The sequence below is a fragment of the Nicotiana tabacum genome, chromosome 2 (assembly GCF_000715075.1).
Source record: "Nicotiana tabacum cultivar K326 chromosome 2, ASM71507v2, whole genome shotgun sequence".
In the NCBI taxonomy this organism is placed as follows: domain Eukaryota; kingdom Viridiplantae; phylum Streptophyta; class Magnoliopsida; order Solanales; family Solanaceae; genus Nicotiana; species Nicotiana tabacum.
In genome coordinates, this window is record NC_134081.1 from 74,579,874 (window position 1) to 74,646,633 (window position 66,760).

Genomic DNA, 66,760 nt, shown 5'->3' on the forward strand with positions numbered 1-66,760 from the left:
AGGATTGCTTTTTATGTTTTTTGCTTCTCTTCAATTAAGCCTTCCTTGTTGTTGTAGCATTCCCTCTGATATTCCCTCCAACATAATTCAGAATATGAAAAAGGAAAATGACTTTATTTGCTCCCTTTGAACTCGGGCAAAACACAGTCATGACCAAGTATATGTATCAATCAACAAAGTAGAAAAAGGCGCAACGATGTTCATTTTCAATTTTTTTTGGTTTTTTTCTTTATCTTTTTTAAGATTAGAGTTTACTATTTAGGCCACACTCAGGCAACATACAATGCCTTAATTCTATAAACAATACTCCAAAGCCAACATTATAGTTTATTGCTTGAAATTTTTTATTCATACTTCGTGTTTACGTTAAACCAATAAATGTAATGCATTTATACTAATATTCAATGGTAAATTATGATTAACTAGTATTTTTACTTTATGTATCACACAAGCATAATAAGTTAACATAGTTTAGAATAAACATCAAGTACATGTCCTTTTTTCTCATTATTCTTTTGTGGGAAACAAGTTGAATTCTGAACTTGGTCTTGCGATTCAAAAAAGGTAAATCAGTGAAAAATGGTTCTGGCATTGATTACAATATAATATGACTAAATGGTTTATACCTTCGACCATGAATTAATTTCTAGTTGAGAACAAAGTCCTTTTGTTGATTGTTGCGGTTTTGGTTTTTTCCTTGTGTATAGTCTCTTTAATTTTAGGTCCTCCTGCCCAAGCCGTGAATTGCGTGTTTCCTTTCTGTTATTTTTCCTTATCTTGACACTTTCAAAGTTGACCTATATATCTTCTGTGATTCTGTAATCTTCTTTAGGATTTCTATCTTTTTTTTTTCTTTCCCTAATTTGCAATGTATAAAAAGGAAAAAGAAAAAAATATCTCAGTAAGTTCTTCGAAATTGCGTATATGAGGAGGCTCCTTAGCCTTATAGGTTAGTTATATACATACAAGTAGCAAGCAACGTTTAGGGGCCCTTCTTTTTGAGGAGTCTCTTGTTCTATGTCCTTCAACTTAAACCTCAAAACTATCAGGACCTCTACTACCAATCTATTTTTTCCCTAGTCTAATTCAATAAATAAAATTAAAAAAAGGATGTTTCCATGACCAAAAGTATATTCAAAGTATTTGTGAGCAAAGAAAAGAAATGAAACACACAAAAATATAATTGGAACCATATTCAACTAGCTATTAAGTGTACAGTGAATGCAAGCAGAAATAAGACTGGAAGCCATGTATTGGTGAAAGAAGAGTTCCTCTACATATGAGTATATATATTTATGTACATTTGATGTTTTCTCATTTGACAGCAAGCTTGTTGGACAATCGTGCTTTCCATGAAGATAATAAGAAGAAAGACCAACAGCTGGCCCTACTTCGAGAAACCCCATTAATTAAGAATCGAAAACAAGAAAAGAAAAAAATGGAGTAACCAAGATAGTGACTAAGCGATTATTATATATCCCTATATTGAAAAGTCTGAAAAATTTACATACTTGTTCTTCCTAACCATCTAATCTGCAAACAAAATCTACCTAGTTAATTAAATTGGAAAAACTGAAAATACTCATGATCACCAGCAACTTCATCTTCATCTTCATAAGGGGGTAATTCATTAAGATCAAAATCCAGAATTCTACGTCCGCTGACTTCACCTGGTGAAGTCAATTGACTTGATGATGGACCAATTGGACTTCCCCATTGGCACCTTATATTTGTTGTGAAATTCTTGTTACCATTTTTTGAGCTGCTGGCATTGACTGGGTCAATCATACTATAACTTGTTCCTACATTGGAATTTTGAATTACCATTCTGAACTTGTTGTGGCTAGACCTATGCCCTCCTACTCCTACTCCTACTCCTACTCCTACTCCTAGTGCGTGATGAGTTGCAAAGCTTTTTTCGCAAGTGTTACACTTGTATTTGTCAGGCGGCGTAACAATAGCTGGGTTTTGGTCATTGACTAATGTAACTGGATTAGCAGCATCTTGTACTGAACCCAAAAACCTCAATTTCACCTTCTTTCTTCTCTTCTTGTTCTCGTTGACATGACTGGCTAATTCCTCATGAGCTTCAGTTTTGGACGAAACAGAATTGCTGTTCGTTATTTCCAATTCTTCTTCTGGAATTCCATGCTTATTATAATAGCAGCGGTCTCCAGTAAGGCCGGACTCGAGTGAATTTCCATTGGCTAGCAGCATAAGATGATGAACAACATCGTCCAATTGTTCCTTGTCGTCATTGGTTGCTTCAGCAATGGGCTTGCGGCCTCGTTTTGCAGTAACTGACCAACCAGGAACCGACTTAGATAAATCCCCAGAAATTGTAGCAGTAGCAGAAGCAGTTTTTGCATCAATCTCATCAGAAACCGACGATGATAAACAAGTGTTTTTATTGTTGACTGGAGGCTGAATTCCCCTCCATGCCCTTTCAGGATGGCACCTCATATGCCCAAACAACGATTTCATTGATGGGAAATTCTTACCACAGATTGAACAAGTTGGTGGTTGCAACTGATTGTTGTAATTTTCAAAATCTACTTGTCCATGCAGATCTTGCTGCTGTAATATTCGTTTCTTGTCAACCAGAGGTTTCAATCTTTTGCCCTTTTTAGCAGCCTGAACGTGAATTCTCATGTGACCCCCAAGTGCTTTACCAGAGCTAAACCCTTTGTTACACACATGACAAATCCTTCTACTATCATTATTTTTTGGAATCTCAACTTCGTCTTCGTCTTCATCGACCTGATCATACTCGTGATCTTCTACTGGAACTTGTCTGTGATCTTTTAACACGTCCTTCTCAGAAATCTTGAGCTTTATCCATAGTGTTTCGTTGCCAACTCGATGATCTTGATAATCAACCATTGGAAACAAAGGAAGAATTACCTCTGCGGGAGATAGACGGAGTATGTAACTTAGCTAGCTAGGCAACTAAGGTATATCGAAAACCCTAAAACAAAGGAACAATATTGGAGGAGGAGGTAACTTATTAGGTAAAAAGGAAACCTATAGCGAGAAAAGAGGGAAATTTGTCGTCAGCTCCAACAAGGAAAGATCATCACAACTTATTCTATCTCTGCACGGAAGATCCGATTGTGTGAGAAAAATTTGAGAAAATGGAGATAAAGAAGAGGAAGAAGAAGAGCAAGAGCGGAACTGCGGAAGGATTAGGAAGAGTCATTCTAAAACTGCTAATTATGTGGGAAATTGACTGTCACGTTCTCAACTGAGGCATTGACTGTGGGATAGGAAAAAAAGATATGTACATAGTTGTTATTAGTTTTTCAAAATTTTATTTTCTAGTTTGGTAATTAGAGCAATTGGGGGGCAAAAAGTTACTACTCCCTCATGTCCATTTTAATTAACTTTTTGATCATTTTGCTGTGATTCACAATATTTGATTTTTTCATGTATCAAGAAAGAATTAACTTCTTTTTTATAAGGTTGTCTTGGAGTGAAGAGTCTTGAAATATTTATTATATTTTCAATGAATAAATTAAGGGTAATATGATCAATTTTATTGTTAATTAATCCTAAAAGGTGGATTCGTTAATGTGGGTGAAAAACAACCAAAAAAATCAATTAATGGATCGCAGGAAATATAGTCTTATTTATTTAAAAAAAATCATTTTCCCAGTTTATTTAAATTACAGATTATTTTGTTTACTGAATATGTTTAAAATGGAAAGACATGGGATAAGCGATGGTGTGAAGTTGAAGATATTCGCAATCTTTTAAAATTTTGACAGCCAATTAAACCAAAAGAGTAGCCTAATCAAATGAAAACTTTCAAATTACTTTCGAATTTTCAGCGGTATATCTCATAGATATTCCCACTCATTTTGCTCAAATCTCAGCTAGCCAATTAAATGGCAAGTTTGTCAAGGAGTATGAGAGTTACCAAAACCCTTTTACAGAGATTTTAACCGTGCGCATTTAATATTTGTTTGAATGAGTAAATATAGTGAGTAATTACACTAATAAAGTGGTCATTTACTAGTTATATATGTTACTTTCACGCGTTTTTTCAATCTCAGCTTGCCGTGTTTCTGTGCAAATTTTATCCGATCATATTTCATGCCTCATGCGGCTACATTCACACCGGCCAGATCTGCATGCAAATCAATGCTATATCCTTTTTATATTTAAACAGCCTTTTTTTTTTTATCACCACGAATCACAAATCTTCTTAATGAAAATAGATGATTTGAGCTTTTTAATCACCGAATCATGTTCCCATAAATTTGTTTGTAAAAAAACAAACTTTCTCTTTAAACTTGGATTTTAAATTCTCTATCTCAAAAAAACTTACTATGAAATGTTACTGTTGGGTAACTAAGCTTAAAAGAGTGGTGAATGAGAAATGGAGGGAAAAATAAAATTTTAATTTTTTCTCCTTGACAAAGGGACATTGTCCCATATTGGATGAGGAAAAGATTTTTGATGGGTATATATACAATTGCTCTTCTTCTACCTCTTAAAGAGTTAAGAAGAAGGCAAACCTCGCGCCGTCGTCGCTCGCTCGGCTTCGGTCAAATGATTGATTAATTAATATTTTGAACCAAATTTATTTGTTAATATTAAGATTAACATAATATTATTTTAATCCAAATTAGCTGTTTTTGTAATGGTAAATTAATTTTCCTCCGCGTTTTGATTTCCCGTTTTATTTTGCATAATGGCCATTTTACGTGAACAGTCATAACAGACATTCTGAAGAGTTGCACCTCTTCGTTTAAACTCAATATGTTGGCTATAAATAGCAAACCATTTCTTCAGATTTTCCATACGAAATTTCTGAATTCTCCTCTTCCTTTCTACATTATTTTCTTACAAAACAAATAACGTAAGTGTGATTTTCTACCGCTATTTATGTTCGTTGAAACACTGGGGTTTGAAGTACTGCTACACCAGTGTGTAATCCGTTCTATCCTGAGAGGAAACAATCCACAACCTCGGGTACTAGGAGGGGGTTAAGTTCCTTAAGGAAATAATATGAATTCAGTGGGATCAGATTAAACTCTGTTTCTTCTACATTTCTGTTTATACGTTATTTTTCCTTCTCCAGAATTATTTTACAAATACAGTATACTAACAGTTACTTCATCCAAACCCTCTAAATTATCAACCTTCCATTCTTTTTTTCTTACCCTCTAAATTAAAAACAAAATTATGCACACACGATTTACATAAGGAGAATATTGTATAAAGTAAAATATGCTATGCTACGTGGACGTCTAAAAGAGGGACACGTGGAATCTAAGACGGGGATATTTAAAACCGGAGGCAATTATCCCGTCTGTCACCGGAAAGAATGACATTCATAAAGATGCAATAAATACCCTCCGCCCGGTAGCATTTAATAGAGAATATTCCATAGTATTTAGTGTGATGCCCGTTACAGAGAATTTGTCATTTATGCTCACTGTTACACCTTCTTCAATGGCCCTCATAATTGACATTAAAGAAGAGCATGATCATAGGACCTAGTTCCTTATGTGCAGTTATAAATAGTGAGCTATATTATCATTGTAAATGACATGACTTTTCTGGCAAACTTACGCTATAATCGATTAAAAAACTTTATACAATTTTACTTTCTTGTTCCTTGGTTTCATCGTTGTTGTTCCCGGAAGCTCCGCCCCCCGGAATTACTGTTTTTCGTGATTTTACCTTCATTTCAAGGCTAAGTATTGCACATTTCTTTAATTATTTTATTATTTTATGATCAAATTAATTCACTTATCTAGAAATCACGTATAAATTCAACTGTACCATTTTACGGGTAAATAGTTTGGCGCCCACCTAGGGGCCTAGACAACCGTGTAATTGAGTTGATCCTTGCCTCTTTTACTAATATGTTTTGATTATTTGTCTTAGCAAAAAATCATAAGAAATGGCAGATAATGGTGTTAACAACACACACAATCCTAAGGTTCAAGGAGACCAGCCTCATCTCGAGGATTCAATCAGTAACACCCACAGTGAGGGAAACGATGCCACGCCGGTCCACGACAGGCAGTACCCACGACATGTTCTGGAGGTAACTCCCGATGATGCTGAAGAGGAACGTGTTGTTGATGCGGTAAGGGTCCTACAAGAGCAACAAGCGATCATTCTGGGCCACCTCACACGGCATGATAAGGTTATGACGGAGTTGAAGCGGGCGTTATCGGGGAGCTTCAAATAATGCGAACAGACGAGGTCCAGTTCCTCCCGGCGCTCCCATAAATCAAACAACACAGATGGCCGACGACAACACCTCGAGGGGTAAGGATGGTTCCGATGGGGCTAGGGGAGCGGATCCGGCCCTAATAATGAAAATGATCCCTTCAAGAATGAATTCTTACAGTTTATTAGAGAAGTGAACGCCTGCATGGACCAAATCCCGTGTGCACCACTGATGCTGAAAGGTCCGGACTTAAATAAGTATATTCAGTTGCCGTACAAACCAAGTGCGACACCAGAATTAATAACAAAGTGGTTTAAAATCCCAGACGTGCCAAAGTATGATGGAACTTCAGACCCTCAGGAGCATATTACCACCTATACAACGACGGTGAAGGGGAATGATTTAGCTCCTCACGAGATTGAATCTGTTTTGTTGAAGAAATTTGGAAAGACTCCCACGAGGGGAGCCTTGACATGGTATTCGTTGTTACCCGAGTATTCCATAGATTCCTTTGAGATGCTCACGGATTCTTTTATTAAGGCTCATGTCGAGGCCAGAAAAGTGCAGGCACGAAAGGCCAACATATTCAGAATTGCATAAGGAGAATCCGAGTTGCTGCGAGAGTTCGTTACCCGGTTCCAAAAGGAGAGGATGTTGCTCCCGGCTGTTCCGGATGAATGGGCGGCTGAAGCATTCACCAAGGGTCTGAATCTGAGAAGTTCATACGCTTCCCGAAAACTGAAGGAAAGCTTGCTTGAGTTTCAAGCAACGACTTGGGCAGATGTCCACAATCGGTACGAGTCAAAGATAAAGATCGAAGATGATCAGGTTGGCTTCCCGTTATCGACAAAAGGACGGGAAAAGAATAGAGAAAAATCAAAAGACAATTTTGACACAGACAAACAGTCTTCGAGGGGCCTGTTTTTTCCCTACGAATGGACCGAAGGCCGCGATGGAGCCTTCCGGTCAGCAGATAGGTTCGCCATCGACAGAAGTACTGATTGAGGTCGGAACAATAAATCATTGCAGGACAAAAAAGTGTCAGGCACACATGATCCTTCCTACCCCAGGCTATCAGAGTACAATTTCAACGTCAGTATAGTAGAGTTGGTATCAGCTATGGGAAACATCAAAGAAGCATGATTTTCGAAGCCGATGAGATCCGATCCCAGTCATAGGGATCCCAACTTGTGGTGTGAATACCACGGGACAAATATCCACTGGACTGAGGACTGCCGACATCTCCGGGAAGAAGTGGCGACACTACTGAATAATGTGCATCTTAGATAATTCTTAAGTGACCGGGCCAAGAACAACTACGGTCGCAACCGGGATAATGCAAAACCCTCGAAAGTAGGAGAAGATCCTTCGCGCCAGACGATTAACATGATCTTTGGGGGGAATGAGATCAATGGGGTCACCTTCTCGGCAGCAAAAAAGACGAAAGTATCGATAACCCATAGCAAGAGACTCCAGGAAGTTAGTGAAGACGACATCACTTTCACAGAAGAGGACGCATACAGATTGTTGCTGTCGCACAATGACACATTGGTAATTTCTTTAAATGTGCTAGACTTTTAAATCAAGCGTGTTCTAGTGGATCCAGGAAGTTTGGCCAATATCATACAATGGAGAGTATTGGAGCAAGATAAACTCACCGGAAGCATCATTCCAGCCACAAAACTCCTCGTCGGATTCAACCTTACGAGCGTGACAACCCAATGAGAGATTTTGTTGCCCACGAACGCTGAAGGGGTGATGAAAATGACTTTTTTTGAAGTGGTGGATGGTGATGTGGGATATAATATTATTCTGGGAAGACCATGGTTGCACGAGATAAGAGTTGTATCGTCAACGTATCATCAATTGCTGAAATTTCCAATGCCCGAAGAAATTAAACAGATAAGGGGCTACCAACAGGCGACAAGGGAGAAGAATGCAATTTCGGTCTCCAGTAGCAAAGGGAAGGAGCACGCGGCATAGCAACTATAGGAACCGGCGCCCGCTCCTGAATCGATTGAAGTTAGCCCGGGGGTAAAAGCGTTGGAATCTTATTAGGTGCCAAGGTATTTCCAGGTACCAGAAGAGACGGGTGCAACAAAATCCACTGCGGATGAGCTCGAGCAAGTTGCATTGTTTGAAGAGTTCCTAGAAAGAAAATTCCACTTGGGGACAGGACTGAACCCCGAGCTCAGGTCTGGCTTTATTTAATTTCTTAAATTTAATACCGATTGTTTTGCTTGGTTGCATGCGAACATGATAGGTATCCCAACGGAGGTGGCCGTATACAAGCTAAGTTTGGATCCCAACATCCCTCCGATAAGACAAAAGAAATGCCCTATTGCGGAGGCCAGGAATAAATTTTTCAAAGAAGAGGTAACTCACTTACTCGATATCGGTTCGATCCGAGAGGTAAAGTATCCAGACTAGCTAGCTAATGTAGTGGTAGTTCCTAAGAAGAACAGTAAATTTCGCATGTGTGTAGATTATAAGGACTTGAATAAGGCGTGCCTGAAAGACTCATTCCCACTGCCAAACATCGATCAAATAATTGATGCGACGGCAGGGCACAAGTTAATGAGTTTCTTCGATGCTTATTCCGGGTACAGCCAAATTAAGATGAACCCGGAGGATCGGGAAAAGACTTCGTTCATAATAAATTTCGGCACATATTGCTATAATGTGATGCCCTTCTGGTTGAAGAACGTCGGAGCCACTTATCAGCGGGTCGTAAACAAGATGTTTGATAAACAAATAGGGAAAACTATGGAAGTGTATATAGACGATATGCTTGTTAAGTCTTTGAATGCATGTGATCACCTTAAGCATCTGCAAGAAACTTTTGACATCCTAAGGAAGCATAACATGAAGCTTAACCCCGAGAAGTGCGTATTCGGGGTCAGCTCCGGTTAGTGGTATCACATAGGGGGATTGTGGTAAACCCCGATAAGATCAAGGTCATCAAAGACATTCTGGACTAGCTGTTAAGCGTGAAAGAAGTTCAAAGGCTCACGGGGAGATTAGCTACTTTGAGCAGGTTCATTTCCCGGTCATCAGAGAAATGCCACCGTTTCTTCGCACTGCTCAAAAATAAAAACAACTTCGAATGGAGCCCGGAATACCAGCAGGCTTTGAGAGATTTGAAAAGGTACTTGTCAAGCCCTCTATTACTTTCGAAACCAAAGGAAGGTGAAACACTGTTGGTCTACCTCGCAGTCTCAGAAGTAGCGGTAAGCGCAGTTTTGGTCTGAGAGGACGAAGGTACGCAATCTCTCATTTATTACGTTAGTAAAATTTTAAGGGGAGCAGAACTCGCTACCCGCACTTGGAGAAGCTGGATTAGGCTCTCTTAGTCGCCGCTCGGAAGCTAAGGACCTACTTCCAATGTCACTCGATATATGTGGTGACCACATTGGCCAAATGGGTCGTCGAAATGAGTGAATTCGACATAAAATATAAACCAAGGGTTGCAATTAAGTCATAAGTATTGGCTGACTTTGTGGCCGATTTCAGTCCAGGATTGTTGCCTCTAGCAACCAAAGAGGTAGTAATGGTATCAGAATCGACATCAAGAGTTTGGACCTTATTTACGGACGGAGTCTCCAACGTAAAAGGGTCCGGGCTTGGCATAGTATTAACCACGCCTTCGGGAGAAACCCTAAGACAAGCCTTCAGAATGGTCCCTTTAACTAACAATGAAGCAGAGTATGAGGCTTTGATTGTAGGACTCGAACTGGCCCGGGGACTAGATTCCGAGGTCATAGAAATCAAGTGCGACTCACAGTTGGTGGTAAATCAGGTCTACGGGATCTTTGAAACCAAAGAGGAGTACATGCAACAATACGTGGTGAAGGTCCAGGCTCTGCTGGCTTGATTTCGGGAGTGGTCGATTACTCATATCCCGAGGGAAGAAAATGCAGAAGCGAATGCACTAGCTAACCTCAACTCATCAACGAAAATGAAGGGATCAAAGTCCGATACGGTAGTACAACTGATGCACTCGGTCCTGGATGCAGATAACTATTATGAGGTAAATACTACTAATTTGGTTTGGGACTGGAGGAATGAGATCATCGATTACCTTGATCACGGAAAATTTCTTGAAGATTCCAAGGCATCTCGGGCGCTGCATGTCAAAGTAGCACGGTATAGCTTTAAAGGAGGCCAATTGTACAGAAAATCTTTCCAAGGCCCGCTGGCCCGATGCTTGGGAGTATCCGAAGCAAATTATGTTATGCGAGAAGTCCATGAAGGGATACCCAGAAACCATTCGGGTGCAGATTCCTTAGTGCTAAAACTGGTAAGGGCAGGATATTATTGTCCCCGCATGGAACAAGACGCCAAAGATTTCATACAAAAATGTGATAAGTGCCAACGCTATGCACCGCTATTACATCAATCGACGGAACCACTACATTCAGTCCTGTCTCAGTGGTCGTTCATGAAGTGGGGGATGGACATTGTCGAACCGCTGCCGCCGGCTCCCGGTAAGGTAAGATTTCTTTTGATTTTAACTGATTATTTTTCTAAGTGGGTGGAAGCAGGTCCTTATTAGAAGATCAGTGAACGCGAAGTGGTGGATTTCTTGTGGGAGAACATTATCTGCAGGTTTGGAATACCAAAAGAGATAGCATGCGACAATGGGCCGTAATTTATCGGCACAAAGATCACAAAATTCCTTGAGGATTTGAAAATAAAGAGGATCACATCTTCACCCTATCATCCGAGCGCAAATGGTCAAGCAGAGTCAATAAAGAAAGTGATTATACAAAACCTTAAGAAAAGGTTAGAATTCGCTAAAGGGAAATGGCCTGAGGAACTACCCGGAGTTTTATGGGCATACCGAATGACGGCCAAATCGAGCATGGAGGAAACTCTATTTTTCCTTGTGTACGGAGCAGAAACCTTAATTCTGGTGGAAGTAGGGGAGCCTACCTTAAGGTATTTTCAGGCAAGCGAAGAAGAGAACAATGATGCGATGCTGGTCAACTTGGAGTTACTCGATGAGAGCAGAGACTTGGCACATATAAGGATGGCGGCACAAAAGCAGAGAATGGAAAGATATTACAATCGAATAGCCAATCTTCGCTACTTTAAAGTGGAAATTTGGTTTTAAGGAAAGTAACTCAAAACACCCAAGAAGTCAACACAGGGAAGTTAGGCCTAACCTGGGAAGTCCCCTACTAAGTTTCACCTGTCACCGAGAAAGGTTCGTACGAGTTAGAGAATTAGAATGGAGAAAAGTTGTCAAGCAATTGGAATGTGGCACACATCAAGATATATTATTGCTGACAAACATCGTTTGTACTGAAAGTATGCGCTGCACTCTCTTTCCCTTCATCTAGTTTTTGTCCCAATTGAGTTTTTCTGGCAAGGTTTTTAACAAGGCAGCAACAGAAAAACATACTATGAAGAAATTTTCAACGGCAACAATAAGACCTTTAATAGTAAGGCATATAAGCGAAGAACCACTCCGGGGCGGTTAGATAATCTTTGGCTCGATAGCAAAATTTCCACCAGGAAAATAAGTTTGCTATCAAGCAGAGGTTACCCGACCGTTCATAAGTGCAAACCACTAGAGGATTGTTAAATAGTCTTTTGATCGATACCATAAATTTCTAAGGGGAAGCGAAGTTTGTTACCGAGCGGAAGATTGTCTAGCAATTCATTAGTGGGATCCTCGAAGGTGCAAGATTCCCACTGTTCCAATTCGCATTCTTCACATTTGAACACTGGGGGGGGGGATGATATGAGAATGCAGCAACAATGACTGTCATGTTGACCAGAGCACGAAAATCGGGAACATAATTATATCATCGGAATCGGGGACTGCGCGACCAGCCCTGTAGAAACAAGTTGTACAAATTAGCCACAAGAAATGGCAATTTCTCTTTAACATAACGGATGCTTATGTATTTTTTGAAAACGGGAGGAATAAAATAAAGTCCTTTTATTTTTCATCTCGTTTCTTATTTGATCGATGAGTTAATTTTATCATTTGAAAGATAAACAAGTACTTCAAATGCTAGTGCCATAATGAATATGAGACGTCCTCTTAAAGAGCACCGTAAACATAAGAGGGCCCTCTCTTATGAAAACCCTCACGTTAAAGGGTTGATTTCGGAAGAACTTATACCCGAAATCAAAATGCTTTCGGGGAAAAATATACCCAAGGCTTCACATAATAAGACGCAAACAGTAAAACATGCGCAAAACTCTTAAGCAAAAAGAAGAATAGAATGCAAAGATTAAAACTTGCGTAAATGTTCAAATGAGAGAAAGACTCAAACAATACTTGAGCAAACGGATGTCTTTATTTACAACAACGTGCCAAAATGACACAGATACAAAAGTTGGAAAAAGAAAAGAAAAGCTAAACTGCTGCATCTCCAGAACCCGGAGGAAGAGAAGTGTTCGCGCCCCCAGGGGAAGTGGGTAGATCCGCCGATAGCGCAACATTTTGGCCCTCATCAGTTTGGCCTTCAACATCTTTGCTTTCCGCTTCCTCTTCAGTTCTCGAAGTTTCAGAACCGTAAGCATCAGGCTATGCCGGGAGACCACTTTTAGCAGCTAACTCAAGCTCACGGGCCTTACAATTTCAGCATCAAAGTCAATGATACCAGATTTGGCCTCTACTAAGGTTTTTCTCCTCATGATGTACATAACGTAAGTTTTCTCAACAACGAGGAAAACCGCTCGAAACTTAAGTTCTTCTTTCAGTTGGGTTACCTTGGCAGAAAGGTTTTCCCCGGCGGATCTAACGGATCTGAGACTACCATCAAGGTCACAGACAGTTGCGTTAAAGAGCATATTATGATCGAGAGTTTTCCTATACTTCTCCTCTAACTGGGCATGTTTCACCCCCCGCAACAGCAAGCTCTTCAGTTTTGGAGTTCAAGGCTGCCTCTAAGTTGGTCAATATTTCAACAGAGGCATCCTCGCGGTTGGTTGCAACAAGAATATCATTATGAACTTCGGCCTATTTTGCCCTGGCTTCGTCAAATTTAACCCTCAGCAAACCAATCTCTTGGCTAAGAGCTACCACTTCTTTATCGCTTTGCTGCAAACGAGTCTCCAATACAACGACCCCAGCAGCTTTGGCTTCCAATTCTGAGAGGCTAGCGGCAGTTTTCTCCTACTTGGCCAAAGGTTGATCTCGTGCGAAGGTAAGTTCTTCTTTTTCCCGAATCAAACTTTGGAGGCCCTCGGAAGCGAGAAAGTTTGCTTACAAAGCAAAAAAGACAAACTTAGGATATTTACAGGCAAAAATAAAAGAAATAATAAAGGAAGTAAAGAATGTACCGATGCGGCATTGTGCATGGCATTGTTCATCAAGCACTCTCCCGAGAGAGCCTATATCTTTTCCCAATCTTTCTCTGAAGCCAAAGGCTTTAGATAGTTAGCAAGTTCCACCGGCCGGGATAGCAAATTGCATCAGGTGGAGACTGAGAGAGTAATGCTACTCCTCTTTTGAGGATCTTCTGGGGGGGGCATAGTTTTGCCCCAAATTCCCATGAACTGGGGATTGGGGGAGAAGGACACCCTCTTATCGGGCAGATGCGACCGGTGGAGATAATGTAGAACTTGCTGGTGGAAGAGTTTATGAAGGTGGAAATGATGTAGCAATTGCTAGTATTGGTGAAGATGGAGATGAAGCTGATGGAGTTGAAGGGAGAGAAGTAGCTGCAACAAACGCAGTGCTGGTTGTTGGTTGCTCGTCAACCGAGGACGGAAGGGACCCGATACTCAACCCCAAAATATCGGGCACATCAACTAGGACACGAAAGTGGGAGTTGGCATTTTCCACCATTTCATACTCCCCCCAGACCGCCGAGACATCGTCCTCGAATAGTGTAACTAACTCAACGGATTAACCAGTCTGTGGAGTTGAGGAAGGTCTTCGTCTTATATGTAGCTCATTCCTCGTTAGCTTATCTATCGTCGTCAATCATCACGGTATCAATGGTCAGCCCAGGCGGAGGGCTCGTCACCACGACTTCTGGAGATGACTCGGGGGCATCATTCTTTGCCCTCTTATTTTTCCCTCCGGTCATAGAGGAATGCCTTCTTTTTGGTTGCTTGTTCTCCGGTCGGGGACTCCGAGAAGAAGCACTCGTACTAGAAGCAGGCTCGGAGATACCTGTCTGTAAAAAAGCTTTTTGTAGCAGCTTCGCCGCATCAGCAGGATCAGCCAAAATGTCCTCCTCGAGGACAACAACTTAGCCTTGGGGTAAACCTATATTCGATAAAAAGAAAGAGTCAGATAATTTTCGCGTAAGAAAAGGTAAGGGCATAACGAGTTAAACTTACATGATTTTTGGCCTTCCACCCGTATTTCAGGGATAACTCTTTCAACGAGCGTGTTTCGGGCTTGGTAACATCCAAAATCTTCTGAACCCATTGGTTCAGGCCCTCAACCCTGGGGGAACCCACTGAGCCGGTGATGCAGGAAATAGAAGGAAAGTTAATAATGACAAGGAAAAGATCTTTAACAAGGAAAGAAATAGATTATATACTCACAAGTGCGGTTCCACAGTTCTGGAAAGGAAGAAGGCGAGGCTGGGATGATGTCACTAGTGGCAACTGCAATAAACTATTCCATCTACCTATGGTCTTTATCATCATCCATGCTAGACAGCAGCACATGGTGGCCCCACTTGTTGAAGTTGATCACCCCCTCCCCCCCTCCCCCCCATGGAAGATCTTGGGGGAATAAAGGTTTATCACATGAGTTAAAGTTAGCTTGCAACGACCCGACTGGTTATTTTTAGCAATTGCACTTCGCTCGGTAGTTTGGGAGCACGAGTAACCCCATATGACGTATTATGACTTGTGTGAATTATCGGCATTAGTTTTCAGGTGTTTCGAAACTTGTTTGGAAGAATGAATTTCATTGTTTAAGCTTTAAGTTGAAAGAGTTGACCAAGTTTGACTTTTTAGTATTCGACCTCGCATTGGAGTTTTTATGATTCTGTTAGGTATGGATGGTGATTTTGGACTCGGGTGTATGCCCGAATTTGCATAATTCTAGAAGGTTTCGGTACTAATTGGCGAAAGTTAGAAATTTGAAGGTTTGGAAATGTTCATAGGTTTGACCGAGGTTTGACTTTATTGATATCGGGGCCAGATTTTGATTCTGGAAGTTATAGTAGGTTTGCTATGTCATTTATGACTTGTGTGCCAAATTTGAGATCAATCCGAGCTGTTTAGGCTTGTTCGCCGTTAGTTTTGAATTTTGAAAGTTTATTAACTTCATTAAGTCTATTTGAGGTGAGATTTGTGATTTTAATATTGTTAAGTGAGATTTGAAACATCGAGTAGGTCTGCATTATGATTTGGAACTTGTCTGCAAAATTTGGGGTCGTTCGGAGTTGGTTTGATAGTATTCGGATGCTTGGCTGTAATTTTAGAAGTTCTTGAGTTCTCCCTTCAAATTTCATGCGTGTTGATGCCTGACTCATGATTTCGGGTGTTATTTTGGTGATTTGATCACGCGAGAAAGTTCGCATGTTTCTAGACTTGTGTGGATTTTTGGCATGGAGCCCCAAGGGCTCGGGTGTGAGTTTCGGGGTGGTTTCAGACCATATTTAGGCCATTTTTAGTTGCTGATTTTTGGATACAGGGGAGTACATTGCGATAGCGTGGATTTGGACGCGATAGCGAAGGTAAAATGGAGTGGTGAATCGCGATCGCGGAAGACTTCACGCGATCGCGTAGAAGAAAATCTTTGCTGCACTAACCCGACTTTGGAAGCTTATAACTTGCAATCTGTAAGGAATTTGGAGATGATCCAAAAATGAAAGTTGTAGTCCTTTGCGCCTAGTTTTCAGAAAATTAAATCATTTGTCATTTAGAGTTTTGTACAAAAAGTTGTGGCTAATAAACTACATGCTATCTGAGAAGCATTGGAAAGGGTTAAATGGAAGTTTGTTCATCGCGATCGCGGGGAAATGGCCACGATCGCATAGGGTAAAAATTATCCTGCAAAATTTTGTAATCGCGATCATGAGACTTGTGACCGCGATCACGAAGCGTACCTCTGGAACAATGTATAAAGTACTCTATTTCGAAGGTTTCCGATATTTTTGCATATTTGGAGCTATGGAGCTCGGATTGAGACGATGTTTGAAGTGATTTTCATCATATGGATTGGGGTAAGTGTTATCCACTAATTTTTATTATATTTCATGATTCTATCTTCATATTTGGCAATTGAATTATGAATTTAAAAAACAATTTGGGGGTTTTAGCCTAAAGTTTCATAGAGTGGGTTTTTGAGTTTTGAACATCGATTCGGAGTCGGATTTGAGTGAAACTAGTATGGTTGGACTCATAATTGAATGGGTTGTCGGATTTTATAAGTTTCATCGGGTTCTGAGGTGCGGGTCCAGGTTTGACCTTTTGGCCAATTTTGGGCTTTTGATAAGGATTCGACCTTTATCATTTGGAATTGTTTCCTTAGGCATTAATTGATGTATTTGAGTTACTTTTGGCTAGTTTCGAGCCGTTAGGAGGTCACCGCATGCGGGATGGTATTTTTGGAGCATCGCTTGGCTTGTTCGGTATTGGATTTGGCTTGTCCAAGGTAAGTAACACTTCTAAACTTGGAGCTGAGGGTATGAACCCTAATTATATGTGTTATGTGATTTGTTTGGAGGTGACACACATACTAGATGACGGGCGTGTGGGCGGGTACCATAGAAATCGAGACTCGGTCGATTCCGTAGAGCTGTGTAGCCAATTGACTTGTATTTTCCATGTATTTTTCATGTGTTAGAGAAACTGAGCTGTGAGTAATCATGCTTTAGCAAATGTTGGTATTATTAGGACCCGGTGAGGTCATTCGTGTTGTCGAATTATATGTTTAAATTGTAATTTCGTACTCGGTCATGTTCATTCATTGCATATCATATCTCAGTCTCTGTTGCTACTTATTGATACATCATATCATCATTTTGGGCTAGTTTCATGACATTGTGAGCCCGAGAGACTAGAGAGATTGATGACTGAGTGAGGCCGAGGGCCTGATTGTGAGTGATATTTATGGGATTGGGCTGCACGCCGCAACATGTTATATTGATTTTTGCATGGATTTGGCTTATTATAGCGCTTGGGCTGAAGGATCCCTCCGGAGTCTGTACACCCACAGTGAGCGCAATTGATATTATATTGAGGGATGAATCTTTCCTAGGCATGGATCTTGGCTAATTATTTATACTTAGGGATGAATCTTCCCTAGACATGGATCTTGCCTAATTATTTATATTAAGGGATGGATCTTCCCTGGGCTGGATTAGCCCTATACAATACTGAGTGACTGCATATCAGTTATCATATATATTTGGGATGGATCTTCCCTTGGTTGAATTGGCCATATACAATACTGAGTGACTGTGCGCGAGTTGTCATTTATATTTGGGCTGAATATGCCATGTACAGTGCCGAGTGACTGAGCGTGCGGAATATTGAGCGTGATGAGTGGAAATGCGAGACAATGAGATTGGGTACTCTGAGAGTGTGAGTACATGAGTTCATCACTGTGTTGCATTGCATTAGATATGCACACTTGATATGTAGGCATAAAGAAGTATTTTTCCTCATGACATATGATAATGGAATTTCTTATATGTTGTTAAAGTTTTTTGAGAAAAATTACAGATTTTAGACTTACTCATATTTTCGGTGATTTCGGCAAAAGATTTGAGTTTTACTGTTATACTTGAAAAGAAAATGATTATTTTCCGGAATTGTATATGAGCTGAGCATTTATTTATTAATTTATTTCTTGTACCATCTTTATTATATTATTATGAACTGTTATTGGTTATTGGAGTTGGACTTTGACCTTTGTCCCAACTCGTCACTACTTTCAACCTAAGGTTATGTTTGTTACTTATTGAGTACATGAGGTCGGTTGTACTCATACTACACTTCTGCACCTTGCGCACAGATTTTGGACGCTGATGTTGCTGTGTATGACAGAAGCTAGCATTGAAGACGTACCTGCGTTCCAGTTACAACTGCCTCTTGTTCATGGTAGCCCTAGACTTATGAAAATATGTTTATGTACATTCAGACAGATGATGTATTTATTTCATACTAGCTTTGTAAACTCTAAATCTTAGAAACTCATGATTTGTACTATCAGTCCTTGGAAATTCTTGTATAACAGTTCAGTTGTATTATCGTTTCTTCTCTTAATAAATATTATTTGAACTTGTTAACTAGCTTACCTAGCGGGTTAGGTTAGGTGCCATCACGGATAGATGGATTTTGGGTCGTGACATAGCTCTTCTCCCATTTCCTAGCACAGGCACCGAAGGTAAGCAATCGTCCTCCATACAGAGGGACTCACATGTGCCAGACACACTTGATAGCGGAGGCAAAACTCTTCAATGACGGATTCAAGCTCTTCATTCAGAGAAAATGTCCCCAAAGTGAAGGGATACGCATAAAAGTACGTAAAACCCTTCTTAGGTAAGGTTACCTGCTCTGCCAGATCGGGAGCCATAATGTCTAGGTCCTGGAAACGACAGTCTTCCTTCACAGCAGGAATGCTGGAAGGACGGATGAAAGAAGGATACCTGCTAACGGCCCATATACGAGGGCTAACCGAAGAAAATTTCTCTTCGAAGTCTTTTGTTGTAACAAGACTTCTAGGGGTGATGGTGACCACTGTTGGAGGAGCAGAGTCCTCGGCTTTGTTCTTGTTCTTTGAAGAACTGGTATTCTTTGAAGAAGAAGCCATTATAAGGAAGAAGGAAAAGCCTTTTCATTTGAAGAGAGTTGAAGAAAGGTTGAAGAACATAACGCAAGTTGAATAAAGAGAGTTTTAAAGAGTTTGGAGTGTTATGGGATATGAATGAAGGAGGTTGATGCGTATAAGTAAAGGTTTAGGCGGCTAAATTTGTGGCCATGATTACCTTGATAACGGGCAAAAGTTATGTTGAATCGTGGGATGATGCGTGTTCGGGACATAAAATGCGGAGAGACGTACGTCTAATCAACTGTCAGAAACCTTTTAGAAGTAATCATAGTAATTCCCGCCAAAACGAGTGCTTCTACCAACTTCAGAGTGCTTCTACCAACTTCTCGGTGACACAAAGTTATGTCATTGAAAAGCAGGGGGACTATCTGTAGAGGGTAAAATATGCTATGCTACGTGGCCGTCTAAAAGAGGGACACGTGGAACCTAAGGTGGGGGAATAGTTAAAATCAGAGACAATTGTCCCGTCTGTTATCGGAAAGAATGACACTCATAAAAATGCAATAAATACCCTTCGCCCGGTAGCATTTAAGGGAGAATATTCTATAATATTTAGTGTGCTTCCCGTTAAAGAGAATTTATCATTTATGCTCACCGTTACACCTTCTTCAATGGCCCTCATAAAGAAGAGCATGATCCTAGGACCTTATTCCCTAGGTTCATCTATAAATAGTGAGCTATGTTATCATTGTAAAGGACACGAATTTTCTAACAAACTTACGCTATAATCGATTAAAAAGCTTTATACAATTTACTTTCTTGCTCCTTGGTTTCATCATTGTTGTGCCCGGAAGCTCTGTCCCCGGAATTACTGTTTTTTGTGATTTTACCTTTATTTCAAGGCTAAGTATTGCGCATTTATTTAATTATTTTATTATTTCAGGATCAAATTAATTCATTTGTGTAGAAACCAAATATAAATTAAACTATACCGTTTTACAGGTAACCAAATATTTGACAAAATTATCCTTAATTCTCTAGAAATGAGTAAGCTATAACTATATGTATTCTTGTTCTTGGAGTAATAATGAGAGAACTAGAAACGAATGTAATGTCGTATTAATTTTTTAAAATGACAAATATTTTGACTACATTTTTTGGGTAAAAGGTCAGATAAAACAGATTGGAAGGAGTGTAATTATATTTAGATAACAAGAACTTTTTTTAAAGAAAAAAATATTTTCCCGTGGAATCTAAACATAGAAATTAATTTTATTCGTTGTCATCCCATTAAAACGTTTTTCTGCATCTAGAAGAATATATGATAACGAGCAAAAAATATCTATAAATCGTAATAGCATAGAGCAAATACCGGTAAATCAAATTGGATAAATAAAATTACAGATAAACTACAACGGTTAATATTGCAAGTCCTAAATTGTAAAAACTCTACCAGCTCTGAATTCCTTTGTTTGAAAAAGATAAGATACACCAAAAATAATATTGAGTTCTAAGCTTTTTTCTCCTTCCTATGTGGGTAAATAAATACTCTTTGGAACACTCCATGTCTCATAAAGCCACTAATGTCTAATCCATTTTAAAAGACCTTTGTTAGACGTCTGATTTGGAATGTAAGAGAGGGGAAAATAGCAACCCTTTAAATACTACATAGAGAAAGAGAGTGCAGATTTTTCTTCTGAAAAAGCAGCTTGAGCAGCCACCTTCAAACTTCGATTTCCACTATGTTTCTTGTCCGAGCAAGTTAAAATTTGAACTAAGTGTTCCCCCCATGGCCCCATCTTTCTCTTCGATTAGAAACTGATAGAGCATGATTTGGAGTCCTGTAGCTCTAGAGTTTGGGTCGTGAATATTAGTTATAGTTTTGGTAATTTTCTTCCATTCTTCTCTTATTTAGTTGTTATTCTTGTTACTCTTGTTGCTCCGTATTTGGCATTAATATTGTAACAATTTGGATAACTTTTATAAATCTCTTATTGACTTAGTGAAGATTTAGTCACGTAATTTTTACTCTTTCATATTAAAGAGGTTTCGCATAAAATTTGTGTCATCGGCGTTGATTATTTTCGTCTGGCTATATTTTATTAGTTGATATACTTTATGTCCATATTCCCATTTATGCTAGAATTTGTTGTCTTCTCTTGGTTCGATTAGATTGAAAAAGTTTAGACTTGGATATTATTCCTTTGCTACCTTGTCATGCATATACCTTGTGCTTATTTTTCTCCAACATAGTAGTATCCGAGCTTGTGATTATAATAATTGGTAATATTTTTATTTGAATGATAGAGGCAAAAATGATCAAGATGGTGTGTTTAAATAATTATCATATTTGAAAAGGCAAGATGAAAGATTTTTTATTTTTTAAGAAAATATATTTACATGTGTTTGCTTCTACTAAATCCGAATATATGTATGATAAGGATTGATAATTTGAGTTCTTATAGGTTTGTGGCTATATTATACAATTGGTTGAAGATAATATGCGTAATCATATTATGAATGAGACACATGCTAGAAGTTTATGGGAAAAGTTCGAGACACTTTATGCTTTTAAGACTGGCAATAGTAAGTTGTTCTTTGAAAAATAATTGATGAATATTAGATACAAAGATATAAGTCTTATTTCTGGCTATATAAACAACTTTTAGGATGTCCTTGACCAACTGTCTGGAATGTGTACAAGGTTTAATGAAGAAATACATGAACTCTGGTTGTTGAATATTCTGCGTGACTCTTGGAAAACTCTTCGGATTTCTTTTACTAAGTTTGTGTTTGGCTAATTAATTTTAAAAGCACTTCTGAGAGACAATTAGTGTTTGGCCAAACTTTTAAAAATTACTTCTAAGTGTATTTTTCTCAAAAGTACTTTTCAAAAAAGTATTTTTGGAGAGAAACTACTTTTTTCTGATTTTCCAAAACTGCTTATGCTTCTCCTCAAAAGCACTTTTTTTCTTCTAAAAGCTTGGCAAAACACTTCAACTTTGGCTTTGAAGAAGCTTGGCCAAACATGCTATAATTCTGCTCCTAGTGGTATTGTAACTATGGAATGTGCAAAGAATAGTGCCTTAAATAAAGATATGAGAAGAAGATCTCAAGCCTCGTCTTCTTCAACTTCACATTCCGATATTTTGGTTACTGAAGATAGGCAAAAAGTAATTTCAGAGGTCAGAATGACAAAGGAAAAAAAATATAAGCAAGTCAAGGTCGAGGTAGAGGAATGTTACACATGACCATTGTGACAAGAAAGAATCAAGAAATACTATTACAGGATTAAGAGAGAAATCAGATAATAAAAGAAAGATGGTGATAACAAAAATCGTGTTGCTACTATTGTTAAATATGATCTTATTTTGATTTTTTAAAATGGGATTTTTCTGGTGATGACACTTGTCACCCTATCCTTGTTTTGCCTCTCCTAATATATATATAGATAGTTTTGTAAGAGAAAATAAACCTTAGAACTCAAAATTATTAGTATACATACAACTCTTTTTCTTTTCTTACAAAAACAAATGTGATTCATATGCTTTTTTTTTTCTTTACACTAATTAAAAAAAATTGTATTAATTATTTGATGAAATCTTATAACTTTGATCAATTGGATCTGGGGTTATAAATATTGTTTAAAAAAATAGATGCATACTTATTTTTTCTTTATCCTAATTAAAAAAATTGTATTACTTATCCTATCTTTTTTAAATATATTAATTTTGCTAAATGTTTTGCTTCATGCAGTTTTTTATTTATCAATTTTGCTAAGTATTTTTTTTATTTTTAAAATTAATTTTTTTTCTAGAGATGACACTTGTCACCCTATCCTTGAATTTATCTAAGTATTTTATTTATCTATTTAACTTTAAAAAATAAAAAAATTTCTGGTGCTAACACTTGTCATCCTATCCTTGTTTTGTCTCTCCTATTATATATAGATATATGATTGTTATATCTTAGTTGTCACGATCCAGTTTCTGTTATAGGTTGTGATGGCGCCCAACGTCGCCGCTAGGTAAGCCAACGGTGAACTAAACAGGTGACTACTCTTTTAATAAGTTTTCAAGTAATTAAATTCCATTTATTAAGAGATTAAGGAGTAGAAAATTTAATAAAATAAAATGAAGGCAACGGGGTGGGAAAATATCGCGACATAAATACTCCAAAATCATAAAGTCTACTAGTATGTGTGCCAAGACCTAGTGTCATAAGTGTATGAGCAACTAGTAGAATATACAAAACTCTAACTATTGTCTGAAATAAAGTTGACAGAAAATAGATACAAAAGAGAGACTCTAGGTATTGCAGAACGGCTCAGGAAGTATCCCACCACTAGGCCTCGGGGTAACGGGAGTGTGCGCCGATATGATCGCCAGATGCACCTGCCTCAGATCCTGCACAATTAGTGTAGAAGTGTAGCGTGAGTACATTAACAACATGTACCCGATAAGTATCTAGTCTAACCTCGAACAACATGTACCCGATAAGTATCTAGTCTAACCTCGAAGAAGTAGCGACGAGGGGTCGACTTCGACACTTACTACAGGCTAACAATAAAATACAGAAATTCTAAATAAACATGAGTTATATAAACAGTAATAATAACTCAATAACAAGCAGTGAATATATCCTTTCACTAATCATAAATTCTAGATCAAATTCTGTCATTAATAATTACAGCCTATCAAGCCATAAAATAATATCAAGTATAATTAGGCTCTGAGTATTATTACGCACGATGTATGTCGAGGTCATACGACCCGATCTAAAATAATGTGTACACTGTCGAGGGTCGAGCGGCACGAACTATAAATGCATCTATCTACTACCGAGGCGTTCGGCCTGCTCCACAAGAAGAGACGATACTTTATGAACAACCGATTTAGAAGCTAATACCAGGCTAATGCACAAGGAAGCACAATTTCTATTAATGGTCAAGTAACCCGCCAAAAACTCAAGTAAGTGAAATTAGGTCCTTACAAATTCCTTAAGAAGTTTCAATATAATTTAGGCACTTTAATTAATAAGTAGGGTGCAAACATTATAAGTAGTTCATGATTTGCGTCCTAAGCTACCCATACATAAGCATAATTAGTAGCTATGCACGGACTCTCGTCACCTCGTGCGTGCGTAGCCCCCACAATTAGCAGAAAATAGTAATTTAAATCACCTATGGGGTAAATTACCTCTTACAAGATTAGGCAAGAGACTTACCTCGTCTCAAAGCTCGCTTTCCGGCCCACAAATTCGTTCTAAAGCCTCAAATCAGTGCCGAACAATTCGAAACTAGTCAAATATTATATAAATTAATCAATACATGTTTAAAAGTTCATAATTTAACTATTAGAGTAATTACCAAACCCAAATTGGAAGATGCCTAAGATTCACCCTCGGGCCCACGTGCCCGGATTCCGGAAATATTTGAAGATAAATGTTACTCATAACCTCACGAACTCAAATATATAATTTTTAACCAATTCCATAACCATTTCCGTGGCAAAACTCCATTTTTATCCAAAACCTAGGTTTTCCAACTAAACCTATAATTTTCACAATTTTACATGTTAAAATCTATCCATAATCTATGTTTTAAACTCATATTCCATAGAAATCACTTACCTCAAAGTGCTAGGTGAAAACCCCTCTCTAAGAGCTCCAAATATCGCCCAACGAATGCAATAAATGAACCCAAAATGGCCTAAGTCCCGACTTAAATGAAGCTTCTGCCTCCAACGATTTCCGCTTCTACGGAGGAACGACCGCTTCTGCAGCACCGCACCTGCGAAAAATCCATCGCAGGTGCGGTCCTAGCCCAGGCCTCCTAATCTCGCTTCTGCGGACGGGCTCCTACTTCTGCGAACCCGCTTATGCGGAAGATGCATCACATATGTGGTCCAGGCCTGGCCAGCCTCATCTCGTATCTGCGACCCTTCCATCGCAGAAGCGAGGCCGCTTCTGCGGTAGTTCCTCCACTTCTGCGGGCCACTGACCACTCGCCCATAACCGCATCTGTGGCTAAAAGCTTGCACATGCGAGCTCGCACCTGCAGCCCAAATCTCGCAGGTGCGTACTGTAATGACCCAACCGGTTATTTTAACTTTTAAAAACTCGTTCCCTAAAATAGAACTCCCCGAATGTGCTTTTATTGATTTATGACTCGCGGGGACGGTTGGTTCGGGATTTGGAAGTGTCTCGGTTGAAATCGGAACACTTGGTTTCTTAAGTTGGCTTTAAATGGCCAAGTTTGACTTCGGTCAATATTTTGGAAAAATGACCCCAGAATCGGGATTTAACGGTTCCAATAGGTTCGTATGCTGATTTTGGAATTGGGCGTATGTTCAAATTGGGTTTTGGATAACCCGGGAATATTTTGGCACTTAATAATAAAAAAATTACTATTTAAAGGTTTAAAGTTCTTTAAATTTGGTTTGGAGTAGGTTTTTGAGTAATTGAAGTCCGTTTGGAATTACGAGTTTGGGAATAGTTCTGTATAGTGATTTAAGACTTGCACGCAAAATTTTGTGTCGTTTTAAATAGTTTAAGTATATTTCGGCGCATTGGAAGTAAATTGAAGAACTTGAAGTTCTTAAGTTTGAATCAATTCGGCATGGGGTATGATTTTTAGATTTGATGTTGTTTTACACGTTCCGAGAATTCAAGCGAGTCCGCTTTATGATTTCAAACATGTTGGTATGTTCGAGCGGGGTCCCGGGGGCCTCGGGTGTTAACCGGACAAGGCTCGGATCAATTTTGAACCTTGGTCACAGCTGAAGCTTTCAGCTTCTGCTATAACCGCACCTGCACCTAGCCAGCCGCGGGTGCGAATCTTGCAGGTGCGTGAATGGCACCGCAGAAGCGGCAAGTGCGCAGATACGTAGGTACAACCGCAGAAGCGCATCGCAGATGCGATGTACAAGTCGCAGAAGTGAGCCGCTGACCGCAGGTACGAACGAAGCCGGCTAAGGGAAAACATCATCTGCAAAGGCATTTCCATAGATGCGGAGCCGCAAATGCAAAAAGCACTGTTGGACAGAATGGTTAAAAAGTCGGGGCTTAGACATTTTGAGCCCATTTTTCCTCCATTTCCGGGTGATTTCAGAGCTTTTGAGAGGGGGGGTTTCAACTAGCAATTTGAAGGTAAGTTAATTCTACACCTCTTGAGTTAAATACATAGATTATGGGTCGATTTTAACTAGGAAATCTTAGAAATCAAGGGTTTAGGTGAAAACCCTAGATTTTCATAAAAATGAGATTTCAACCACGAAAATGGTTATGGAATTTGATAGAAATTATATATTTGAATTCTTGAGATTATGAGTAACGTTTTCATCCAAAAATTTCCAGAATCCGGGCACGTGGGCCCGGGGTGAATTTTAAAAAAATTATCATTCTGGATAGGGTAATTTATTTAATAGATGAATTTTGAGTTATTAAGCATATATTAATTATTTTGTAAAATATTTGGATAGTTTCGGATTTTTTGGTGCCGAATCGAGAATTTTACGAAGCTGTAATCGGAAAGTGGACTTTGAGATAAGGTAAGTCTCTTGTCTAATCTTGTGAGGAGGAAATTACCCCATAGAGATTAAATTAAATAATTGTTGCTAATTGCGGGGGCTACGTACGCACGAGGTGACGAGAGTCCATGCACAGCTACTATTATTTGTGCAGTCTATCGGGAGTTCATCCGGTTTTCCATGTATCTATGCTCCGAAAGTATAATGCCGACCTGTCACATGTGTTGAACTTCAGCACAGTTCAGCTAGATAAGAGTTTGGGTTATGAAGAGGAGCCAGTTGTCATTGTTGATACACAGGTTCGCCAGTTGAGGTCCAAGAGGATTTCTGCAGTAAAAGTCCAGTGGAGGGGACAACTGGTCGAGTAAACGACTTAGGAGGCCGAGGAAGACATGCGGAGCAAGTATCCGCACTTATTTTACACTTCAGGTATTATTCTAAACCCGTTTGAGGACGAACGTTTGTTTAAGAGGTGGAGAATATAATGACCCAACCGATCATTTTAACTTTTAGAAACCCGTTCCCTAATATAGAACTCCCCGAACGTGCTTTTATTGATTTATGACTCGCGGAGATAGTTGTTTCGGGATTTGAAAGTGTCTGGGTTGAAATCGGAACACTTGGTTCCTTAAGTTGGCTTTAAAATGGCCAAGTTTGACTTCGGTCAATATTTTGGGAAAACGACCCCGAAATCGGGATTTGACGGTTCCAATAGGTTCGTATGATGATTTCGAACTTGAGCGTATGTTCGAATCGGGTTTTGGATAACCCGAAAACGTTTTGGCACTTAATAATGAAAAAAATAACTATTTGAAGGTTTAAAATTCTTTAAATGGTTTGGAATAGGTTTTTGAGTAATTGAAGTCCATTTGGAATTTTGAGTTTGGGAATAGTTCCGTATAGTGATTTAAAACTTGCACGCAAAATTGCATGTCATTCTAAGTAGTTTAAGTATATTTCAGCGCATTGAAAGTAAATTGAAGAACTTGAAGTTCTTAAGTTTGAATCAATTCGGTTTGGGGTATGATTTTTAGATTTGATGTTGTTTTACACGTTCCGAGAGTTCGAGCGAGTCCGCTTTATGATTTCAAACTTATTGGTATGTTCGGGCGGGATCCCGGGGGCCTCGGGTGTTAACCGGACAAGGCTCAGATCAATTTTGAACCTTGGTCACAGCTAAAACTTTTAGCTTCTGCTATAACCGCACTTGCGCTTGGCCAGCCGCAGGTGCGAATCTCGCAGGTGCGTGAATGGCACCGCAGAAGCGGCAAGTGCGCAGGTACAACCGCAGAAGCGCATCACAGATGCGATGTACAAGTTGCAGAAGCGGACTCGCAGAATCGAGCCGCTGACCGCAGGTGCGAGCGAAGCCGGCTAAGGAAAAACCGCATCTGCGAGGGCATTTTCGTAGATGTGGAGCCGCAGAAGCGGCTTATGAGCCGCAGATGCGAAAAACACTGTTGGACAGAATGGTTAAAAAGTCGGGGCTTAGACATTTTGAGCCCAATTTTCCTTCATTTTCGGACGATTTTAGAGCTTTTGAGAGGGGGGTTTCAACTAACAATTTGAGGGTAAGTTAATTCTACACCCCTTGAGTTAAATACATAGATTATGTGTCGATTTTAACTAGTAAATCTTAGAAATTAAGGGTTTAGGTGAAAAACCTAGATTTTTATAAAAATGAGATTTCAACTACGAAAATGGTTATGGAATTTGATAGAAATTATATATTTGAATTCTTGAGATTATGAGTAACGTTTTCATCCGAAAATTTTCGGAATTCGGGCAGGTGGGCCCGGGGTGAATTTTAGAAACTTTACGATTCTGGAAAGGGTAATTTATTTAATAGATGAATTTCGAGTCATTGAGCATATATTAATTATTTTGTATAATATTTGGATAGTTTTGGATTTTTCGGTGCCGAATCGAGAATTTTACGCGACGCGGTAATCGAAAAGTGAACTTTGAGACAAGGTAAGTCTCTTGTCTAATCTTGTGAGGGAGAAATTACCCCATAGGGATTAAATTAAATAATTATTGCTAATTGCGGGGGCTACGTACGCACGAGGTGACGAGAGTCCATGCGTAGCTACTATTATTGCTAAAGTTCGGGTAGCTTAGGACTCAAAGTATGAATTACTTGTGTAATTTGTATTCTTTATTAATTAAATTATTTGAGGTATATATTGTGAATTGTTATGAAAGGTAGTAAAAGATGAAATCTTCATGTGCTTAAATTTTTGTTTATATTAATTAATTGTTGAAGTAAATTGTTATCCTCTCGAATAAATTTTACAATAAATACTTTTATTCCGGAGGTACATAGAAAATGTCCTCATTTTTTGTGGATCGGGCCGAATGCCTCGGCATGATAGATGCATCTATGGATCGTGCCGCACGTCCCTCGGCAGTGTACACGACACTCTAGATCGGGTCATACGTACTCGGCAGAAATCGTGCTTAATAATAATAATAAATACACGATACTTTGATAGTTTATTGCAGCTTGTGAAGCTAATTGATAAATTAAAAATTTATTAGACTTGAAAGAATTTAATTAATACATTGAGAATTATTGCATTTGGAAGAATTTGATTATTTCTGCTGATTTAGTAAAATTTTTGTTAACTCTGTGAATCATGCTGAATTAAATAAATTCTATTCCATCCAATTTATTATTATTGACCCTTAGTAAGTGTCAAAGTCAACTATCTCGTCTCTACCACTTCGAGATTGGGCTTGATACTTACTGGGAACATATTGTTTACGTACTCATACTACACTTGCTGCACTTTTTTGTGCAGGATCTGAGACAGGTACTTGTGGAGGACCTATCATCGCATATCCTCGTTATCCGGAGGCATAGTGGTGAGCTGCCTTTTTGAGCCATTCTGCAGCTACCAGTGTCTCTTCTTATATTTTTCATTATGTCTATTTTCATTCAGACATTATTTTGGAGTTTTGTATAATCTACTAGATGCTCATACACTTGTGACACCAGGTCTTGGCACACATATTGGTAGAATTTGATATTTTATTATTTTTCTTGGATTTAAATCTAATCGATATATGTTTATTTTATTAGTTGGCTTGCCTAGCAGTAGTGTTGGGTGCCATCACGACCTTTAGGTGGAATTGGGTGGTGACACGGACGCACCAAAACTGGTGCACCAGCAGCCCCCTTCAAGTTCAAACTTGATCCATGCATCGTTTGAAAAGCACCCGAGGCCCTCGGGGCCTCGCCCAAGGATACCAACAAGTTCGTAAACATAAAACGGACTCGCTCGCACCCTTGGAATGCGTAAAACAATATTAAAATTAAGAATTGCAACCCAAAACCAATAGAATCAACTTATGAATTTTAAGTTCTTCCCACTTACTCCGAACGTGCCGAATCATATTTAACTACTCGGAATGACACCAAATTTTGTATGCAAGTCTTAAATCACCATACAGAACTATTCCCAGGCTCGGAATTACAAACGGACCTCTATAACTACAAAACCTACTCCAAACCAAATTTAAAGAACTTTAAAACCTTCAATGTGCCTACTTTCAACTTTATGCGCTGAAATGTTTCCGGGTCATCCAAAACCCGATCCGAACATACGCTCAAGTCCAAAATCATCATACAAACCTATTGGGACCGTCAAATCCCGGTTCCGAGGTCGTTTACTAGAAATATTGGTCCAAGTCAAACTTAACCTTTTAAAGTCAATATTAAGGAACTAAGTGTTCCGATTTCAACCCGAACCCTTCCAAATCCGAACTAACCATCCCCGCGAATCATAAAACAGTAAAAACATGTATGCGGAGTCTTATTTAGGGGAACGGAGATCTAGAAAGTAAAATGACCGGTCAGGTCGTTACACTTAGTTAATTAAAAATCCATTTTAGCTTTTCTTACTTCATAATGGAGTAATTTTTTTTATGTTAGGATAACTGATAAAACTTGATATATTTTATAATACTATCCAGTTTTAATATATTCTTAGCTTAAAACTTTCTATTTATATTTCATGTTGTGCTAGAATGATGACTTCTAGTTAATTTATTACCACTTTTACATATTTTATCTCCATGTTATTCTTATACTAATTTTGTAATTCTTATGGAGCAAAATCTATATATAATAAATAATGAATTAAACAGTGGAGTAAAAGTAATTTTTAATAAACTATTATTTTAACTATGTAATCTTGCTTGCCTCAATTTAATTCTCACGAAGAAATTATTATAGTCAAGATTATTAATTTTTAGTAAAAATGTTCTCACAAAGTTTTTACTATCTTTTAGTACAATTCAAGCAAGAAAAATATTTCGATTTAATCGTCAGTAGTCTTAAATTAGTTAATTTACATAACCATACAGAGTATTATTAATTGATTATCTTTTATTCATCAAGATATAATTGTATTAAATATTAATCTTTCAAAATTTATTTGTTTTAGTTTAAGCAATTTATAATTTCAAAAATTAACTTTTCATCAATTTGATTCTCTCAAATAGTAGTAAAATTATTACACGCCTGTAGACTAGATTTTCTAATCTCTATGGGATGATATCATAAACTATACTAGAATTTGAAAAAGTACAAGCAAAATTCATACACACATTGGTCTCGTCAGTTGCTTGAAAACCTTTAGGTGGTTTACATGAGGATATTTCCTCTTGAGTATTATCCTATAGTTGAGGGTTGCTTATGATTTAAATTGAAAAGTATTTGTATATGATATCAAGTGTTATTCAATTTTCTTAATTAGTGCTTTGCTAAATTTTATCTTTCTATTCTTTTACTTGTGTTCTTGTATTTTTACTTCCGTGTTCGTATTAATATTTGATTTATTGGATTAGAAATGAGATATACTGGATATAATATAAAAAATACTTTTTTTACATTAGAAAAATTGGGATAAATTTTTATTTATAATTTTAGCTTTAAAATTTTTAAAACTTGGGGAGAAGAGCCTTCAGGAAGAGTTGTCCTGGATAATTAGTAATCCTTGGATTGTTATCCCGCGTTGAAGGTGGTATAAAAAATAATACCATAATTATAGTATAACTAATCCACTAATTTCGGGGGGGGGGGGGGGAAATCAAGCAAATACGAAAAATATATAATCTCATCTTTTATTTTGAGATTGTTATCCTTTATCTGACCGGCCAAAGGACCTTAAAATTATTAAAGACGTAAAATTATATTTACCCAAATAGGCGCTCATCCAATCGCTTAAATTAAAAATAGTCGGTGGAGGTATAATATACGCATAATTTATTTATTTTATATGTATAGTTCTATATAATCAATATATAATGTATGTATATGACTAGAAAAAAATAAACAATGAATATGACCGGCTATTTGTGTAAAGATACCCTTCTTAAACGTAAATTTCCATCCCCGCTATTATTCACAGTTCATTCTGTTGCAAGAAAACTCTTACACGAAAGAAGAGAAAAGAGCATGCCGACCGGAGGATCAAGCCACTAAAGCAAAGGCCCTTCCCCCCTCCCCGGCTGGAGAGTAAACTAGAAATTAACTTTAAATAAAAGTATATAAGTTTTATTTTTTTGCAAAAAAGCTTAAGTTCTCTTCGTAAGTTTTGCTTGAGGCCACCAATTTGGCTGAGACTACATTTTCTTTTTTGAATTAATTCAAAATGAATGACATTTTGCATATTTAGCTCTCGCGTGTATTTCATGCAAATGATTTTTTTAAATGAGAAAAATGTCCATTCACTTTGATACATGTTTTAATGTTTAATATTTGCAAGGAATAAAATGTTTAAAATGCCTCATAATTCATAACCCATCACTAATAATTTTCAGCTACTACAATAAAATATTACAGGCGGAAGTGTATCCACGTGTTGGTCAAAGGGATCATCTTCGCAAATTTAGTTTAGTTCCATGGGACACTATTCAGCTAAAACTGATACCCTCTAGTGGGAAGAATCAGAACCATGTCCACGTTGTTTCGCAAGGTATGGGAATCGGTATTGACTCGTTCGAGTTCCAACTCGAACTCCAATTCGAGTGCCAACTCGTTCGATCGCTTCCGGCAGATGATGTATATACAGACGGCGTCAACTGGTGAATTTGATCGGATACCGTTGGATATATTTATTCAAATTCTGAAGATTTTAGGGCCAAAAGAGTCCGCGAAGCTGAGCTCTGTGTGTAAAACGTGGAAATTCATTGTTTCCGATAATCGGCTGTGGATTTATTTTCTTCAAAATCAGCATGAGCCTTGGGATTCTATTTTTTTCGCGGAAACTCACTTGCGATTGGGTCCTCTTCGGTAATATCGTTAAATTGTTTTCACAGTTATTTAGCGAGTTTCAATTGTTATTTTGAATTGAAATAGATACTCAATTTATAACACAACTTGCGCTTGAACTACATTGAAAAGAACACATTATTATCGAAAGGGATAGATGAAAAAGAAAAGGCTTCTAAATTGTAGTAGGTGTATATGATGAACTATGAAGGAAATAACAGCTGAAGAAAGGACTTTACACGACTATGGAATCTGTTTATGTACTTATTTATGCCTCTTTGTCTATACCCTGCTACTCATAACCAACATTGAATTTGGAAAAATTGTGTCTTTATGAGAATTTTGCCTCTGTCTTGTGTTTATGCTAAATCTGAACTGAGCAAACTACATCCCGATGGCAACATTGTCCTTCCTATCAGAATTTTGCCTATGTCTTGTCTTTGTACTAAATCTGGACAAGAGCCACCTAGATTTGGTGACAAGATATTTCTAGAGGCTTATACTTATGCCCAATTCAGCATGATTTTAGATAAAAGGATGACTAAAAGCTATCATTTTATTTAGCTAAATGCTTATACGTGTAGCATAATAAGAGAAATTACTTTCTCTTTCCTGCTTTATGCAAATCATGTGGTTGGGCTTGGAGAGATTTTAATGCAATTTGCATATGTGTTAGTAGAATATTATATTAACTGTTGAAAACTTAATTTGATAGTTTAACATTGACATCAAAGTTTGAATTTGAGTAGGCGTAGGATTTTGAATCTTGAAACTGCTGAAGTTGAATAAAATTAATTATATCAGTTGAATGGTTAAAAAAATTTTGACGTACGAAGGCAGAGAGAGTTTCATATAGCTTGGCATGGAAGGCGTATTTTTCATAGAAGGTACATCATTGAACATTTGCTCAATAAAATACTATATGTAATAATGATAATTAATAAATTGCGTGGTTTCACCTTTGCCTAATGAATATTTTGTAATGCACTCAACTAGCAGTTAGCTTCCAGATATTTTAAGCTTAACTTAATGTCATCAAAACTGCATGAAGTTCTAGGTTCCACTTTTAACTTTTTTAGTGGTTTTAAAGCTTAACTTTCTACCCTCTCTCTCATGGTGCTCGGCGTACGATAGCTAATGTTCGCCTCTGTGTCTTCGCCCATGGCTAGGGGGCGGGGAAGAGGACGAGGACGAGGACGAGGTCAGAAACAACAACCATTAGTAGCATTTGGTAGTTCTGTAGGTGCTTGATTACCAGTAGCTGTGACGACAACTTCTTCTTCGACTGCAACTGGGAATCTTTTGCAGAGTGTTAAATCAGTGGTATCTTCTGGAGGGGTGTTGCCTGAGACAATTCAATCTCTGGGTCGATTAGACCTTACTACTCCACCTCCTACGGAAAAAGTGGATGGTGGTAAGGGGAGCTCCAATGAAACAGTATCTACACCCAGTTGAGGAATTAGATCAAACAGCTGATATGCCTAATGACAAAGGGAAGCTACCTGCATGGACCAACTTGTTTAAGAATAACAAGTCAGCAGAGAATGGTATGGCTCTATCCTATATCCCCCCTCAAATTGTGGATGGGCATCCGATTGTCCAGTTGGAGAAAGCTGAGGTTGTACAGGAGACATTGAAATGGCGATGTGCGTTAATAGCCTATTTCATAGGTGTTGTACCAGGATATAATGTCATGCGTAGATTTGTTAACCAAAACTGGGCACAAGATGCAAATCCGGATCTATATCTCCATGACGAGGGTTACTATGTGATTAAGTTCCAAACTATAGAAGATCTGAATGCAGTCTACTATTCTGGACCCTATTCAATCAACAATAGACCTATTATTCTTAAACCCCGGACACCTGAATTTGATTTCAACACTGAATTCCCTACTGAGATTCCACTGTGGGTGAAATTCCCAAATCTCCCTATGAATGGAGTAGCAACTCCCTTAGTAGGATAGCAAGTGTTATTGGAATTCCCATCTTTGCAGATTAATGTACTTCCAAGCAGACACGAATTTCCTATGCTAGGATGCTTGTTGAAGTAATTACAGTGTTAGATACAAATGGTCGACAATTCACCCAGGAGGTTATATTTGATTGGAAACCTGAGTTCTGCCAACTATGCCAAGTAGTGGGGCATAAGTGTCCACCTCCTCCTAAACCTGGCACTTAGAATTATGCGCCACAGGAAAGAAGAAGAGAACCAAGGAAGGTTACTATGGAATGGAAAACTAAGGGGCCAGTCCCTCCAAATGTTACTGCACCTAACATCCAAGTAGGTGCTACCAGTATTGAGGTGATCAACAATGTCCCTAAAGAAGCTCCACCTGCTACTCATGTAGTAGTTCAGTGTGTTGAGCAAAGTAAAACTGTGGATCCTCAACCTCATGCACAGAAGGAGAAAGCCTTGATGAGAAGCCCTGAGCTTAATTTAGCAAATTTCCTTGCCCTGTGTCCCTTCATCAACTTCTGGTGCTGTGTTAGCCAAAAAAGGTCTAGTGTGAATCTTACACTACCTCCTGATAAAGGAGGTGGCTCCAAACCTTCATTATGAATTGGCTTTTTGGAATGTTAGAGGTATGAATAAGAGGTATAAACAAAAGGAGTTGAGGAATTACTTAAAAATAAAGAACATTAAGCTTGCTGGACTAGTTGAAACAAAAGTTATATCACTCGATGCTAAACAAGTATGGAATAATTTTCCCCCTTGCTGGGGAATGGAAAACAATTACCAGAAGGCTGTGAATGAGAGAATATGGTTGCTATGGGACAAAAATCTGTATGAGATAACTGTAATGAAGTTGGATGCTCAATTTTTACACTGTCATGTCAAGTAGAGACAAAGACCTCTAGATTGTATAGTTACACTAATAAATGGCTATAATGCAATTGAACATAGAGAGGCTCTATGGCAATGATTGAAACAGGTTGCACCTGGAGTTATTGCTCCCTGGTTGATTATAGGAGACTTCAATGCTATGCCCCTCCCTCAATGCAGAGGCCAAAGTCTATTCTGAGTGTATTACTGGTCTTCTACTGTCTGAATTACAGTGGAAATGGGAGTATTATACATGGTCAAATAAGCAGATTGGTGTTGATAGGGTCTGTAGCATACTAGATAGAGCATTTGGTAATCATGAATGGATGTTGCAATGGAGGCATGTAGTAACTGAGTATGAACTTTCTTTCATCTCTGATCATTCTCCTATGATCCTGCCCCGTAAGTCTAAGGCTAGAAACATAAATGTCCCATTCAAATTCTTCAATGTGTGGACTGGTCATCAGGATTTCCTACCTATGGTGCAACAAAGTTGGGAATAGAAACTAGACATGTGGCCTATGAAGGATATATGATTAAAGTTTAAGTTGCTTAAACCTTTGTTGAAGCAGCTGATCAATGCAGAACTAAGAGTATTTCTCAGAAAATTGTCCTAGCTCGAGAGGAACTGCAGCTAACTCAGGAGATGATAAATGCTCAATGTGCTGACCAGCTCTTGGAAAAAGAGAAACAGATCTTACTTGATTTGGAGAAATGGTCACTTGTGGAAGAAAGTGCTCTTAGGCAGAAAGCTCGTGCAAAATGGATAAAATTTGGGAATGCCAATACCAAGTATTTCTCAGCTTTGGTTAAGGACAGAACACAAAAGAAGCAGATACTACATCTTTCATCCCTTACTGGTGCACAACTGACTGATCCTCTAGCTATAAAAGAGGAAATCATTGCTTTCTATAAATCTCTTATGGGTACAACTTCCCCTTCAATCCCAGCAGTTAACAGGCTCACAATAATGAAAGGTCCAACCCCCTCTCAACATCTAAGAAGGGAGTTGTGTGATGATATTACTGACCAAGATGTATGGTCTGGATTACAGGCCATAGAGGATGATAAAGCTCCAGGTATTAACGGGTACAACTCTCATTTCTTTAAACAAGCTTGGCCAATATTGAAGGATGAGGTGACTTTGGCAGTTAAACAATTCTTTGCATCGGGGAAAATATTCTTTGCATCGGGGAAAATATTTAAAGCTATTAACTGTACTACGATCACTTTAGTTCCAAAGAATCCTAGTCTTCTGACAGGAAAGGAGTATAGACCAATTGCTTGCTGCACTATATTGTATAAGATCATAGCAAAAATTTTGGCTGCTAGGATTCAAAAAGTTATACCCAGTATCATCTGTGATGCTCAGGCAGGCTTTATTCTAGGAAGGAAAATCTCAGATAATATTATCTTGGCCCATGAATTGGTCAAAGATTATGGAAGGAAAAATGCCTCTCCCAAAAGATTGATTTTCAGAAAGCCTATGACTCAGTAGAATGGCCCTATTTGAAGCAGGCTATGAGTGAATTGGGGTTCCCTGACAGGTTTGTCTCTTGGATAATGGCATGTGTGCAAACTGTTAATTATACTGTGTGGTAAATGGGGCAACTACAAAGCCATTTGATGCTGCTAAAGGATTGAGACACGGAGACCCCATCTCCCCTTATCTATTTGCAATGGCTATGGAATAGTTGAGCGGGAAACTACATGAACTTAAGGACAACAAATCCTTTAACTTCCACCCTAGATGTGCTAAATTGAAGATCACCCATCTAAGCTTTGCAGATGACTTATTGTTATTTTCTAGAGGTGACCTGAATTCAGTTAATGCACTTTATGAAGCTTTCAAGCAATTTTCAGAAGCTTCAGGGTTACAAGCCAATCTACAGAAAAGCTCTATGTATTTTGGTGGAGTTGATCAGGTGGAAAGAGAAAGAAAGAGATAGAATTGTACATAAGCTTGACATTCCTGCTGGTGAGTTACCTATTAGGTACCTGGGAGTCCCCCTATCCACTAAAAAGATTTCCTTTATTCAGTGACAACCTCTTATAGAGAAAATAGTGGCCAAAATTACCTCCTGGACAGCTAAGAAACTCTCCTATGCTGAGAGAGTTCAACTGGTGCAATCTGTTCTTTTTGGAGTTCAATCATATTGGTCCTAGCTGTTTCAAATGCGAGTTAAGGTTCTTAAACTGATTGATGCATATTGTAGAAGTTTTGTGTGGTCGGGCACTGAAACTATTACAAAAAATGCCCTTGTCTCTTGGGAAAAGATGTGTTTGCCCAGAACTTTTGGAGGTTTAAACCTCCTTAACATAAGGATATGGAATAGAGCTGCTCTGGCTAAGACACATGGGGACCTTGCTCATAAAGATGACAAATTATATGGATCAAATGGATCCATAAGTTCTACCTCAAAGGCCAACGTCTCACCACAGCCAGAGTTCCCCAACAAGCTTGTTGGATCATGAGGAAAATCTTGGAAGCACGACAGACTTTGTTGCAAGTGCAGATAAAAGAGGGGCCAGGCAGCCTGACCAAACGAATTTATGAGCAGTTGCTACCTAGTTACCCTAGAGTACCCTGGAAATGTGCGATGTACAAGAATGATGCCAGACCTAAAGCCAAATTCATTATGTGGTTGCAGCTACAAGACAAGCTTCTCACTGCTGATAGGCTAGCAAAATGGGGCATAGCTGTTGACTTGGAATGTGTCATGTGTCATACTCATCCTGAAAGTAGAAATCATTTGTTCATGAGCTCTGATTTCACCAGAGCAGTGTGGAATAGGATTATCCTATGGCTTGCAGGGCTGACCATTGGATAGGACCAACATGTAGCTTGGATAATCCAGAATGCAAAAGGGAGGACTCAACAAGCTCACATCTTCAGAAGTGTCTATGCAGAATGTGTCTATGCCATTTGGATGGAGAGAAATCAGAGGATATTCGCAAAGAAGGGAGGTTATAGCTAGAGAGTTTGCCTACTTGTCCAATGTTAGAGCATCTCGTGGTGTCCAAAACTTGTTACATAGCATGTTGTTCTAGCTTGGTTTGCTAGATTTGATTACAGTTTTTTGCTAGTTCAGATTAGGCTTGTGGTGATTTTCTTTAGATAGCTAGTTGTGTTAAACTGGCTATGGTATTGTAATGTTGATTCCTGGTGATTAATATAAAGTTAGTTACCAAAAAAAAAAAAAACTTGATGTAGCGAACATTCTTATATCTGCAGTTATTTTGCTTCTATTCGTCTCTTTAGTCCGGCAATTGTCACATTTTGGTGACATCCCTGTGTTCCCACCAGTCTTAAGAAGCTTTAAAACTAGCAAACAAAGGAATCACTAATATCATGTAAACTAACTTTCATCTAGAAGGGAGCAACACCACAACAACAACTCAGCCTCAATTCGTAACAAGTTGGAGTCTACTATTTGAATCCACACTATCCATGTTGCTCCATTTAATCCCATCTCGGTCCGATATTATAAAAGTAGAAAGTAAACACATGCAATATGTTGTAACTCATCAGTAATAAAGTAGTCAGTGGGAGTTTTCTTCGTAGCTGGGCTTGATGAGGTGTATATGATTGCAGGACATTTCCAAATTCGGTACCAGACTTGTCATTCATGAGTATTTATGGTCAACGTGCTCAAGTACCTGGTGCTATCGTTATTGATGGTATGTACCTTTCAATGGTTATATTCTGCCTTTTAGTTGGCACAATGCTCTAGTTGTTCTGTTTTGTTGATTCAATCTGCACATTTTTTATAAATTCTAATATCACTGTGTACTATGTGAGCACTACAAAGAGAAGTGATTTCTTCAAGCTTATTCATCTTTTCTTATTTTTCTCATCAAAAGGTGGGTCAGGCTATTGCAAATTTGGTTGGAGTAAGTATAGTGCTCCATCAGGGAGATCAGCGACATTCTTGGTGAGCTTTCATTCGAGTTAACAGTTAGTTGTTAATTTGTGAAAATCATTTGCACATTTGAGACCTGTTGTTTTTCGAACTATTTGTTATCTTCCATGTGCTCCACAGTGTCTTACCGTATCTCTTCCTGAAAACTTGTCTCGTCTACAGGAATTTGGTAACATTGAATCTCCAATGTATTCTAGATTGAGGCGCTTCTTTTCAACAATATACACCAGGTTTGTATTCTGTTCATTTTTCGCTGTAATTTTTCAGTGCTCCCAGCTGACATCACATTTAGAAGGCTTCGATGATTTTTTGAAGGGGTTTGACCACCTAAACCAACATCCATAATTGAGTACTCTAAACAGGTTTCTGGTTCTCGAACATAAATTTGCTTCTCTTAAAATGCTTTTTAACACCATAATATCTGGACTCTCTACAGGTTATTCTAGACATTATTAATTGATTGTAATATGGATGTTTGGTTGCCAAAGAAGAATCCTAGTCAGCTCAAAATTTAATCTGTACAATGTAAATTGGACATACTCTCTGTATTATTATGTTGCCTTTTGGTACATATCCTGTTGTTCATCATACTAATATCGGCAAGCTTTCCTCTATCTATATTATAAACTACTGGTTTTACCCACTAAGGAGAAAAGGTAGAAAAGGCTGGATTTATGATGACTTCCAAAGTTTCAGTAAAGTAACTCTCATCTATGTCAGAATGTTACATATAGCCTTCCTACGAGCCAAAATTAGAAAAGATATGAGCTTGTCACTGAGACCCACTGTCAATGGAAGCACTTAAAAGTAGAAACATTTCTCCCCTTGACCATTTCCTAAACTTCTATCTTTTTCGTTCTGGACTCTATGCAGGATGCAGGTGAAAACTTAAACACAGCCAATCATTGTCTCCATTCCAATTTGCCATTATGATGGTCAGTTTCTATTTCAGTGTTCTTGAAAACTCCATCAAATTTCTATTCATGCCAACAACTCAATTTGCTTAGAGAACGAATATCATTTTACAATATATGCATATATATCCATTACTTGGGGCATCAGCCCATGCAACTCTATTCTCAACATTCTTTTATTTGAGCTAGAGGGTAAGGTGCTGATAGGTTTGAATTCTATATTTTAGTCAATTGAATCTTTGACTGTGAGAAGTGAAACTTAGAGCACATTAACATTTTTCAGCTGCTCTTGGTGCGCTAGCCGGGGCGTGGTTGGGCAGTTAAGGTTCATCACTATGTTTGATCTCTTATTTTTTTCCCTAACTTGTCTGTACCTGTCATTTTCAGATACTGAATGTGATAAGGCAGCTAGAAGGCAGTTAAAAGAAGCTATCCATTCTGCATTATTTGACATGAATGTTCCTGCCGTTTGTGCTGTCAACCAGGTAGTACTTATTCATATCCTCTAACATCTTTTGGATTTTCAGAGGTGGTTGAAGTTTTATATATTAAAAAAAATGCTCTCAGAAAAACTTGATTTAATTTGACTGAGGAAATAAGATAGAAGAAATCATCTCTGTCATTGTTGGGCGACGTTTATCAACAAGACATATATAAAGCAGAATCTGTTCCTTCCCGAAGCAAGTGTAAAATGCCTCAATATCTGTTTATGGTCTTCTTTCACAATTACTATGTGCCTTTTCCTTAGACAGGCATTCGCCCTACTTTCCGGGTGGCATATCCTAGTCTCGAAAGAAAAGAGAGAAGTAATTAGTGCAGCCTTTATCTTCAAAAAAGAATTGCCACTTCCAAGAAAACTTTTTGAATTTTACTAATGGTTTTCTCTGTGCACAGAAGACAATTATGGTTTTATCTACACTCGGAAGAGAGTTAAGTTAAAGGGAAGAGGGAATAAAAGAATAACTGGACAAGGTTATTGGATTTTCCTTTCGTGGCTTAGCATTGGGCTATTTAGTACTACTACCACAAATTTAATACATACCAGTATAGCCACATCCTAATATATTTGACTACTTTTGCTAATTGCAGTAGTTTCCCATCCCTGGAACTTTTTAAATTATATAAAATAACAGTACTATTTCTTTTATTTTCTCCTTTATGAGACTTTGTTCTGTCAACACCCCCTCTTCTCGCTTTTCACTTATCATATCTGATACATATTCGACCAACTAATGAGTGCTTGATGCTTTGTATTGTTAATTGCTAAGATTAAACATGGTCAATGAACATGGGGAACAGGGTGCAAAATAGCTGTAGAGATATCCAGATATAACCAATTGCTCATGATGAAAATACCTTATGAAGGAGATGAATTGACTTATTATTGATCAAACAACTCACAGGTTGTGTTGCACTTTAGAAGGATGAGCACGACAAAAGAAAAAAATAACTGCTTAGATGGTCATTAATTATTACGTTTACCTCATTGTTCTATGGTATTTAGATTTTGAAAGTGGTGAAACATAGACATAACTTATTTTTTGAACTGGAAACTGTGTTTTAAGATGATGGACACCTTGGGACGATGGAACTACATTTTAACGACTATTGGTGCTTGGTGAAGTGTTGTATTTGTTCTGTTGGATAGGATTACATTATTTTTTTATATCTGTCTTATGTTTTATTCTAAGTAGAAAGATTTGCTCTAATGAATTAATTTTCTTACTTTGAGCCCCAATTGTTGTTAACATACTTTGGGATTTTGTCTATACTATCTTGTTCCATCTTAAAGATCAATGCTGTAATTTCAGCAAGTATACCAGGATCCTTACACATTACATATTTATCTAAATACACTAATGCTTCTCTAGTATGTCTACGATTGCTTTTCTTGATATAAAAAGTGTTCCTGCCAATCTCACTATCTGATTTTTGACTAATGTTTGAATACAGATATAAGTTTATCTCTCTGGCTTGTCCTGCATACAATAAATATAAGCTGTTAGATAAATAATCTAAAAGTTCGATATTGCTACTGTCATATTTGAATTTGAACATCAGATCTCAATCAGTTATTCTGATGCGTCAGCCTGAAATATATCAAGGGAAGATGTCACGAGCTGCTTTCTTCCTAATTTTTGGTGTTAATTTGTTGTCAATTTCTTAATAGTGTCATAATGTCTTTCTTTTAAAAATTATAGGCAGTTTTAGCTTTATTTGCTGCGAGGAAAGTTTCAGGAATAGTAGTCAACATTGGGTTTCACCAAACATCTGTTGTTCCAAGTAAGACTTTTCTTCATGTACCACACCTATTTGATTCAGTCCGTTGACTTTATTATAAAGTTGTCTTGGTAGAACTCTATATTTCGTTAAAATTCTTTGAACTGTGACAATATTTTTGTTTTCAAAGTCGTTAGTAGGATATTTCAGGAAGAAAATTTTTATTCTCTACTTCTTTATTTTTTCTGATGATATAATTTAATATTCTGCGTGATTGACTTACAGGTATGTTGTATCATGTATGCTTTTATGTCGCTTATGGTTGCAGTTTGCTCACATTGTTTCAATAGTTTATGTATAGCCATTTTTTGGTCTTTTGCAGTTCTTCATGGTAAAGTCATGCATCAGGTGGGTGTAGAAGTTGTGGGAATTGGAGCATTGAAGCTTACAGGATTCCTTAAGGAGCAGATGCAACAGAAGAACATTTATTTTGGGTCACTTTACACTGTGCGAGCACTAAAAGAGGTATTCTGCTTTCTGGTCGTTAAACAAATAGGGTGGGTAGGGAGGTTGTTTGACCTAGACATGCACAATTGTACTGTTTCTGCGTTGCAAGTCAACAGTTCCTGAATCAAATCAGATGTGTCTTGGTAAAATTTCTGGTACTGGAAATCATTTCGATTTGTATAAATTTTTGAACCGGCATGTCCTCTAAATGCCAAATCTGGATACTAATCTTGTGAAGTGCCTGTTCTTTTAGTAATACATTTTCACCTGTTGATTGGTAGCTGGCAGCACTGCTACATATGAACTAGCAGTTAATAACCTCAATAAACCATGTTAAATGCGTAACTTAGTTGTGTGACTTCTCTGTGACTTTCTTCTTTACTGCATATGGTCGAATTACAATAATTAATGTAAGGTTTGTCAAGTTATCCAAGTTTAAGTTTTTCAAAACATCATGATATCTGGAGAGGAACGTGATTACAAATTGAAGATACAAGAGTTTCTGCTTCACTTTCACTTTTTCTTCACTGTATTTTGTTTATTCAAAAGTTGAATAAACAAGCTACTAGTGTACAAGTAACTTTGTTCCTTTTAGCTTAATAACACAAACCATTGTTAGATTCTGTTATTATTGACCTTGTGATCAAACATAGACTTGACAAGACTAGCTGCATATGAGAGTTTTTTTTTCCCTTATTTCTTAATGATTTTTTTTCAAGTATATTTTCTGAGATCTGTTTGGTTGGTATTGCAGAACCTTTGTTATGTCGCACTCGATTATGAAGCTGAGCTATCCAGAGATACCAAAGCTTCTTTCCAGATTGCGTCTGAAGGTTGGTTTACGCTTTCAGAAGAGCGCTTTAAAACAGGAGAGATTCTGTTCCAGCCTCGAATTGCAGGAATGTACGTCCATGCTGTCTTATTCTGGGAACTTTAGTAAGAAACTAAGAATAATTGAACAACTCCCATTTACAATTACTTCCCTTAGGTGTAATGTTAAAGACGATAAGGTGGTCGTTAGGGCAGGCTGACAGCCTTCTAGTAAAAATAATGCAAGACCTGCCACTCCTTATTGGAATCACGTCCTTTAAAAGACTGGAGTTGATCTGCATATGACAGTGCATGTGGACTATGTAGTCAAGTGGCACCCTATTATATTCGGGTCTTTCTTTAAACTTATTTTCTTAAATGGGAACGATCAACGGAGAGAAATATTTTTAGTCTTGGCGGGTGGAGGCAGGGTGTAACTGGGAAGAGTACTTATGCTAATCATTTTAGATATGGTATTATCATTTTTAGGCTACACTGTACTGAGGTTAACTGATGATGTCAATTTCTTCACTCATATTGTTTAGAAAAAGTGGTGGTCTGTGGATGTAAATGGTGAAACAAAATTCATACCCTCCCCTCTCCCAGTTGCCCCCCAAAAGAACAAGGATCTGTGGTATGGAAAATTAGTAGATCTTGTGGTCTTGTTTCAGGCGTGCTATGGGTTTGCACAATGCTGTGGCACTGTGCATGGAGCACTGCCAGGATGCTGAATTAATGGCCGACGATAGCTGGTACAAAACAGTAGTTTTGGCTGGGGGAAGTGCATGTTTGCCTGGATTAGCAGGTGAATTGCAACTTATGCTCCTTTTTCCCTAGAAATGTATCTGATGGAATCATGTGTTTATCCTTTTTGTTATACCTAATTAAAAAAAACAGCGAAGCTTTAACTGGAGTAGTAAAGAAGAAATCCAATCTTCAAGGAAACAACTGATGTTCCTTATAAACTTTTATTGCAGAAAGATTAGAGAAGGATGTGTGTGGACTTCTTCCCCCACACATGAGCAATGGAATCAGAGTACTTCCTCCACCATATGGCGTAGATTCTGCATGGTTTGGGGCTAAACTGATCGGCAATGTAAGCTACCATAAAATCTTTCTGAACATAATTTGACACGGTAGTTTCACTCATGCTAATCAACAAACTTGACTGACACTGTTAGTTTACAGATATGTATAGTGTAGTCTTGTCCCACATTGGAAGAGGAGTAATATCTCATTGTAGTGTATAGCTATAAATAGGGACCTCTTGTATTGTATTTATCATCCAATATCAATAACATATTTTTTCCTGTGCTTTCTCACATTCACTTTCATTCTGATGCCATCAAAACGATTAAACCCAGGTTAACCGGAAAGAAAGAACTTAGTCATTCGTGCAATTTTTCCGGTGACCTAAGGCTTGTCTAAGTGAAAGTCACTTTCTGTCGGTGTTGTGCTAAAACCAACACCACCACGGTAGATCACCCTCTAACGACCAACCCCTGAAATTTTATCCGGCAGAAAAGCCACCACGCTCCTCCACGCACCGGCAACAACAACTTTTCCGGCAGGGATTCCAGCCACTTTCCGGCCATTTTTTTCGCGAAACTTCTTCAGGACAGTGTGCTCTCCTCAAAATTCCGAGCCTACCCATTTAATTCAAATCAAATTCCGGCCGCTTTTATATTTTTCCTGCATGAACAGTGATCTTTCCGGCCATTTTTTGAAAATATTTCTTCAGGACAGCTTGCTCGCAAGGGAATTCTGAGTCTATCCATCCTGGTTACAACAAATTCTGACAACTTTGGAATTTTCCGGCGAGCTACAGTGTTCCCGGCAGAACAATGTTCTGTTTTCCTGCTGTAAACAGTGTTTTCAAGCTTTTTCTTCAGTTTTTTCACAGGAGTTACTTATTTTCACTATTTCAAGTTAACCCTACTATTACAAATTGTAGCGACATGGGAACCGATGCTTTAAATAGTCGGATTGTTTCTTTAGCAGATTATATTGAGTTCCTTCAGTACAAAGCATGTAAGCAGACATATTCTGAGATAGCTTCTGTTGTTCAAACAGGTAATAGCGTGACTTGTTTCTTCCAATCTTTATCCTCTGAATCTTGGGTCATTGATTCAGGTGCATTAGATCATATTTCTGGTAACAAATCTCTTTTCACTACTATTTCGTATTCTCAATCTCTTCCAAAAGTCACAATGACCAATGGATCTCAAACCAAGGCAACTGCAATAGGTCATGCAAGTCCACTTCCTTCCTTACCTTTAGATTCAGTCCTTTATGTTCCCAGTAGTCCTTTTAATCTCATAGTTGGTAGTCGCTTAGCCAAATCACTTAAATGCGCTGTTTTATTTCTTAATGACCATGTTTTTATACAGGAACGCAGTACGGAGCGGATCATTGGTACTGGGCGTGAATCAAACGGACTTTATTACCTTATCCGTGCTAAATCACATAGACTCACATCTCGTCTTCCTTCTACAACTTGTCCTGTTACTGATTCACCAGATTTATTACATAAACGGTTGAGACATCCCAGTTTGTCAAAACTTCAGAAAATGGTATCTGGTTTATCTCACTTGTCAGCTCTAGAGTGTGAGTCATGTCAGCTCGGTAAGCATACTCACTCCCACTTCCCTCGGCGTCTTGATAATCGAGCAGAGTCACCTTTTACTTTAGTCCATTCAGATGTTTGGGGTCGTAGTCGGGTCAGTTCCACCTTGGGATTCCGCTACTTTGTCAGTTTCATTGATGATTATTCCAGGTGCACTTAGATATTTTTGATAAAAAATCGATCTGAGCTGTTTTCTAGTTTCCAGACCTTCCATGCTGAAATTCAAAATCAATTTGGGGTTTCTATTCGCACATTTCGTAGTGATAATGCCCGAGAGAATTTGTCTTCCCCATTTCAGCAGTTTATGAAATCTCATGGGATTATTCATCAAACATCTTGTCCGTACACATCTCAACAAAATGGGGTAGCTGAAAGAAAGATTAAACATCTTTATTGAAACTGCTCGTACCCTACTCATACAATCTCATGCTCCGTTGCGTTTTTGGGGGATGCAGTTCTTACATCTTGCTATCTTATTAACCGTATGCCATCTTCAGCTATCCAGAACCAAGTTCCATTCTCTGTCATGTTTCCCCACTTACCTTTGTTCTCTCTTCCACCCCGTATCTTTGGAAGCACTTGTTTTGTCCATAACCTTACTCCAGGAACAGTTAAGTTAGCTCCTCGTGCTCTTAAGTGCGTATTCCTGGGTTTCTCGAGAACACAAAAGGGGTATCGATGTTACTCTCCTGACCTCCAACGGTACCTTATGTCCTCTGATGTTACCTTCTTTGAAACCCAATCATACTTCACAGGTTCAGGTCATCACTTAGATATTTCTGAGGTACTACCAGTTTCATCTTTTGGAGATTCAGTCACTCCAGCTCCACCACCTACAACTCCAGTTGTAGCTCCACCACCTATAGTTCCAGTTCCACCACCTACAACTCCAGTTGTAGCTCCACCACCTATAGCTCCAGTTCCTTCGCATAATCCAGTTCAACCTTCTGCAACTCCACCACTCTTGACTTATCATCGTCGTCCACATCCAGCATCAGGCCCAGGTGATTCACTCCCCGCATCAGATTCTGCACCTACTGCGGACTTGTCTCCTCTTAGTCAACCAATTGCACTCCGCAAAGGTGTATGATCCACACCTAATCCTAATCCCCACTATGTCGGTTTAAGTTATCATCGTTTGTCGTCACCTCATTATGTTTTTATATCTTCTTTGTCCACTGTTTCTATCCCTAAGTCTACAGGTGAGGCACTATCTCATCCAGGATGGCGACATGCTATGATTGACGAGATGTCTGCTTTACATGCGAGTGGAACTTGGGAGCTTGTTCCTCTTCCTGCAGGTAAGTCTACTGTTGGTTGTCGTTGGGTTTATGCAGTCAAAGTCGGCCCAGATGGCCACGTTGATCGGCTTAAGGCTCGTCTTGTTGCAAAAGGATATACTCAGATTTTTTGGCTTGATTATAGTGATACTTTCTCTCCCGTGGCTAAAGTAGCATATGTTCGTCTCTTTTTTTCCATGGTTGTACGTCGTTGGCCTCTTTATTAGTTAGACATTAAGAATGCTTTTCTCCACGGTGATCTTGAGGAAGAAGTTTATATGGAGCAACCACCTGGTTTTGTTGTTCAGGGGGAGTTTAATGGTTGTGTGTGCAGATTGTGCAGGTCACTATATGGTTTGAAACAGTCCCCTCGAGCTTGGTTTGGTAAGTTCAGCACAATTATTCTGGAGTTTGGCATGACTCGTAGTGAGGCTGATCACTCTGTGTTTTATCGGCATTCTGCTCCTAATCTATGTATTTATTTAGTGGTTTATGTTGATGATATTGTTATTACTGGTAATGATCATGATGGTATTACTAATCTGAAGCAGCATCTCTTTCAGCACTTCCAGACTAAGGATCTGGGCAGATTGAAGTATTTTTTAGGTATTGAGGTCGCTCAGTCTAGCTCAGGTATTGTTATTTCACAGCAGAAGTATGCCTTAGACATTCTTGAAGAGACTGGAATGATGGGTTGCAGACCTATTGACTCTCTTATGGATCCGAATGCTAAGCTTCTGCCTGGACAGGGGGAGCCTCTTAGAGACCCTACGAGATATAGGAGGTTGGTTGGCAAATTGAATTACCTCACAGTGACTAGACCTGACATTTCTTTTCCGGTGAGTGTTGTAAGTCAGTTTATGGATTCTCCCTGTGATAGTCACTGGGATGCAGTTGTTCGCATTCTTCGGTATATAAAGTTAGCTCCATGCAAAGGATTACTATTCGAGGATCGAGACCACGAGCAGATTGTTGGGTACACAGATGCTGAGTGGGCAGGATCACCTTTTGATAGACGTTCTATGTCTGAATATTGTGTTCTAGTAGGAGGTAATTTGGTCTCGTGGAAGAGCAAAAAACAGAATGCAGTTGCTCGATCTAGCGTCGAAGCCGAATATCGGGCCATGGCTATGGCGACGTGTGAGTTAGTTTGGGTCAAGCAGTTGCTCAAGGAGTTAAAGTTCGGAGAAATCAGCAAGATGGAACTAGTGTGTGATAACCAAACTGCTCTTCATATTGCGTCAAATCCGGTGTTCCATGAGAGGACTAAACACATTGAGATCGACTGTCACTTTGTCAGAGAAAAAATACTTTCAGGAGATATTGTTACAAAGTTTGTAAAGTCGAATGATCAACTAGCAGATATTTTCACTAAGTCTCTTACTGGTTCTCGTATTAGTTACATGTGTAACAAGCTCGGTACATATGATGTGTATGCACCGGCTTGAGGGGGAGTGTTAGTTTACAGATATGTATAGTGTAGTCTTGTCCCACATTGGAAGAGGAGTAATATCTCCTTGTAGTGTATAGCTATAAATAGGGACCTCTTGTATTGTATTTATCATCCAATATCAATAACATATTTTCTCCCGCGCCTTCTCACAGACACGATGTCTTGAATTGAGAAATTAGTTAATTTCTTAATTCAGGTAGAAATCGTATCCAAATGCATTTGTCATAAAAGAATTGCAATTTAAATGTGGAAGTCACTCTACCTGCTTGAGTCGATGTAAAATTCTTTCGCTTTTCTCTTGGTTAAGTTGTTTTTTTTTTTAAAAAAGTTCCATACTTTTCATTTGGCTATGATCTCTTCTTTTGAGGGGAGTTGGTGTAGAAGAAAATGTGTACTTGTAGCCAATACTTGATCATGAAATAAATTGTTCTTGCCGTCATCAAACTAACTTTTATTATGTACTTGATTATGATACAAATTACATGTTCTGTTTACTACAGTTGAGCACCTTCCCCACTTCCTGGTGTGTGATGAAAAAGCAATTTCGGCATAGGTCAAGACGCAAGTTTATATGGTGAATGTGAACGGCACTACAGGTGGTATTTCTAAAGATCGAGAATTTTGATGTGCCTCATGGGTGAAGATCAACTACTATATCGTCTCATTGTTAAAGATACAAATATAGGCTATCTGTACATCATTTATAAAGACTAAAGCAATGTCGTTCGGTTGAGCTAATGGAACTGCTAAGCAAATGATGTACAAAACTTAGATTGTTGAGGTAGCTCTAAATGGAGTGAGAATATCTGTAAGTCAGACATGAAGAATGTAATAAAGGAGCACCTTTTTCAAAGATATGTATTGATACAATCGCTGTCTTTGGTTAGACACTTGCAGAACTGGCTTGGATTTTCAGATGCTTCATTTCTTGGTGGAATTAGTGATGTCGTGGACACATTAAGTAGGAAATCTTGGTGGTACCACTGAAGTTTTTTTTTTTTATATAGTTACAGTAAGGTTGTGATACTTTTGAGCTGTTGCCCTCATCTACTGCAGGGAGCAGATCCATGCAACTGCAACTATGTTCTCAACCCACATGTTGCAATCATGTGGTCCTTTTAACATTTCTGCAGGTACTGCGATTAAGTTCTGCTGCACCGCATACATACATCTTGCTTTATTCTGTTTAAAGGATGCCCTTCTCCTTCATCATGCTTCTGTGGCCGGTTAACAGCTGTGAAAGAGTGTAATTTACCATGTTGGTATCGCTTGTTATAATCAGCAGCTATCTTTTCCTTCAGCTACGTTTTCCTATATTGATGTATAAGCTAGCTGGCAATATTTGTGACTGCGCTGGATTTATTCTTTTTGTTTTGCTGAAATTAAACCTGATAGATTGTGTCTTTATAGTCTTATCCAGTAACACATTTTATTTCCTACAGAATTTTTTCCAAGTGTTGTGAATCTCACAAGTCTAACCATCAAATGACTTCACCAGCTTTATTGATCTACTAATCCTCCTAATGCCTCGTAGATATCTCGGGCCCTGTTATTCGCGATATCACTGACCATGAACTCGTGAACCACCCCATCCACCTGAATATTGCTCAAGCCACATCTAGCTACCAAATCTTCATCCTTGACCAATTTTCTAATCTCGTACCCTTCTCCATTATTAGCAAACAGAGATGCTGCTAATTTATATCGATCGGGTGAAGGTCCCAGATTGATTAGCCGACTGAATAGATGCCTCCCCCTCTCAACATCACTATGGATTCTACAAGCATTAAGCAATGCGCCCAATACAATCGAGTTAGGTTCTTCCGGCATCGATAAAATGAGTTGTTCTGCTTCTCCAAGCCTCCCAGCACGGCCAAGAAGATCCACCATGCATCCAAAATGCTCAATGGATGGTCTAATTCCGAAGTGATGCACCATTTGGTCGAAGTAGTGACATCCCTGTCCGACTTGTCCTGCATGAGAACAGGCAGAGAGGATAGCCACAAAGATGACTCCATTTGGCTCAACTCCGGACTCAATCATCTCATCAAATAGTTGAAAGCATTTATTGGCTTGCCCATGTGTTGCAAAACCTGAAATGATCACTCCCCAAGTTACAACATCTCTCTCAGCCATATTCTTAAATAACTGATAACTAAACTCAATGCACCCACACCTGGCATACATGTCAACTAAAGCAGTACCAAGATTGACACTCATTACAATTTCTCTCTTGTTTATGATATATGTGTGTATCCATCTTCCCTGATCCAAAGCTCCCAACTCTCCACAGGCTGATAGAGTGCACACAAGTGAAGATTCATTCAGTGGAACTCTATAACTCATCATTTTCTGAAAGGTGACAAGTGCAACCTCGTGCATACCATTTTTAGTGTACCCTGATAACATTGCACTCCAAGTTGCAGTATCCTTATTTTCCATTGTATCAAAGATTTCTTTAGCCTTTTCCACAAGTCCCTCATTCATATAAACGGTAATCATGGAGTTAAGGGGGCAAATGTCATTATTATTATTATCCTCATAATACTCATCAAGAACTTGTCTTGCAGATTTCATGCTTCCAGCATAGGAATACATAGAAATTAGAGAGCTACAGACGTGGGTATTTGGTTCTACACCAGTCTTAATAATTTGTGCATGTACTTGTTTACCTTGAAGAATAGCTTTCAAATGGGAACATGCTTTGAGAACAAAAGTATAGGTATGGCTATCCGGTACAAGACCCTCTGAACATAATTGTTCATACAACAAAAGTGACCCCTTAGGCCGCTTGGTAAGAATCAGACCTCTGATCATAACATTATAAGCAAAGGTATCAGGTGATTGAATTGATGATTTGAAGACTAACAATGCATCATCAGTTTCAGACACTCCAACATAGGATTCTACTAGCCTTGCTGCATTTGGAGGTCGACGAATCAATCCTGAAATAATCAGTTGGCTATGTAATTGTTTGACTTCCTTGTTTTGGCGACACATCTGGAGCAACAGAACGTTGCTTGGGGTTTTATTGCCTCTTCCATTTTGAAATTCTAGAATATTTTGCTTGGGCACGGGGGCGCTTATGGAAGCAGCAGCCATTTATTGTAAACTGCTTAAAATGTTCCACTTAGGTTTACTTTCTTCACCTCTAGAATTAATACTTGGTCGATGAAAGGGAACTAAGGGAACTTTGTTTGATGCTTGGCTTATAAGTTCCATTTTTTATCCGATCCTCAGCCGTAGAAACCTTATCCCAAACAAACAACATGATAGCATATGTGAATACATATGCTATGTGTATTCAGCGTTTATACTAATTTAATATAATAATCCCCAAATTTGGAAAGAAAAAATGCAAGTGCCAGTAGGAATTCCAATAGTTAAAGAAGCCACAATTAAAACCACAGTGCATTTATTCAGCGTTTATTTTAGTCTTAATTCTATATTTTTGTATTTGAGGATATTTGCCAACCAAAAGTAGAAGAATTTAAACTTCACATTGTGAACTTCTTACTTGCAATATTTTTAACGTTTTATCGTAATGGCAAGTATTGCAACAGAGAGATTGTCAGTGAACTCAATGGATAATTTTCAAGTATGCGATAATAAAGATTTAAACACACCCTAATCCTCCCCCGGCCTACCGGGATTTGAACAAAAAAAAGGAAAAAAGAAGAAAAAAGGAGAGTTAAGAATGCCCACATGAAAATACCACAAAATGATTCTTTAACAGCACCCCTGGATAACCAAGGAGAATCATTTTTAATACACAGTATCAGCAATTAACTGCTGTTGTAATATATAAAGAATTACAAGAGGAGCCTTAAATGAATTTCTTTTTATCGTTAATCAGTGGTACCGTGGCACGTGGTAGAAAACCCAGAGTTCAAACAATATTTGACACAAAAAGAAAACAGAAACTAAACCAAAATCTTTAGGGATCTTCAGAGAAGCAACAAAAACAAGCCCATAAGAGCTGTTGCAATCATCAGTATTGGTGATAGTCTACAGCTCATGTGACTATTATTAGCATTGGCAGATTCTGAAGGTGCTAATCCAGGGCATTCTAGCCCCATTTTGTCACCTTTGCACTCACTGGCAAAAAGACCAGGTGGGTACTTCCCATGGAGATTAATGTAGCTAAACATGGTTGAGGCGCAATCATTTGACAAATCATTCAAATAGTCTGAAAATGGACAGCCGAACTGCACAAGGGCAGCACAACATTGTTTGGCTGGGTATTGCGGTCCTCTGCATTGGCTAGTGATGACTGTGTAGTTCTGAAACTCGAAGCTAATAGGACAAGCTGCAACAAACATTGAAGCAAAACATTCTTCAGCAAGTCTTAAGAGGCATCTTTCAAGCTCTTGAGCTAAAAGTTTTAAGCAAAGAGAAATCTTCCTAGTTGTTTTAAAGTGATTGTCAGAGAGTTACAAACATGCAAAACTCTGCGTCTAACAATAGCCAATAGCTAGACCAGTTACCAATTAACCAGGGGCATCAACTTCCAGGTTAACAGAAGTTTACAACAATGTTTTCAACCATTGGAAAGCATGATCATATTGCTTTTGTCAGCAACAGGATAAGTGACACCCACAACAACATATTACACATGAATTGTGGGAGGTCAGGAGAACTTGAGGCACTGAACCTTCATAATCTAGTTGCTCACAGGAATCATGTTCCATATCCCGAGGAATCTTCACTAACTACCACGTTTTTCTTGATTTGTCTCGTCACAAGTTAATTTTCGGTTTCCCTTCTCGTAACCCCAAATAACAGGCAGTCCTAGATCATACTTCAACCACATGGAAACACACCTAAGTTGCAATACTCAAAAATCTACTTCACTTTCCGACCATCTGGCAACTGGCATGTCAATATCTTTCCAATTTCCATCACCACGGATGATTAAAGCATACAACAAGTCTACAGCCCACAAAACAGAATATCATCCTACTGCCTATTGACCTTTTAAAAGGACTTTTAGCAGAACTATCACATGATATTAACTATACAAAAATAAAGTTACAAGTTTCTTAAATTGAACATTCACAATCCTAAAAAGTTTGGCTTTGGTTCTTATATGTGCAGTAATCTTTTGTATTTTTTTTTAATTCAAGCCATCACCCAGGGTATGCTGCCCTATGGTGGTGGGGGGTTTGGCATTACCCCTACCTGTCTATTAGATAATCCAAAAGAATACACAGAGGAGGACATAAACCTTAGCCTCTAGAGATACATGGAGAGTGAGTGAGTGAGATCGAAGATAATTCTGTGCATTGTCTAAGTTTTCACTAAGAGAGGAATTCCCTATCATGTTATAGATGAAAGAGCTAGCTTTGAAATGAAACCTATATGTCAATACAACTTGAGTAGTCTTAACCACTCTAAAAGAAAAACAACAACCATTGCAAGTTTTTAAATTTCTCTCTTTCCTATTTTAGAAGGCATTCAAGAATGTTTAAAACAAAACTTCACTAAAAGAGCACAGCCAAGACAAATCAACAAAGAAAAAAAGCAGCATAACAAAGAAATTAATGGACCAATAAAGAGCTTTGTCCGTTATCAACTGCAAAGGAAATCTTTCCCTCAAAACCAAAGGGAAAATGACAAACCCGAATCCCAAAAAAAACAGAAACTAAGCTGAAATATGAGAATACCCAAAAGCTATTTCTGTAAATTTAGTATCAACAATAATTATACTTGAAGAACAAAACGTAGTTAACAGATCTTTGGTCAAACTAATGACATGGTACAAAATTTAACTAGGCGTGTAAATCTAAAATACCCACAATTTTAGCTCCTACGACAGACCAAATGATGATGATTATCAACCAAATCTTGGCGCAATAAAAGGGGAAATATATATATATTTTTTTTAAAAAAAAAGAGCTTACGTTTCTTGGCCTGAAGTAGATTCCTCCCAGTTGAAGCTTCATTAACAAAAATCCCATCTGATAGAGAAGCTGAAGCTGAAAAACCAGGTAAAAGGGAGAAAGAAAAGAGTAGAATAATACAGTGCCTCCACTCCATATGAGCTTTTGATTCTGATCTAAAAACCATCAATATGTTATTGGAAGAAAGATATGAACTTTGAGAGGAACCAAGAAATTGAGAGAGAGAAAGATCTACTTCTATTCCCTTTAACAAATGTTATCTATGTTCTTGCCAGCTAATTGTGTACATGTTCATAGTGGATATATTTATATTTCATTTTTTAAAATAAAAACATAATTTGGGTTTAACAGCGAAATATACTAATTATTAAATATATATCATCAAATCAAAATGAAAAAAGAGGGAGTGGGTAGAGCATCTACAGCTAGCGCCGTTCCACGCGGAAACTAAATGACCGCGTTATCTTTTTCTTTTTTATCTCATTTCCATTTTCATCTTAAAGACTTAAACTAAACTAAGATGAAACTATTTTTGTCTTGTGATGTTAAAATGGTGCAGCTTGGAAGTTACAAGCGACAACTTTAATCTTTGATACTCCACTCGGTTGGTTACGTTGAGTTAGTTATTATATGCTATTTATAAATGATGTGATGATTGTTTGACAAAAAATATACATTTTTGATTAAACTAATTAATTTAGTATGACGAAGGGCTAAACTTAGTTAATGATAATAACTTCATATCTATAATCAATTAACATAAATAGCGCAAGAACAATGTTGAGAGAAGATTAAATGTGATGTACATTCAATGTACATAGGTCATTAATGATGGGGAATATCAAGCAATAAATAATCGATAAATGGCATTAAAGTAAATAAGGAAAATGATTCACCCAATATTGAATGAGCCGGATGATTCCTCCTTCTGACAATGATGAATGATAGACAAATACTAGAATGTTGGGATCCTTCTCGGATCTAACGGAAAAAGTATGGAATAGTAGACGATCAAATCTCTTTAGAAATGTAGTGATTGTCTTTTATCCAGAGAGAAAGTCTATTTTTCAAAGAATGTTCTTTTCAGAGAATATTACATATCTCTCCACCTATCTCTTTTTTTATTTATATAGGACATTCTCCAGTCAACCCTCAAAGTACAGACACCAAAAATATTCAATAAAATATTCTCCTATTATAAAAACTAGCCGTTAGCACTGCCCTTGATACTCGACCTCGGCCATTATTGACTACTCGGCTAACAGCCCCGTTATCTACTAATCGACCTCGACCATATCGCTTTCCAGGATACCGTTTCACGCTAAAACCTATTGAGGTAGATTTTGACCCATACAGTTAGTCCCTCCGCTTATTGATGTCGACCCTGGGCGACCTTGATGAGAGGACTCTGTCAGTTAGGGTCAGGTTTTATGCGAGCAGGTCGAGTAGTAGCGCTTCGGACGGGAAGGAAACGTAGCCTTCCGTGAGCCACAACCTAGGGTCACATCGTCATGTCATCATACATCATTATTACGCGTTTTTCCGATACCCTGTATCGTTTCCCGCGCCTCTGCCGTATCGATTCTTGAGCTGGGCAACTGTGGTTTACTTCCTCGATATTGATGCCCTAACTCTTATAAATGAGGATACTTAATCCTTCGATTCACTCTTTGCCTTCTAAGAATCAGATTTCCATATCTTCTTTTTCCTTAATCAGAATCTCTGCTTTCTTAACCTTACTTCATACTCCTGCCTTCATTGATTTCGGTGGTTCCTGCTACTCGATTGGTCTGCGTTTACATCCCATCTATTCATAAAGCGAAATGATTAATGTGTCTTCCAGTTCTAGGGGGGTACCTAACCTTGTTCCTTTGGCAATGTGCATGCCTTCCCCTGGAGGTGGGGCTGTCATTGCTGTAGGAGATGAAAGCTTTCCTACGGTGGAGGAAATAATTCCCCGTAGCGAGAAGGCTAGAACTAACATCTCAAAGCTACCCGAGGATGACCCTGAGGCCGTAGAGTCTGAGATGGACACGACGGCCCTTGCTAATTTCAGGGCGAAGTTCAAAATTTCAGTCCACATCGATATGGTCCCGGCTAGACGCGATGTGGTGCAGATTCATCGCCCTGGATATTGCGCGTTCTACACATATCCATTCTACATGGGCTACTCTTTTCCCATTCTCCCATTGACAGAGGAATTCTGCCGCTACTATAGCATCTGCCCGACTCAGCTTTCTCCTTATATATACAAGCTCATCCTCAAGCTGACGAAGTACGCGGAATTGATTGGCCGCGGGGTCTCTCTTCGCCACCTGATGCACCTTTTCGCGCTGAGTTTCCATAGAGGGATGATATTTCACCTTCGTCACCGTGGAGGAAAAAGCTTGATAGTAAAGATGGACGATAAAGTAAATCGTCGATTCTGGTTTAATTACTTCTATGTCAAGACTGAAGACGTGGTGGCGAACGCAAATGGATTTCCTGAGGCGTGGAACTACGCCCGTAAGTATTTTCACTAAGTGCTCATTTTGCTCGTTTTGGTCGTAGTCTAACCATTCTGTCTTTTTCTCCAGCTGAGCCCGAGCCCCCTCCTTTGGTCGCGGATATTCACGAATGGGTTAGCCAGATCTTGCCCCACACAGTGGGGATTCGTGGGTGGCCGGCCTTTTTCCAGAAGTTCGGGCCCAAGCTTTCAGCGACTGGTGAGTTTGTTCGTCCATATAGTGACTTTTTACTCCTGACCTTGTGGTCGTGTGTTCATCATAAATTTGAGAGTCGTCGTTCTAATCACTTTTGCAGGCCAAGGGTCTTCGAAGAGGCAGAAAGCTCCTACTCCGGCATTCCGTAAGAGGAAGGCCATTTCTGTTCCTACTGTTGTGGTGAGACTTGCTCGGTTGTCGACTACTGGGCGGGTGTTTCCACTTTCCCTCTACGTCTAGTTGACGAGGAAGATGAGGAAGGATCGTCGCCGACTGATGATAATCTTCTTCCCCGCAAGAGATGATCTATCGGTATCAGCGAGGGAAGTGTCCGCATGGGAAGTTCGGTGATAGATGGCATTGTCATCAGAGAAATAGCAACCATAAATCTCGGAGTTGATGTCGAGCTGCTGTCCACGATCTGACCGCCGTCGAGGGCTGAGGGATGTACGTTGCTCCTTGAGGCCAGAACGGGTATTAAAGGGTCGTCGACGCGAGTCCCTGACGCCTTACAAGGGGGTGAGACATCGACCTCGTTACTGACCAAGGATCCTTCCTCTCGGGTTGATACCAAGGGCAAAAGTGTTTCCGAAGAGGATTATGAGACAGTCTCCGATATGGACGCCGAGGAGGTTAGGATGATGAGGGAAGGACTCACCCAATTTGAGGTGAGGTTGGAAGGGAGCACGCGGACTATTGTGATCCCTCTGGACCGGGATCTATTAGTTGACATGGAGGACGTGGTCCCTTCTCTTGGTCCACTCTATTCCGTTGTGGAGGGTAAGACCCTCGAAAAACTGAAGGATTCCACTTTGTTGAAGAGCATAACCGACCTTGCTCTTAGGGTATGTTTGGTATTCCGTTTCCATATTCGTTTTTTCTATGTTGATTCTGACTTTGTTCTTACCCACTCTGGCTTTCTTTTCAGACTGTGATCTTGGAGATTGAAAGTTCCCGCCGAGAGGAAAGGTGTAAGGCTATCTTCCAAAAGATGGAGCGGAAATATCGCGAATATCGTGATAAGCACCGTGAGCTTTGTCGGCGACTTGGTGGTAGTAGCAACTTCCGGGCCCTTCGAAACGAGCTAAAGGAGAAGGATGACGAATTGGTGAAGGTCATCGGAAAATGTAGTGAGCTCGAGGCAGTGTTGATGGACAAAGAGGAGGATTTAGAGGTGAGTAGGGGGTTGAGGCCCAATGCGCTGACCTTCAGGCCCAAGTGGTCTCGCTGTGTGCCGAGATTGAGGAGTGTCAACTTCGAGCGGCCGTTTTGAGTAGCGAGGTCGCCGAGAAGGTAACATATTTGGAGATGGAGGATTTGGCCCAGTTATTAGCTGCGCGTAAAGCGGCAGCTTTAGAGGATACGATCTGTGTTATCCGTTCTGAACGGGATAGCGCCATGGAGACGGCTAGGCTCAGAGATGAATGGCTTGATGAGCGGATTGGGGAGTTAGAAAAAAAGGGTGCAGACCTTAATGATCGAGTTGTTGCCCTCGAGGCCGAGAAGGCACAATTATTGGCGCAGCCTTCCTCATCCCATATTGTTTTTCCTGATATTCCTCGGGATCTGTATGAGGAATGGATTCAAGCCGAGGCCCAGCTGGATATATTCAGGGATCTGATGAGGACGGGGGCTGTTTCGGAAGCCGACATAGAGAATGCTCGTGCTAAGGCACGTGAAGCTCGGTTTGCTTGTGGCTATGACCCCGCTACACCACATGCTGGTGATGCTGAGGAAGATGTGGAAGGGATTGAGCAGGATTCCTGGTACGAGGATGAGTATCCTGGCGCCGACAGCGATGGTGGAGAGACGGGTGAAGATGGTGTTGCTGAGTTAGGTAGCGCGTAGTTGCTTTTTCTTTCTTTTGCTTGTAATTCCTGTACATACTTTTGCTAGCATCTGCTTTAGCCTTTGTAAGGGATATATTTGAAGTAAGAAATGTCGTTTTCGCTGTTTCGTATCTAATTCTTTTCTTTCTGTTCGGGCTTGCACGCTTCTTTCTTTTGTTTTGTCATTTTAATCATAAAAATTTAGGTTTGGTCATGGCCAGGGATCAGTAGGTGTTAATTCGAACGAGGTCGAATGTAACCTATATTGAGTTAATTCGAACGAGGTCGAATGTAAGTTAATTCGAACGAGGTCGAATGTGAGTTAATTCGAATGAGATCGAATGCGAGTTAATTCGAACGAGGTCGAATGTGATTTACTCAATTGTGGCCCGGGGCCGGGTAGATATTGAGGCGATGTTGTTTTGGCAAAGAGATAGGTGAACTTCACACACGTGTTTTGCTCATATACTTGGGGAAATTTACATGTTTTTCGGGCTGGCATTCCAGTCCCAGTCTATCTAGTCCCTTCATTGGGTGACATGGAGCCGTGTTAAGAGGTTGGGAAATGAACAAACTGGCCGGTGTCTCTTTCCCTCGTATTTCGACTTGGAAGAGTCTCCCTTGTTGCCTCGTTAAAAACCTCCTCGAGAAAACCCAATTGGGATAAAACTCAAGTGAGGGAAAAAGAGTACGACTTGGAGGATGCCTTTTCTTAAAAGTTGAAGTACTTGAGGTGGGCGATGTTCCAGTTGTTTGGCAGTAGTTTTCCTTCCATTGTTTCTAGTTGAAATGACCCTTTATTTGCTGCCGCCATGATTTTGTATGGGCCGCCCCAATTCGTCCCTAGTTTGCCTTCCTGCGGGTCTTTACTTGCTTGTGTTTTGGACTTGAGCACGTAGTCCCCGACTTTGAGTGGTCTGATCTTGGCCTTTTTGTTATAATAGTGTTCTGCCTGCTATTTTTGGGCGAGCTCCTGCCTTTTGCTCTCATCGTTCCTCGGCCCGCTCTCATGGGAATATTGCAAACTAGGCTCTTCGACTTCGACCGGTATAACCGTATCAGTCACAGACTAAAGAGTAGGGTGTCTCTCATGTGCTCGTCTTTGGAGTTGTGTGATAGGACCAAAGCACTTCTGGTAATAGCTCCGGCCATAATCCCTTGGCGTTCTCAAGCTTTTTCTTCATGATGTTCAGTATTAATTTATTGGAGGATTTCGCTTGCTCATTGCCCCCGGGGTGGTATGGTGTGGAGAGTATTCTTTTGATATGCCACTTCTCAAAAAATTTGGCGACCTTTTTTCCACTAAATTGGGGTCCGTTGTCGCAACTGATCTCTTTGGGGAGGCCGAAGCGGCACACAATATTTTTCCATATGAAGGCAATCACTTCCTATTCGCGTATTTGGGCGAATGCTCCTACTTCTACCCATTTAGAGAAACAGTGAGTTAAAACAAAGAGAAATCGTACGTTACCTCACCCCGTAGGGAGGGGATCGATGATGCCCATTCCCCATTTGATGATCGAGTGGAGATGCTCGCCCGCTTGATAGATCATCGGGGCGTATTTTTGGCATTGTTCGCATTTTTTACGAAGTCTGCGGCCTCTTTTTTCATGGTAAGCCAGTAGTAACTTGTCCGTATAAGATATCTGACCAGAGCTCGATTGCCTGAGTGAGCTCCGCAATGGCCTTCGTGGACTTCTTCTAGGACGCGTTGCGTATGATTCAGGCCTAAGCATTTCTCTAGGGGGCTCCATACGTCCTTTTGTATAGGTCGTTGTGAATGATGTTGTACCTGGCCGCTTTCATCCGGAGCTTCTTGGCTTCCTTTTTATCATCTGTGAGTATGTCGTCCTGCAAGTATGTAATAATACGGTTCCGCCAGTCCCAAGTTAGATTTATAGTCCTTACCTCAATTTGATCTATCGATGAGTGGAGGAGGGTGACCACGTTTCCTTTTCCGGTTATGCTTTTTAGTTGTTGCTGCTAATTTGGCGAGACCGTCTCCTTCGATGTTTTGTGCTCGAGGGATTTGGTCGAGCTAACACTCGTCGAACTCGGGCAGTAGTTTGCAGATCTCAGCCTGGTACTTTTGAAACCTTTGCTCTTCGATCTGGAAAGTCCCTGTGACTTGGTTGATGACGAGTTAAGAGTCAGAGCGTAGGATGACCCGTCTCGCCCCGTACTTAAGTGTTAGCCTTAACCTTGTAATCAAGGCCTCATACTCGGCCTCGTTGTTAGTCATATCCGGGCACCTTATGAACTGCGAACCACTTCGCCTATCGGGACTTCGAGCACAAGTCCCAGTTCGGCCTCTGACGTATTGGAAGCACCGTCGGTGTACAAAATCCATAGATCTTGTGTTCGCGGAGAAGCGTGGGCGGCTTCTTTTTTGACTTCGGGCATTATTTTTGCACTGAAGTCGGCGACAAAGTCGGCAAGGACTTGTGATTTTATCGCCGTCCGCGGTTGATATGTGATATCATGCTCGCTCAGTTTTATGGCCCACTTGGCTAACCTGCCCGATAGTTTGGGCTTACGCAAAATACTCCGCAAGGGGAAAGTTGTGACTACCGAGATGGGGTGGCACTGAAAGTAGGGTCTAAGCTTTTGTGAAGCTACGACCATGGCCAGGGCAAATTTTTCGAGGTGGGGATACCTCGTCTCGGCGTTGATTAAGGTTATGTTAATGTAATAGATAGGGGATTGCGTACCTTTATCTTCTCGGACCAGGACTGCACTCACCTATACTTCAGATACGGTGAGGTAGGCGAGAAGGCGTTCCCCCGGTTCTGCTTTGGAAAGCAACGATGGTGACGACAGATAAGCCTTTAATTCCTTCAGGGCTTGAATGCACTCGGAAGTCCATTGGAGGTCGTTATTTTTCCTGAGTATGCCGAAAAACTTATGGTATTTTTCGGATGATCGTGAGATGAATCTCGACCGGGTGGCGATGCGGTCGGTCAGCCTCTAAACCTGTTTTTTGCTGGTTAGGTGCTCTGGTATTCCTTCTATGGCTTTGATTTGGTCGGGGTTGACCTCAATGCCCCTTTGCGATACTAGGAAGTCCAAGAATTTTCCTGAGGTCATGCCGAATGCACACTTTTCGGGATTCAGCTTCATTCTGTACCGCCTGAGTAGATCGAAGGCTTCTTTCAGGTGGTTGATGTGATCTTCTTTCCTTTTGGACTTGACCAAAATATCATCTATTTAGACATCCATGGTCTTGCCGAGTTGGTCTTTGAACATTTTGGTTACCAACCTTTGATATGTCGCCCCGCGTTTTTCAGTCCGAAGGGCATCACCCTGTAGTAGTACGTTCCTTAGTTGGTGATGAAGGTGGTCTTCTCCTGGTCCTCCTCTTCCATGAGGATCTGATTGTAGCCCGAGTAGGCATCCAAGAAGCTCAGCAGTTCATGCTCGACCGTTGCGTCAATGAGCTGGTCAATGTGAGGTAGCGGGAATGAATCTTTGGGGCATGTTTTGTTTAAATCCGTAAAGTATACGCACATCCTCCACTTTCCATTCTTCTTTTTCACCTTGACCACATTGGCAACCCATTGGGGGTATTTTGATTCCCTGATGGAGCCGTTTTCTAACAATTTTTTGACCTCCTCGCGGACTTTATCATTTATTGCCGAATTGAACTTTCGCCTAAACTGCCTTATTGGGGGGTAGAATGGGTCGACGTTCAACTTATGTGTGGCGACCTCCTTCGGGATACCTGGCATGTCTGCATGGGAAAAAGCAAACAAATCTGCATTGGCAGTTAAGAATTGACGAAATTTACCTGGTTCTTGGAGCTTGCGGCCGACGTAGGCTTTCTTGTTGTGGTTGTTATCATCAAATTGGATGGGGTCGAGGTCTTCTACGGGTGATCCCGTGGCGTCTATTATTTCGGGATCTCTGACGACGTTCGCTTTTTCATCCCAGCTCGACCTCGACCCTGTTAATTGCTATGCATCTTATTCTTTTCCCTTCATTTATTGGGTATATGTACAATCCAAGGCGATGCGACAACATTCTTGAGATGTGTATTGTTCTCCTCGTATGCTGAATACTCCCCATGGGGTTGGAAATTTGATAATTTGGTACAAGCTGGAGGGGATAGCCCTCATGGCATGTATCCAAGGTCGACCTATTACGGCATTGTACGCCGTATCCTGGTCCATGATGTGGAATGTGGTTTCCAGAGCGACGCCGCCGGCCAGGACGGGGAGTGTGATTTCCCCGGACGTTCGTTCAACTACATTGTTAAAACCTGTTAATGTGATAGAGCGCGGCACTATCTTATCCTCGAGTTTCATTTGTGCAAGTACTCGAGGATGGACAATGCACGCGTTGCTCCTATCGTCCACCATAATGCGTCTTACATCTGTATCTAATATTCGTAATGTAATAACAAAGGCATCATAGTGAGGGAAAACCAACCCGTGGGTATCTGACTTATCGAAGATGATACTTTCTTTGAGTTCGTCGTACCGTTCATGAGTGATTGACCGTTTGAGCTTGTGGGTTGTGTTGAACTTTACGATGTTGATTGAAACGTCGTCGCTGCCCTTGATGATCATTTGAATGGTGCGAGTCGGTGAGGGTGGTTTCGGTTGTCCCTGGTGTTGTTCATGTCCTCGGGCAAAGTTAGTCCTCCCTCAGTCCCTCAATAATTCTTTGAGGTGTCCTTGATGAAGCATGTTCATGACCTCCTGCCTTAGGGTGATGCAGTCCTCGGTTTTGTGACCTCGCTCTTGGTGGAACTCGCAGAGGGCGTTTGATTTTCTAGTGCTTGGGTCTGACCTCATCTTTTGTGGCCACTTTATTTTTGGTCTGAGCTTCTCTAATGCGTAGACTATTTCTGAGGGTGTCACATAAAAATTGTGAGCGAATAGTAAATGGGGCATACCTCTCTCATTCCGGTGAGTCCATGTCCTTGGTCTAGATGGGCCCTTTTCGTGGCGGGAGGGGGGCATGATGGCGCTTTTAACATATGGCTGATGCCTTTCTCGGTTGGATCGTGGAGCTGCGAAATCTCTCCTGGCATCATTTCTTTGATCTTTCCTAGTTTCGGCTTGTACCGAGGTCAATCGATGGGTTGGCCCACTCAGGTCGTCTTCGTCGGTACGGATCTCGGCACAGTAGGCGTTGTGTATTTCATCCCAAGTGGTTGGAGGATATTTCATAAGCCTACTTAATAATTTTTTGGTCGCCCTTGAGCCATTTCTATTCAGCCCATTCTGGAAAGCTGCTACAACCATACCTTCTGATACATTCGGTAAGGTCTTCCTTACTCTATTGAATCGAGTGATGAATTCCCTCAATCCCTCTCCGGGTGATTGTTTGATGGTAAATATATCGTTCACTCTTGCCTCCGCCTTCTTAGCCCCAGCACAGGCCGTTACGAACTTGTCGACCATCTCTTCGAACGTTTCAATGGAGCGCACGGGCAGTTGTGAATACCAAGTTAATGCTCATCCGGTTGGGTATGGCATATGGGGTGGCTTCATCACTATAGGGTTGCTCAAAGAACTGACCAACGTCTTTTTTTGGCAAGAGTTTTGGGGCACCCGGTATTATGTCGACTCTTTCTTGGTGTTCTCTCATTTGATCCCGAAGCATTTTGTTTTCATTTTCCATTTCTTCTATTTTTCTCAGAATGGCTATGAGGGTGTCGTTACCTGCATTATTAATATTATGAGTGATACCTGTTACTGGAGGGGGAGGGCCGTGCTGCATGGTCGTTGTTGGTGCAATGCAAGTCTTGTATTTTCTCTGACTGCCTCCTGAGTGGGCTTGTCGAGGATGCCGGTCAGCGTATTTGTCAGCCAAGCCTCGAGTAGCTTCTTCACCGCTGGTGGCACCGCTTCCGCTGTAAATGTGGAAGCTTCTTTACCACGGGATGTTGTGATACTGCTGTGGGGGAGGGGCGACCCACTTCGCCGGGGAGAGGTGTTAGGTGTTATGTCTTCGCCTTCTTTTTCGGAGACCTCGTTGATGGTGTTTAAGAGGTTGGTAGTGACATCGGCCACTACCTTCATTCTTTTTTCTCCATTACCTGCCATGTCAGATCCGTGTGTACAAGGAAGTAGGAGCTCTTTTTTTTATGGACTGTGCCGGTTGTAGATCTAGAAGAAACTAAAAACTTAACTAGATAATCCCCACAAGCGGTGCCAAATTATTTGACCAAAAAATATAGACTTTTGATTAAACTAATTAATTTAGTATGACGAAGTGCTAAACCTAGTTAATGATAATAACTTCAGATCTATAATCGATTAACATAAATTGCGCAAGAACAATGTTGAGAGAAGATTAAATGTGATGTACATTCAATGTACATAGGTCATTAATGATGGGGAATATCAAGCAATAAATAATCGATAAATGGCATTAAAGTAAATAAGGAGAATGATTCACCCAATATTGAATGAGCTGGATGATTCCTCCTCCTGACAATGATGAATAATAGATAAATACTAGAATGTTGGGATCCTTCTCGGATCTAACGGAAAAAGTATGGAATAATAGACAATCGAATCTCTTTAGAAAGGTAGTGATTGTCTTTTATCTAGAGAGAAAGTCTGCTTTTCAAAGAATGTTTTTCTCAGAGAATATTACATACCTCTCCCCCTATCTCTTTTTCTATTTATACGGGGCATTCCCCGGTCAACCCTAAAAGTACAGACAATTGAATATTCTCCTGAATATTTTATTATAAAAACTAGCTGTTAGTGCTGCCCTTGATACTCGACCTCGGCCGTTATTGACTACTCGGCTAACAACCCCGTTATCTACTAATCGACCTCGGCCATATTGCTTTTTACGATACCGCTTCAAGCTAAATCCTAGTGAGGTAGATTTTGACCCGTACAATGATAATATAAAGATGGAATATACATTTGTTTTATGTTTAAGATGGTATTTCCGTGAGATTTACTTGAATCCTGTTTTTTACTATAATACGGGATTGTTGGATTACATGCATTTTAAGGAGTATGTGATTAAAAGGAGTTCTCATATGCAATCTTAGTTAATGCGTACAAGTTTAATTTTCACTAATCTAATGCTAAC

At 39.5% G+C, this 66,760-nt stretch overlaps 3 protein-coding genes and 1 pseudogene across 3 annotated transcripts; 1 reads left to right on the forward strand and 3 right to left on the reverse strand.

The window, feature by feature from the left end:
* Positions 1 to 1,465: 1,465 nt before the first annotated feature.
* On the reverse strand, positions 1,466 to 3,357 carry LOC107769794 (uncharacterized). The gene has a single exon (XM_016589050.2). The coding sequence runs from the start codon at positions 2,881 to 2,883 to the stop codon at positions 1,555 to 1,557; it is 1,329 nt and encodes a 442-aa protein (XP_016444536.1). The 5' UTR covers positions 2,884 to 3,357; the 3' UTR covers positions 1,466 to 1,554.
* Positions 3,358 to 32,231: 28,874 nt separating this feature from the next.
* Positions 32,232 to 49,401, forward strand: LOC107769790 (actin-related protein 8-like; annotated as a pseudogene).
* Positions 49,402 to 50,764: 1,363 nt separating this feature from the next.
* Positions 50,765 to 52,366, reverse strand: LOC107769793 (pentatricopeptide repeat-containing protein At5g66520-like). The gene has a single exon (XM_016589049.1). It carries the CDS (start codon positions 52,364 to 52,366, stop codon positions 50,765 to 50,767), a length of 1,602 nt encoding a protein of 533 aa, XP_016444535.1.
* Positions 52,367 to 52,976: 610 nt separating this feature from the next.
* LOC107769788 (GPI-anchored protein LLG1) lies at positions 52,977 to 55,457 on the reverse strand. The gene is made up of 2 exons (XM_016589045.2): positions 55,168 to 55,457; positions 52,977 to 53,573 (listed from the first exon to the last, which is right to left on the reverse strand). The coding sequence occupies exons 1-2, from the start codon at positions 55,331 to 55,333 to the stop codon at positions 53,212 to 53,214; spliced, it is 528 nt and encodes a 175-aa protein (XP_016444531.1). The 5' UTR covers positions 55,334 to 55,457; the 3' UTR covers positions 52,977 to 53,211.
* Positions 55,458 to 66,760: the final 11,303 nt, after the last annotated feature.

What these genes read in the sequence shown, in the direction of transcription:
- LOC107769794 (XM_016589050.2), bottom strand. Translation starts at nt 2,883, where the DNA reads ATGGTTGATTATCAAGATCATCGAGTTGGCAACGAAACACTATGGATA.
- LOC107769788 (XM_016589045.2), bottom strand. Translation starts at nt 55,333, where the DNA reads ATGGTTTTTAGATCAGAATCAAAAGCTCATATGGAGTGGAGGCACTGT. An exon ending in TCTACTTCAGGCCAAGAAAC is followed by an intron (nt 53,574 to 55,167) that starts GTAAGCTCTTTT and finishes TGTTTGTTGCAG; the next exon opens with CTTGTCCTATTAGCTTCGAG.
- LOC107769793 (XM_016589049.1), bottom strand. Translation starts at nt 52,366, where the DNA reads ATGGCTGCTGCTTCCATAAGCGCCCCCGTGCCCAAGCAAAATATTCTA.